At 32.5% G+C, this 70009-nt stretch overlaps 7 protein-coding genes across 13 annotated transcripts; 5 read left to right on the plus strand and 2 right to left on the minus strand.

Annotated features, from left to right (window-relative positions):
* Nucleotides 1-467: 467 nt before the first annotated feature.
* LOC124933468 (protein CHROMATIN REMODELING 4-like) lies at nt 468-4140 on the plus strand. The gene is made up of 9 exons (XM_047473872.1): nt 468-622; nt 1807-1994; nt 2491-2592; nt 2671-2802; nt 2867-3082; nt 3172-3278; nt 3416-3526; nt 3687-3753; nt 3848-4140. Exons 2-9 carry the CDS (start codon nt 1860-1862, stop codon nt 3980-3982), a joined length of 1005 nt encoding a protein of 334 aa, XP_047329828.1. The 5' UTR covers nt 468-622; nt 1807-1859; the 3' UTR covers nt 3983-4140.
* Nucleotides 4141-13568: 9428 nt separating this feature from the next.
* Nucleotides 13569-14668, plus strand: LOC124933471. The gene is made up of 5 exons (XM_047473875.1): nt 13569-13725; nt 13816-13922; nt 14060-14170; nt 14317-14383; nt 14468-14668. The coding sequence occupies exons 1-5, from the start codon at nt 13600-13602 to the stop codon at nt 14600-14602; spliced, it is 546 nt and encodes a 181-aa protein (XP_047329831.1). The 5' UTR covers nt 13569-13599; the 3' UTR covers nt 14603-14668.
* A 9899-nt stretch (nt 14669-24567) lies between these two features.
* On the plus strand, nt 24568-29050 carry LOC124933466 (tyrosine-protein kinase BAZ1B-like). 4 transcript variants are annotated; one of them, XM_047473869.1, is made up of 11 exons: nt 24568-24689; nt 24804-25139; nt 25215-25472; nt 26776-26837; nt 27299-27394; nt 27473-27604; nt 27686-27898; nt 27989-28101; nt 28237-28347; nt 28421-28625; nt 28718-29050. In XM_047473869.1, the coding sequence occupies exons 2-11, from the start codon at nt 24965-24967 to the stop codon at nt 28832-28834; spliced, it is 1482 nt and encodes a 493-aa protein (XP_047329825.1). In that variant the 5' UTR covers nt 24568-24689; nt 24804-24964; the 3' UTR covers nt 28835-29050. The 4 variants fall into 4 exon arrangements, with proteins under 4 accessions (XP_047329825.1, XP_047329824.1, XP_047329823.1 ...); XM_047473868.1 differs by having other exon boundaries at nt 24804-24923; nt 24998-25472; XM_047473867.1 differs by having other exon boundaries at nt 24804-25472.
* Nucleotides 29051-34234: 5184 nt separating this feature from the next.
* On the minus strand, nt 34235-35315 carry LOC124934779. The gene is made up of 2 exons (XM_047475283.1): nt 34341-35315; nt 34235-34297 (listed from the first exon to the last, which is right to left on the minus strand). Exons 1-2 carry the CDS (start codon nt 35313-35315, stop codon nt 34235-34237), a joined length of 1038 nt encoding a protein of 345 aa, XP_047331239.1.
* Nucleotides 35316-51664: 16349 nt separating this feature from the next.
* Nucleotides 51665-54556, plus strand: LOC124933896 (threonine--tRNA ligase, chloroplastic/mitochondrial 2). Its single transcript, XM_047474337.1, has 8 exons — nt 51665-52115; nt 52225-52371; nt 52514-52661; nt 52746-52999; nt 53071-53448; nt 53530-53838; nt 53948-54148; nt 54226-54556. Exons 1-8 carry the CDS (start codon nt 51807-51809, stop codon nt 54484-54486), a joined length of 2007 nt encoding a protein of 668 aa, XP_047330293.1. The 5' UTR covers nt 51665-51806; the 3' UTR covers nt 54487-54556.
* A 2629-nt stretch (nt 54557-57185) lies between these two features.
* On the plus strand, nt 57186-61326 carry LOC124934060 (protein FAR-RED ELONGATED HYPOCOTYL 3). 4 transcript variants are annotated; one of them, XM_047474528.1, is made up of 8 exons: nt 57186-57364; nt 57705-59904; nt 60006-60062; nt 60418-60486; nt 60574-60642; nt 60728-60793; nt 60868-60921; nt 61011-61326. In XM_047474528.1, exons 2-8 carry the CDS (start codon nt 57712-57714, stop codon nt 61068-61070), a joined length of 2568 nt encoding a protein of 855 aa, XP_047330484.1. In that variant the 5' UTR covers nt 57186-57364; nt 57705-57711; the 3' UTR covers nt 61071-61326. The 4 variants fall into 4 exon arrangements, with proteins under 4 accessions (XP_047330484.1, XP_047330483.1, XP_047330481.1 ...); XM_047474527.1 differs by lacking the exon at nt 57186-57364 and adding an exon at nt 57419-57581 and having other exon boundaries at nt 60580-60642; XM_047474525.1 differs by lacking the exon at nt 57186-57364 and adding an exon at nt 57422-57581.
* A 76-nt stretch (nt 61327-61402) lies between these two features.
* Nucleotides 61403-65396, minus strand: LOC124934061 (cytochrome P450 97B2, chloroplastic). The gene is made up of 14 exons (XM_047474529.1): nt 65180-65396; nt 64834-65014; nt 64500-64607; nt 64320-64404; nt 63954-64183; nt 63472-63645; nt 63219-63266; nt 62805-62864; nt 62616-62702; nt 62369-62457; nt 62174-62265; nt 62040-62101; nt 61794-61943; nt 61403-61721 (listed from the first exon to the last, which is right to left on the minus strand). Exons 1-14 carry the CDS (start codon nt 65308-65310, stop codon nt 61482-61484), a joined length of 1737 nt encoding a protein of 578 aa, XP_047330485.1. The 5' UTR covers nt 65311-65396; the 3' UTR covers nt 61403-61481.
* Between the last annotated feature and the right edge of the window lie 4613 nt (nt 65397-70009).

A 70009-nucleotide genomic window follows, 5' to 3' on the forward strand; every position in this document is an offset into this window, starting at 1 on the left:
TAATGAAAGTTTATAATAGTTATATTTGAAGTCTTTGTTTAAACATTTGAATTCTTAAAACTACAAAGCATTTCCATGTTCGATATCGTACTAGATTAGCGAATCTGTGTAATTGATCTTACTCGTGCAGGCAGTGTACTGTTCATCGTTATGGGGCTATGGCTGTTCAAGACTTGAAGACTATTAAGAAAGAGATGGCGAGCAATCTACTTTTTTTCAATCACACGCAGGAATGCATTCTTATTAGTCGGAATTCCGCACTAGTTCGTGAAGAAGTTATCCGAGAAGAAGCTTGGAGATTGAGTTACTTGATAGTATATATGAAGAGCCCGTTAGAATCTATCACATTTGAGATTTAAAGACGGGCGGGCGTCAAGGGAGAAAGTAGAAACAGAATGGGAATCAAAATGGTATATGTAAATGTAATGCCAAGTGGCTCATCGCAATTAAGGAGTATAATCTGCTTTACATTCAGTTCTTGGACCGGCTCACCCTTCTCAACCCCAAATTTCTACCTTTTCAACAACCCTCCTCTTAACCCCTTTCATATATATACATCAACGCTGTTCTTCACTTGTTATCTTAACCCTAAAGCTTATCTGCGTCCAGCGGCTGCTATCAGGTGATCCCATTTCGCTTTTTTCCAAGTTGTCTTTCATTTCCGGTAGTTTAATCCGATTTCTAGTTCAATTAAGCCCTTGTTTTCTTTACTTCTTCTTCTCCTTAGAATTTACAGCTATAAACGTGTTTCTGTTTTCATGGATATGGTTTTGATCTTGTTTTTATCGATCTTTAATTCAGAGAATGAAACTGCATTTGATCTGAAGTAGTAATGTGCTAAGAAGAGAGGAATTCTAGTTCTTTCTCTTACCTGATCTTTGTTATGGTTTTGACTGTAATTAAAAATGTGAGTTTCGAAATATATGCAGCCAGTCCATGAAAAGCATCAGGTAATTGACAAGTGAAATCCAGCTTCAATTGATGGTTGGTTGATTGTATGGTTATCTTCAAATAGTACTTGATTTGGGATCCATGTTAGGTTTACATGTTAATGGTTTTGTCGACGCCTTTATTTCTCAACTTCCTGTAACAGATTCTTCTTCTTCGAACTATGATATTGTTGTGAAGTTGCTCACTTCGACAGATACCTATTTGACAACGATATATCTTTTCATGCTGTATTTTTCAATCAACCGAACTATTTTTTCATATGAATATACTACAACCCTTTACAAACTTAGAGGGAAAGTGATTATAAAGTTTATTTGTTTACGTGGCCAAAGAATCTAACAAAAAAAAGCTTCTTGTTAGATGTTATCAAAAGAAACATCGATCATTAATACTATGGCTTAGATTCGTCGTGTTTACATATACAAAGAATGCTCTATGAAGTTGCTAGTGGGCTTAGTTGTTGATCACTTTTTGGAAAATTACTATTTTGTATTCAATCATAACTCTTCATGTTTTTCTTTTTCCCGACGTATGAAATTGGAGAATCATTTTAAACGACATTTGACAGCAATTGTTTTCAATAAGGGTGAAGAAATCAGAAAGAACTTCACCACAAGCTGATTGAACCTTAATGGTTCACAATAAGTATATTTCTTTACTGGCATGAATATCGGCGTTTGACCCTTGGCTTTGTTGTTAGCATTTAAAATTCATTATTAACCAATGATATAAGGAAATACTTTTCCTCTTGCAACCTCAATCCTTTTTATCATGTTGTTTAATCAATTTACCTTCATCCCACTGATGGGTGAATGAACTCAACAATAGCTAACAATTCAATGTTAATTACTGTAGGAAGTTGAAACTTGTAACTTGATCAGTGGAAGATATAACTGCCTTATCAAAGTATGGTCCTCTGTGAAGACATGATGCATAAAAATGGAAACTATCATTGTGAATCAGGTGTTATGGAGGAGACTGGACAACAAAGTCTCGTAGATCTTAATCTGGAGTTAGTGCTTCCTAAAATAGGAGAGGATGGGGTGAGATTCGTTCTTTATTTTGAACTTCACTTATCATATAAGTGGTTGGGAACTAATCCTTTTTGCACCACCAGTTTCTATTAGTTGAACTATTGTTGCATTTGGAAACTTGATTTCTGTACCCTATTTTGTTAGTTTCATATAGTGGCGATATCTTTAACTACTTTAGCGGCGATCTTGACTTTTAATGGCGGTGTTTTATGCTACCTTTTGTTTTTCCTGCGATTTTGTCTTTGTTTCTTTTACCGGCGATTTTGAACTTGGGTAAAATTATTCTCATTTTTTTCTTCTCTTTACTGGAAACTTTATCAAGAAGAATGTAAGATATGATTAGACATGGTTCTTGTGTGGTTAGATTTTAGAATAAATTGGCCACTTTAGGAAAAGGATAATGATATTTATTTTTCTTCGATTGTAGAGGATAATGGGGAAAACATTAAATTTGCACATTTGCAAATTTTCATTCTAATTTAGTTTATTTTCATCCCATTAACAGAGCTACTATGACTGTGTTGTTTGTGACGATGGAGGAGATCTGTTATGTTGTGATATTTGCCCAAATGTTTATCATCTAATGTGCCTCAACCCGCCTCTAGAGGTACACAACCTTTACATTGTTTTGTTTTTTCCATCTAAACTTTTTTGTAGTCACTAAGCGGACAGTTATCCTTTGAAGCATGTTCCTTTGGGAGAGTGGCGATGCTCAAACTGCAAGGAGAGTAATCCTTCAGTATATGCTGATGATAAAATAGAGCAGGATGTCAAAATCTCGAAAATGGGAAAGGCGACTATTGCACCTCTTAATGGGGTATGTTCTTAACTCATCTCTTAATCTGACTTCAATCATGACTCATTTCTCAATTTTTCTTCAGGATGGTGTTGATGAAGCCTGTCTGAGTAGAAAAGAGGAGTCATGCAGTGAACTGGAACATCTTAAAGTTTATAGAAGAAACAGGTTCAAGATGCAAGCTAGGAAAGAAGAGGATGATGTTAAAAAGAATAAGAGTGAAGCAAATGAGGCAAGAAATCTTCTCGCTGAAGAAGTAACTGGGAGTCTTCCGAACCTTTCAAACATGAATACTACCACAGTAAGTACAGAAGCTTCCTTTTACAAGTGATGGTAAATAGAGTATTTTTTTAGACTGTTTATTGAATTAACTGTTGTGCTTCATTGTAGTCGAAGCTTGATAAGCCAACAGGAAAGAAGGACAAGGGCGAGATCATGCCTCTTGATTTTCTTGCTGATGTCTGCACAAACTCTAGCTTCAAAAATATATGTGAAACGTAAGCATTGCGGAAGGCCAAAAAAGAGGGGTGTGCATAGCTGAAAGCATGCACGTCCTTTATTTATTTATTATTTATTATTAATTTTTTACCATTTTGCGCAATTCTTAAATGATGGAAGCTAATTAAATTCACAGGTCTTCCATCAAAAAAGCATTTGAAACCAATAAGAAATCTGTTAATATGCACAAGAAAAGTGAACAGAGAAAACCTTCCCAGTTCGCTGTGCAATATTTGGAAACCAAGACGTAAGTTCCATCCAGTTGATTAATTGTTCATTTCATTCAATCTGTTGACAATACCTGTCCTTTATTCATTTCATTCACTTTGGATTGGAGTCCGCAAGCATGGACAAAGCTCCTGGGAAATTATCCTCAATGACCCAACATTGAAATTTTCCTATTTCAGGACTCCAACTTCCTTAGCAAAGAGGCGGAGATTTGAAAGACAGAATGGTCAATCTGAAATTGTTCAGGTGAACAACTCTCTACAATTACTCCTTTAAGATGATCAAAACCTAGTTTGCTTGCTCACTGTCTATCAGTTGATTTATTTTCTTTTTCCTACAGGTCCCTTGTTCAGATAGCTCGTCCCTACTGTCTAAGAAACTGGCATCTCAAGATCCCGATACTGGCAAGGATGAATCAGAACTTACTCTTAAAGACTTGGTTAATAAAAGAAAGGGCACCATAAGGAAAGAATGACCAAGATTTTAATTTATTTGTTAAATTACCAGATTGTGGCATCATCTTTATATCCTGTCAACTTGGATGAAGATTTTTTATGGTTCTTGTTGGATTTGATCTTAGACTGTGCTTGGAACTGTAAAATCGGATTTCAATTCAAACTCTAATTCTATGAATTTTAATCAAAAGCTTTATCCTACTGGTGCTGGCAGTGTGCTGTTGAAAAGCTTTATCCTGAAGCAAAAGTATAATTAGTCCATGGATTAACAACAATGTATTCTATTATAACTTAGGTAAAGAGAGTTTTAACAGATCAAGACTTAGGTGAAGAAAGAGATTTTATAACTTAGATTTCTATTTCTTGAGTTATTGTTGCTTGTAGAAAGCTGATTTATATGTCCCAAGATTTTCTATTTATTGAGTTATTATTGCTAGTGGAAAGCTGATTTATATGTCCACTGTTTCATATACCTAGCGATATTAACAATTATACAACATCTTTTACTATAGATGGGTAAATTGACTGATTTTTAACGGGGATCTCCCAACCTTACTGATTGGAAGATCACCTTCTATCGCAGTCTGGCTCACGTTGAGGATGAAAGACTTGTTAGCCTTGTCTAAACTGTTTTGAATGTTGCAATACATCCGTAGAACGATAACAATTTTTTTCTAATTGTCTCCCCTAATTGCAATACCAGTGTTATTTACCACTCGATCCTTCATAAGTTGCCAACAAATTTCCCCTGATAGAAAAGTGCACAGAGAAAATTCAACGGGGGAAATTGTTTTGTTGTACAATATCTAGTTACAAGAAGAGTAATATGTTCTAGAGAAACCAGGTTATTTTCTGTTAAAATCTCAAATCTATGTTCTTGACTTGCCTCTTTATAACTTCAATCATAGCATTTTAATTATTTCTTTTGTTCAAGATGGTTTTGAAGAAGCTTGCAAGCAGAAAAGAAGAGAAACACTTAAAAGTTTATAGAAGATTCAAGTTCAAGAGGCAAACCAGAAAAAATAACGATGTTAAAGTTTATAATAAAAGATCCAAGTTGAAGAGGCATATTAACAAGAAAAAATAAAAAGAAGAAAGAAGCACAAATTCAATTAAAGATTCTCACTGAAAAAGTAACTATAAGTTTGCTTAAGCTTTTAAGCATGAAAAATACCACAGTGAGCTTATTTTTCCAAGTGATGCTAAATAACATCTAACTTGTTAATTTCTATAGGAACATAATTTCTGATAGGAGGTCTGATTTGTATAATTGTTGAGGATGGTTTAAAGTGATTTCGAGCACTTAACAGTTTTGTGTTTTGTACTTACGACTTTGTTTCCAAATATTGCATAGCGAACTAGGAAGGTTTTCTCTGCGCTAATTAGAAGATTTTTTTTGTTGGTTCCAAATGGTTTTTTAATGGAAGACCTATGAATTAAAGTATCTCCATAATTTGAAAATTGTGCAAATGAGAAAAATAAAATAAAGGACGAACATGCATATGTTTAATTCCGTAATGCTTAAGTTTCACATATGTTTTTGAACCGAGAGTACGTGGAGACATCAACATGCAAATCAAGAGGCGTGATCTAGCCCTTGTCCTTCTTTCCTGTTGGCTTATCATGGCAAGTTGTGTCATGTTTGGACTACTTGAAGCACAATTAGTTAATTCAAACTAATTATTCAATAAATAGTCAGATTAAGAGATGAATTAAGAACATACCCCACTAAAATGTGCAATATAGTCGTCTTTTCCATTTTCGAGATTTTAACATCCTGCACTATTTTATCATCATCATATACTGAAGCTCAAGGCTTTTTCTCCTTGCAGTTTGAGCATCAGCACTCTTCCGAAGGAACAAACTTCAAATGATAATCGTTTGTTTAATGACTACAAAGAAGTTTAGATGAAAAAATAAAATAATGTACAAGGTTTTGTACTTCTAAGGGCGGATTAAGTCACCCTAGATAATAATCGTTTAAGCAAATATCACAACATAAAAGATCTAATCCATGGTCACAAACAACACTCATAATAACTCTATAAATGGGAATAAGAAAATAGCAACTAAATTAAAATGAAAATTTTCAAATGTGCAAATTTAATATTTCTCCCCATTTCCTTGACAATCGAAGAAAAATAAACATTGTTATCTTCTTTAAAGTGATCAATTTAATTTCAAAGAACCATCTCTAATCATTCCATACATTCTTATAAAGTTTCCAATAAAGAAAAATAGATAATAGAATAATATTGCAGAAGGCCAAAAATCGCGTTAAAACGAAAAGTGACAAAAACAAATAAAGTTAAGACCGCCGCTTTTGTAGTAAAAGATATGATAAAATTGTTAATATCGCTAGCCAGTTATGCAAGACTAAACACAATAGGACACGAAAATTAGGTTTCCTAATGCAAAACTAGTTCAACTAATAGAAACTGGTGGTAAAAAAAATTATGTTCCCAATAGCTCATATGACGAGTGAAGATCCAAATAGAGAATGAATCTTACCATATCCTCTCTTATTTTAGGAGTCACTAAATCTAAAATCTAGATTGAGAGGATCTATGAGATTTTATTGTCCAGTAATTCATTTTTAACTATTTCAATTAATCCCACATTTATTTAAATGGTCTGTATTTATTTTGATCCAACTTTTAATTTTTAATTTTTTTATCTATATATAATGGTCTTATATATATTTATACTTTATATTTTATACAGAGATAAATAAATGAAAAAGTCTTAACAAATTAATATGTAACCGAAATATACATATATTAAAGATACTATGATGATGGACATACAAACATTAATTTGGTGACAAGATTATTTAATTAGAAGCGGTGTTTATATTCCCTTATCTTTTTTTATAAAAAATAAACATATAAATATAATACTGATGAAAATATTGTAAATATATGAGTGATGTAATATGATGAGAAATGATAAAGTGATTATTACAAAAAAAATAATGTGCGCACTTCTATTAATCAATCTCTAGCATTTTCTTTATTTTATATCTTTCTTTTCTTCTTCACTTTCTCCTTTGTCACATGCGATTTCCGTTCTCCCTTCGACTATCGTTCTTTAATCTTGATTCGGAAGAATAGTAGGATATTTGAAGCAAAGCACAGAATAACGGACAAAAGAAGAATGAATAGACTATTTCGAGGTGATCTTGAAAACTAAACTTGACAAAGATAGGTAAGAGTCTTAAGTGTATAAGACTATTCATCTAAGATGCTCCATTGATATAAGGTATCTATCTGTGTTGTGTCTTTTTCAGAAAAGGTTTTATCAAGTCCTAAAGAGTTCAAAAGAAGTCCATAGATAAAATTGATTTTGGTTATTGAAATAATCAATTATATTTATTTTATATGAATTAGTTTGAATGTGCAGTTTGAAAACATGTTGAAAGGGGTAGACCATCAAGTTCCAAAATGTTATTGAGAACCCTTTAAAGGCACGACAAGTCTGGAAAGTCCCCTTCGCATGTTTTCTGCCTGTTGATTTTGCCTTTTTGCCGTCGATTACGGGATTTCCTGCTTGACTGCGATGTAACACATCAAATAAGGCTTTCATTGTTACAGCTATTAACGCTTCCGCCCACTCATAGGACTAAATTAAGTATGGACAGGCTTTTTGACACCTGGGTCCTTTTTTATTTTACCTTTTTCGTCAAGGATCTCCAAGACGCTCGACCAGAGGGAGAGGATCGAAGGTTCGGGATCGTCAGTCCGCCCCTATAGATGTAAAGACTTTACTTCACTGAACCAGCCAGCACTACTATATTTGTAGGCTCCTACCACTCGTCCCTCTTTTACGAAAATCCGGGGATTTCCTGGGTAGTTCCCAATGTTTGGCACTTTCCATACTTCATGGGTGCAACATCAACAAATTCGCTTATGATCAAGTTACAACCTAAGACAGGGAAAAACAACACATTTGCAGACTCTGAAAGGTCAATTTCAATAGTAATTGTCTTCTTCTTAAATGAACCAATTTTAGATCTCTCTTGAATTTAATTGAAGTTACATAAAACTTTGTTGTGTTCAAATAACATTTCAATTTGTTACTTAAACTTGAAACGTGCATGTGATGTTCTCTAAACATCGTTGTCATTTTCTAAAAATCGTCCTCAAAATGTCGTTGTCATGTTCTTAAGATAGCATTGTCATATTCTCAAAATAGCGTTGTCATTTTGTCCAAACAGCGTTGTCATGTTAGCAAAAGTAGCATGTAATGTTGTGAAAATTATAAACTATTTTGATTTAGAAAGATAATTAATGTAAATTTGTGTTAGGTATGTTCAGAGGTGTTTGCATTAAACGTGTTAAAGTTGTTTTTGTATGTTTTTAAGTTTCATTAGTTTAAGACGTTTATATCATGTTCTTAAAACAAAGTTCTAATGTTTTTAAATGTGACATTTCGCATCTCCATCATTATCTTCAGCGTAATAATTACATAATTCTTTTTTATCCACACTTCACTCCTACACACTTCATTATTATCACACTTCACTATTTCTCACACTTCTTTTTTTATTATAAAAAAATTATTTCTTTTTAATCACTATTTTATCTTCATCTTCAACTATCAAAATTCCCTCTCATTAGTTCTTCATCTCCATCTCTTTATATACTTAATTGTCATGTTATAAATATGTTGTATTAATTGTATCATATAAAAAATTATACAATGAAGACAAGTATTACAAAAACGTCAAATATAACAGATTAACATGCCGTGTAGAAGATTGAGGGAACATAATCTATCGAGGAGAAATTATTTTAATGAGATATAGTGTTTTTATAAGCAAAATATTTTGTTATTCTTTATGCCTAAGTGAGAACACTACTTAACCAGAATTTATAATTATAAAATGTTATTAGTTTCTTTTTTTCTTGATTTTTTTCCTAAACTGTAATAATCACTTAATTATGAAGTTTTTATACTTAAATTTGAAACTAACATACCAAATCTAATTCACTTTAACCATGTACGCCTTTTATTAAGCATTTATTACATTAGAATATATGAATTACCTAAAAACACATTAAACACAATTTAATTAAGCATATATTAATACATTTGTCAATTCAATGGTTATAAAACAAAAGAGAAATTTCATTTAAGATACATTTGTCAATTTCAATATTTTTAATGCAAGACAATGGTTCAAACTTAAAAAAAAAAACTTCAATATTTTTAATATAAGACAATTAAACATACAAATTGTCAATTTCTAATTCAAATGTATATGCTTCTTATTTTAATATAAGAAACATGACATTCCAATTTAATAAACATGAAATTTCAGTTTAATACAACATGACTACGTTGTTTTGAGAACCTAACAACTTTTTTCTCGTATAAAAACATTTCAATATTTTTAATTCAAAACAATTGAACGTACAAATTGTCAATTTCTAAATCAGATGTATATGTTTTTTATTTTAGTTTAAAAACATAACATCCCGGATTATTAAGTATGATATTTCAATTTAATAATATTAAATTTCAATTTTGATACATACACCATGATAAACATTATAACACTCTTTTTGATAATATGACATCGTTTTAAGAACATGAGTTTTAAAAATATGCATTATTTTATAAACATGACATTGCATCATTTATAACATGATAATTAATTTTTCACAACACATAAATATTTATAACATAATAAGCAGTTTTCATAACATGATAATCCAATATTTATAACATGAAAACACAATTTTCATAGCAGGATTCAACTTCAACCTAGTTTCAAAATGTTTTAAGACATTAGGATATTTTAACAAAACACAATCATTAAAATTCTACAAATAGTCATTAAAACCTGTTTGTTAATTTTCAATGACTACATGGAGAAACGAAATACTAACAAACTGCACACGGACTTTCAATTTATAGAATAACCGTCAGATTTGTAAATGCTGAATACATCATGTTGTACTGTTATACAAAACGGAAGAGGAGGAAGTTTCTGCAATTTGAGATTGAGAGAGAGAAAAAGGATGTTAACGAAGGAAAAGGGTTTGGGGAGAGAGAAGAAGGATCTAGGGTTTGGTTTGAAGGGAAAGAAGTGGCCTGACAACACATGGAGGAGCTACCTGATATCATCCTTCATCAGAAAACCCCACGAAATCAATTTCGTTTCTCCCAACTTATTCCCTGAAGGAAGGGCTTACATGGGATTCATCCGCTCAGCACTTCATCGTCGTCTCCATTCATCAACGAACCATTCACTCCATCTGACCTCCCGATTGCCAACGTAACCAATTCAGCCGGGAACTTCATTTGGAAGATCACGATAGACGGGCATCCCTCAATTTTATCCAGATCCCCTGCGTTTACCTTCAATAAAGTTGATCCTGAGTCGTCCTTCAGTTTCTGCGGCTTAAACGGGGTAGTCTACATCAACAAAGGATACCTCCTCGCCGTGCAATCGAATACGGGCACGTGAACGACGGTATGCGGGGAGATGTTGAACGTGAATCGCTTAGCATAGTGGAGATTGAATCGGTGAAGGAGACGAATGAAGACTCCGTTTGGGTGTTTATTCTTATTGGATTGGGTTTGGTTTATTTCTTGATTTGGAGATTTCAAATGCGTCAGCTTGCCACAAACATGAACAAGAAAATTGCTTAAGAGAACGAACGATCATACACACAGTTTATCCAGTTTTTAATTTAGGCTTGTTTATTTTATGATTTTCAGTTCTTCATCCTGAATTGAAACCTTTCTTTGTTGTGTATGACTCCTTTCAATTTCTAATCATATACAAGTTCTTTTCCCAATTTGATTCCTCTTGTTCACACTGAAATGGATGTAAAACTGTTCATATTGATTACCCCCTTTATGCAAGATTGTGTTAAGTCAGTCCCATGAAACTATTTGAAAACGCTTGATCATGCATGATCTTCAGGTGCTATTCTCTAATACCCTTGAATGGGCATTCTTTGTTTTCTCTTTTTCTTTGAAAAAGATCGTTGCTTTACCAATTTCTCATGCCACTCTTGTATGAAGGAAGGAGTACGAGGAGCAAAATACAAACGATTGAATTTGAGCAAAGGATAGAACTAAGACGTGGAAACAGAAAGGGTAATGCCAAGTGGCTCATTGCAATTAAGGAATATAATCTGCTTTACATTCAGTTCTTGCACCCATTCACTCCTTTCTAAAGCCCAATTTTTTTTCTACCCATTTGTCTCATTCTCTCTCTATGACAGCCCTTTTCACCCTTCATTAAATCAACGCTATTCTTCACTTGCGTGATCGGCTCATTTTAACCCTAAAGCTTTCCTTCGTCCGGCTGCTGCTATCAGGTGATCCCATTTCGATTTCTTGCTAGATAACTTTCATATCCGCTAGTTGAATCCCATTTCTAGTTGAATTACGCCCTTGTTTTCCTTATTTCTTCTTCTCCTTAGAGTTTACAGCTATAAACATGTTTCTGTTTTCATGGATATGGTTTTGTTTGGATCGATCTTTACTTCATTTCTGTTTTCCCAAATGGAGATTCAGAGATTGAAATTGCATTTGATCTGAAGTTGTAATGTGCTAAGATGAGAGGAATTCTAGTTCTTTCTCTTACCTGATCTTTGTTATGGTTTCGACTGTAATTATAAAGATGAGTTTCGAAATATATGCAGCCAGTCCATGAAAAGCATCAGGTAATTGACAAGTGAAATCCAGCTTCAATTGATGGTTGGTTGGTTTGTATGTTTATCTTCAAATAGTAATTGATTTGGGATCCATATTAGGTTTACATGTTAATGGTTTTGTCGATGCCTTTATTTCTCAACTTCCTGTAACAATTCTTCTTCTTCGAACTCTGATATTATTGTGAAATTGCTCACTTCGACAGGTACCTATTTGACAACGATATATCCTTTCATGCTGTATTTTTCAATCAACCGAACTACTTCTTCATATGAATATACTACAACCCTTTACTAACTTAGAGGGAAAGTAGTTATAAAGTTTATTTAGCCAAAGAATCTAACAAAAATAAGCTTCTTGTTAGATGTTATCAAAAGAAACATCGGTCATTAATACTATGGCTTAGATTCGTTGTGTTTACATATACAAAGAATGCTCTATGAAGTTGCTAGAGAACTTAGTTGTTGGAAAATTACTATTTCCTATTCAATCATAACTCTTCATGTTTTTCTTTTTCCCGGCGTTTGGAATTGGAGAAGCATTTTAATCCGACATTTGACTGCAATTGTTTTTCGACAAGCTGATTGAATTTTAATGGTACACAATAAGTATAGTTTTTTACTGTCGTACATAGCATGAATAGCGGCGTTTGACCCTTGGCTTTGTTGTTAGCATTTATAATTCATCCTTAACCAATGATGTAAGGAAATATTTTTCCTCTTGCAACCTCAATCCTTTTTATCATGTTGTTTAATGAATTTACCTTTAGTCCACTGATGGGTGAATGAACTCAACAATAGCTAACAATTCAATGTTAATTACTATAGGAAGCTGAAACTTGTAACTTGATCAGTGGAAGAAGATACAAGTGCCTTATCAAAGTATGGTCCTCTGTGAAGACATGATGCATAAAAATGGAAACTATCATTGTGAATCAGGTGTTATGAAGGAGACTGGACAACAAAATCTTGAGTTAGTGCCTCCTAAAATAGGAGAGGATGGGGTGAGATTCATTCTATATTTGGAACTTCACTTATCATATGAGTTGTTGAGAGCATAATCCTTCTTTTTGTTGAACTATCGTTGCATGTGGAAAGTTGATTTTTGTGCCCTATTTTGATTAGTTTCATATAGGTAGCGATATTTTAACAATTTGACCATGTCATTTACTACTTTAGCCGCGATCTTGACTTTTAATGGCGGATGCCACCTTTTGTTTTTCCTGCGATTTTGGATTTTGTATCTTTTACCGGCGATTTTGAACTTGGGTAATATTATTCTCAATTCTTTTTTTCTTTATTGGAAACTTTATCAAGAAGAATCTGAGAAATGATTAGACATGGTTCTTGTGTGATTAGATTTTAGAATAAACTGTCCACTTTAGGAAAAGGATGATGATATTTATTTTTCTTCGATTGTAGAGGATAATGGGGAAAACATTAAATTTGCTTTGCAAATTTTCATTCTAATTTAGTTTATTTTCATCCCCATTTACAGAGCTACTATGACTGTGTTGTTTGTGACGATGGAGGAGAACTCTTATGTTGTGATATTTGCCCAAATGTTTATCATCTATGGTGCCTTAACCCGTCTCTAGAGGTACACAACCTTTACATTGTTTTGTTTTTTCCATCTAAACTTCTTTGTAGTCACTAAGCGGACAGTTATCCTTTGAAGCACGTTCCTTTGGGAGAGTGGCGATGCTCAAACTGCAAGGAGAGTAATCCTTCAGTATATGCTGATGATAAAATAGAGCAGGATGTCAAAATCTCGAAAATGGGAAAGGCGACTATTTCACCTCTTAATGGGGTATGTTCTTAACTCATCTCTTAATCTGACTTCAATCATGACTCATTTCTCAATTTTTCTTCAGGATGGTGTTGGTGAAGTCTGTGTGAGTAGAAAAGAGGAGTCATGCAGTGAACTGGAACATCTTAAAGTTTATAAAAGAAACAGGTTCAAGATGCAAGCTAGGAAAGAAGAGGATGATGTTAAAAAGAATAAGAGTGAAGCAAATGAGGCAAGAAATCTTCTCGCTGAAGAAGTAACTGGGAGTCTTCCGAACCTTTCAAACATGAATACTACCACAGTAAGTACAGAAGCTTCCTTTTACAAGTGATGGTAAATAGAGTATTTTTATAGACTGTTTATTGAATTAACTGTTTGTGCTTCATTGTAGTCGAAGCTTGATAAGCGAACAGGAAAGAAGGACAAGGGCGAGATCATGCCTCTTGATTTTCTTGCTGATGTCTGCACAAACTCTCGCTTCAAAAATATATGCGAAACGTAAGCATTGCGGAAGGCCAAAAAAGAGGGGTGTGCATAGCTGAAAGCATGCACGTCCTTTATTTATTTATTTATTATTAATTTTTTACCATTTTGCGCAATTCTTAAATGATGGAAGCTAATACTTAAATTCACAGGTCTTCCATCAAAAAAGCATTTGAAACCAATAAGAAATCTGCTAATATGCACAAGAAAAGTGAACAGAGAAAACCTTCCCAGATCGCTGTGCAACATTTGGAAACAAAGACGTAAGTTCCATCTAGTTGATTAATTGTTCATTTCATTCAATCAACCTTTATTCATTTCATTCACTTTGGATTGGAGTCCGCAAGCATGGACAAAGCTCCTGGGAAATTATCCTCAATGACCCAACATTGAAATTTTCCTATTTCAGGACTCCAACTTCCTTAGCAAAGAGGCGGAGATTTGAGAGACAGAATGGTCAATCTGACATTGTTCAGGTGAACAATTACTCCTTTAAGACGATCAAATCCTAGTTTGCTTGCTCACTGTCTATCAGTTGATTTATTTTCTTTTTCCTACAGGTCCCTAGTTCAGATAGCTCGTCCCTACTGTCTAAGAAACTGGCATCTCAAGATCCCGATACTGGCAAGGATGAATCAGAACTTACTCTTAAAGACTTGGTTAATAAAAGAAAGGGCACCATAAGGAAAGAATGACCAAGATTTACTTTATTTGCTAAATTACCAGATTGTTGCATCATCTTTATATCCGTTCAACTTGGATGAAGATTTTTTTATGGTTCTTGTTAGATTTGATCTTAGACTGTGCTTGGAACAGTAAAATTGGATTTCATTTCAAACAATAATTCTATGAACTTTAATCAAAAGCTTTATCCTTCTGGTGCTGGCAGTGTGCTGTTGAAAAGCTTTATCCTGAAGCAAAAGTAATAATTAGTCCATGGATTAACAACAATGTATTCTATTATAACTTAGGTATAGAGATTTTTAACAGATCAAGACTTAGATGAGGAAAGAGATTTTATAACTTAGATTTCTATTTCTTGAGTTATTGTTCCATGTGGAAATTTGATTTATGTGTCCCAAGATTTTCTATTTATTGAGTTATTGTTGCTCATGCAATGTATTACATATCTAGGCCATGGGCCTTCATGATCACCCAACACTTTATATAGTTTGCCTCACCTTTCTTTATATCATTCTACATTCCTCTCCTCACTAGGTTATGTTTCCGATGTGGGACAATTAAACAACATTCAAAAATCAACAAATCTAGACCATAGGCCTTAAGTTGTTTAGTTGGTTGGACCATTCGTTGTGGACAATTAAACAACCTTTCTAATTTTCATTCTCTTTCCTTCAAAAGCACAATTTTGTTTAAACATATAGACTTTATTTTTTATTTTTTTGTCTTCATTTTGGTTTTTTCTCTCACCTTTAAAAATGAAGTAATAATTTTGTGGATAAAGATATAAAGGTTACTCTCTTTCAATCAAAATCAATATACTATTAAAACCTATAAAATTGACAAGGAGAATATATTGAGTATGTCTATAACCTTGAGGATTTTGGTTGCAAAATAACTTCTAACCATTTTTTGCAGCCTCGGGTTTGTATAGTCTATTCTTCTTAGATATCCTTGAAGTTGCTTCACACGATAATTAGAAGATTGTATGGTAGATTCCGACGACGGAGGCTTGTATCGGATCTATTGAGGAATGGACGCTGAGTACCAGATGGAATAGAAGATTAACCGACACATTTTGGCGGAGAGAAATTACATTAGTTATGGGGCGCTAAAAAGGAGCAACGTCCCCTATGTTCGAAATAATCTTTGGAACCGAAATTACCGGGCTAGATTTCCGGACGAACCGTTCGGTCAGACTGGATTTTGACCGATTCAAAAGTATCCGTAACGAAGTCAGAATCCTAAATTGGTCATTCACCCATTTTGCGGTTTTAACTGCGTATTTTAAAACCTTGTAGACTGGGTCTAATTAAGCTTATTGAAACTAAAAATATGACTTTACACATACACCCCTACAAAGTAGGACCTAGATCGTCGTGGGCCTTAATGATTACCAATTGACCATGTCCAAGTGAGTAAATTGTATAACTGGATTCACATTTCTTTGTATTCATCTACATTTTAATTTGTATTCAGCTTCTGAACTTTTTGTAATTTTAATTTGTCTATTTCTAATAAAATACAATTTTAAGGTTAGAATAATCAAAGCTTTTATGTTGGGCATGAACTCAAGTTCTATTAGAGACGGGCATGGCGTAATTTAAATTCAAATATATATTTTTTTTGCGCAATAATATAGTGTTAATTTACAATAAATTATGATTTTAAATGGTTTTATTCAAAGTTATTTGAGTCGATATATATATAGGCCTTTTCCTACAAAGAAAAATTATTAAGCTTAGTGTGGAAAGCATAAAAAATGGATGATTGGTCTGGCTGCTGGTCTAGCAAGCCTTCCTAGCCGAAACTCTGCTTTAACAATATCCTCGGGTTGTAGGATTTGTTTCTTTCTGACCGTTCCGTTCCGTTCCGTTCCGTCCCTTTGTTAGGAATACCAGAAAATCATTGTTAGGAATACCAGAAAATCAAAGATGCGGGATAACAGCTAGTTTAATATACTCTTCCCTTGTTCACGGGTCTGTATACGTTACACTACAGTAAGAAGAACCCCACTCTCCCTAAAGGATATATATATATATATATATATATATATATATATATATATATATTGTCATTAAATTATTATGCACTAAGTATTCATTTGTTAAATAATAATTCGATGTTTTTAATGTGTCGTAGTATTTGTGGACAAGAAAGGGTACAAAAATGATGGTGGTGGCATAGCTAATGCTCCTCCTAGAGATAGTTAGGGGTGTTCATCGGTTCGGTTTCTTCGAAATATTATTTTTTAGTTAATTCGAAAACCGAACCAAATTTAAATTTAATATTCGGTTCGAATTTCGAATAATTCGAATTCGAACCAAATTCGAATTTAATATTAAGTTCGAATTTCGAATAATTCGCATTCGAACCAAATTCGATTTTCTTTTTTACTTTTATTGTTAAATCTTTAATTCGGATTATTCTAATTCAAAACAAAATTTAAATTATGAAGTTGAACGACGAAGATAGATCATGAATTCAAAATAAGTGTTAAACGACACGAAATTATATCAAGATTTAACAGTTTTGACAATGAAGAAGCTAAGACATAACGAGATTAAATAGATCAAACTTAGAGATGCAGTTGAAGCCTGAAGACTCTTTCATGTAAGAATGTAGAAGATATGTAGTTGAAGCCTGAAGGCTCTTTCATGTGAGAATGAAGATGAAAAGGGAGATGACAACTAAAGATTAAGTTAATTTCATATGAGAATGGAGATGAAATAGGGAGATGACGACTTAAGATTAGGTTAAGAGAATAAAGTTAGGGAGGTTAGAGAGATTATTTGGTTAGGTTAGAGACTAAAAAGGGATTATGTTTAGAATATATATGAGGTGCGCGACTGAGAAATTTTGTTTAGAGAATAAAGATATTTATAGAATAAAGATGAGGTGGGCGGCGCACTGATGCAGCGTGCGTGGCTAGGATGAACCTTTATCAAGATTCGTTGATTCTTACGAATACCGAAAGTTGATAGATATTGAGGAAACCTCGTTTTCTAATTAATAATCTTCCCCTCACAAAGTGTTTTAAGATTCTTTTAAATACTCAAACCCTAGCTTGCAAAAGAAGTAAACAACTTTTAATAAATTGCAAAAAAACACCCGAAACTAATAAAAATGCGATTTTGAGCCCCTAAACGTTTCCGCCCGAAAAACACTAGGCAATCGTCGAAATCTGACACTTGCGAGATATTTTCGGATGCTGCAACTTTCGCATAAACGCCTCTTCGACTCGCACCGCATCATTCCCCCCAGGGTAGAAAAGATTCGTCCTCGAATCTGGAACCGCATCATCCTCATCAGAAGAAGACTCACCCACAAAAGGAACAAGATGCTTCACATTGAACACATCAGAGGTACGCACATGGCTGGGAAGGCGTAAACGATAAGCATTGGGGTTGATCTTCTCCACAATCTCAACAGGACCAATCTTCTTAGCAGCAAGCTTGCTATATTCATGAGCTGGAAAACGATTCTTAGTCAGAATAGCCCACACAAAGTCACCAACTTCAAAATCAACAGCACGCCTTCTCGAATCAGCCTTCTCCTTGTACTTGGCAGTAGCAGCAACCAAGCGGTCATGAGTGGTCTGATGAACCTGAGCCAACTGACCAACAAAATCCGCAGCAGTGGAATGAGGACGCACCTTGCTGGGCAGCGCTAACAAATCAAGAGGAGCACGCGGAGACAGCCCGTAAATCACATGGAAAGGACTGAAACCAGTGGAGCGATTAACAGCATGATTGTGAGCAAACTCGGCCTGAGGCAGCTTCAGATCCCAAGCCTTAGGATGATCCCCAATTAAACTGCGCAGAAGGTTCCCCAAAGACCTATTAACAACTTCAGTTTGGCCATCAGTTTGCGGGTGATAGGCACTGCTAAAATTCAGCTGAGTATTAACCAAACGTCAAAGACTCCTCCAAAAGTGACTCACAAAGCGAGTGTCCCGATCAGAAACTATGGAGGCAGGAAGTCCATGAAGACGATACACATCCCTGAAATAAAGCTGTGCAACAGCCACAACATCAGAGGTTTTCTTGCAGGGAATGAAATGAACCATCTTCGAGAATCGGTCAACCACCACAAAAATCGAATCAGAACCACGCTGGGTACGTGGCAGCCCAAGGACAAAATCCATACTGACATCAGACCATGGTTGAGTGGGAATAGGCAGAGGCAAGTATAACCCGGCATTAGTCGAAGCGCCCTTAGCCAACTGACAAACACGACAACGAGCAACAAAACGCCCCACCTCTTTGCGCATCGAAGGCCAGAAATAAGAAGCTGCAAGAAGCTGGAAGGTACGATCACGCCCAACATGGCCTTCTTTGTGAAGTTCCTGAATCATCCTCAAACGCAGGCTGCAATCTGGAATGCACAGCTGCACACCGCGGAAAAGGAACCCATCCTCCAAGACAAAGTCCCTCGAATCCCCCTGTTGGATGCGAATGAGGACCTGAGAAAAGAAAGGATCATCACGATAGAGGTCCACAAACGAATCAAAGCCGGGTACATGGACACGCATCTCCGCCAACAGCCCATGACGACGACTCAAAGCATCAGCCACGCGATTAGACACACCAGCCTTGTGTTTAATCACAAAAGTAAACTGCTGTAAATAAGAGACCCACGAAGCATGACGATGAGAAATCTTGTCCTGACCACCAAGATGCTTGAGGGAATCATGATCCGTATATAAGACAAACTCCCGCTGAAATAAATAATGACGCCAGTGTTTGACTGCCTGGACAATAGCATAGAACTCAATATCATAGGTACTGAAACGAAGTTTAGCGCTAGACAGTTTCTCACTAAAATAAGCAACAGGACGCCCAGATTGGCTAAGTACAGCCCCAATACCCAATTTCGAAGCATCACAATGTAGTTCAAATGGCTGGGAAAAATCAGGAAGAACCAAAATAGGGGCTGAAGTGAGTCGGTGCTTGATCTCAACAAAGGCAGCCTCGGCATCATCCGTCCAGAAGAACTTAACCCCCTTCATACAATCAGTGATAGGAGTCGTAACACTGCTGAAGTGAGGAATAAAACGCCGATAGAAGGAAGCCAAACCATGAAAACTGCAAACTTCAGTGATCGAAGAGGGGCGGGGCCACTGGTTGACAGCCAGTACCTTACTCGGGTCCACTTTCAGGCCCTCCCGAGACACCACATAACCGAGGAACTGGGTAGAATCAGTAAGAAATGTGCACTTCGAGGAAGCAGCATAGAACTTGTCACGCCGGAGAACAGATAACACCTCACGAAGATGGGAGAGGTGTGCTACCTCGCTGTCACTGTAAATCAAGATGTCGTCGAAGTAAACGACTACAAACTTCCCAATGAAAGGGCGAAGAGCCTGGTTCATCACACGCATAAAGGTGCTAGGAGCATTCGACAGACCAAACGGCATAACCAGCCACTCATATAAGCCCTCACGAGTCTTAAAGGCAGTCTTCCACTCATCACCCATGCGAATACGAATCTGATGGTATCCACTCTTGAGATCCAGTTTGCTAAACACAGAAGCACCACCCAACTGATCCAACAAGTCATCCAACCGGGGAATAGGAAACCGATAACGCACTGTAATCTTGTTGATGGCACGACTATCAATGCACATACGCCAAGACCCATCCTTTTTTGGGGTAAGAAGGGCCGGGACAGCACAGGGACTAAGGCTCTCTCGAATGTGTCCCTTAGCCAGCAAGTCCTCCACCTGTCTACGCAACTCTTCATGTTCTTTGGGACTCATGCGGTAATGAGGACGGTTGGGTAGGGCAGCACCTGGAACCAAGTCAATGTGATGCTGGATATCACGCAAAGGAGGCAAGGCACAAGGCAGATTCTCAGGAAAAACATCTGCAAACTCCTGTAACAGCGGCTGCACTGGAATAGGCACCTCAGAACTAGCACCACAGGTAATCAGCGAACAAAATAGAGCAAACACCATGCCCGATTCGACCATGGCGGTCTGAAAAGGACCCCGAGACAACAAGGTGGTAGGGGGGACGCATGATGAGTGGGGGCAGCACCCTTCTTGGGCTGATTTGGCATCAACACAATCTTGGTACCATGAAATAAGAACGTGTAGGTATTAGCATGCCCATCATGTATAACAGAATGATCAAACTGCCAAGGGCGACCAAGTAAAAGGTGACAAGCATCCATAGGAACCACATCACAATATACAGCATCACGATAATGGGAACCAATGGAAAAATTAACAAGTACGCGCTTGGAAACTGTAACATCCGTACCTTGACTCAGCCAGGACAGGCGATAAGGCTTGGGGTGAGGTTCAGTGGACAGACCCAGCTTCGAAACTGCAACCTCAGAAATCACATTCTCACAACTCCCAGCATCAATAATGAAGGTGCAAACTTTGCCACCGATGGTACAAGTGGAATGGAACAGATTATTGCATAACCACTCGTTGTCAGGAGCACGAGGGGTTAAACATGATCGACGAATCACCAAAAGGGGGCCAACATCACCAGAAACATACTCCTCTGCTGCCTCATCATCATAAACATCATACACTGGGGCTGAATCTGAAGGAAGAGCAGAGTCAGGATCATCCACCTCAGTAAAAAGACCACGATTGGTGGACTTTGGGTTGCGACACTCTGCTTGGCGATGGCCAACTTCACCACAATTGAAACAACGCAAGCCACCGGGACGTCCCTGCGGGGGGCTGTAGTGCTGCGAGGGGGGGCTGGGGTGGGATGGGCCGGCTGGGAAGAAGAACCAATGCCACTAGTGGGGACAACCTGTTTTCCAAAGCTACCCGAACCGCGCCTGGCTAGCTGTTTCTCAGCCTGTGAAGCACGCTGATGTGCCTCAGAAACAGTCAAGGGATCAAACATATTCAAAATATCCTGCAACTGGAGGCGAAGGCCACCAATATAGCGAGAAACCAACTGGAGAGGGGACTCAGACAGGTCAACACGAGCCACAAAGGTGTAAAACTCAGTGGAATAGTCATCCACGGAACGAGAACCCTGACGAAGATTCTGGAACCGCTGGTACAGGTTACGTTCGTAATTATATGGTAGAAACGCAGCCCTAATATGCTTCCTGAATTTGTCCCAATTCGTGAGCTTTGCCTTACCATGACGAACACGTGTCTGTTTCAACTGCTGCCACCATGCTTGTGCACGACCATGTAAGCGGATCGTAACAAGGGGTACACGACGATCTGCAGGAACTTCCTTGAAATCCATAATCTCTTCAACCTGAGAAAGCCAATCAATAAACTCTTCCGGTGGTAGACTACCATCGAACTTAGGGATGTCCACCCTGAAAGCCTGCTCCCAGCGATGATTGGGGCGTTCAGGGGATCGATTCCGAAGACCACCGAGAGGGTTTTCATCTGTCATCGTAACATCATCCATCCGTTGCGTCAACCATTCAACCTGTCGCCTCAAATCGTCGTTATCACGGCGAAACTCAGCGTTTTCACGTCGCAACTCAGCAAGGTCACCATCATCAGCACCAGGGGTGGGGTTGCGCGGCTGTCTTCGGGGCGGCATACCTCAGGGTCGACTGGAAACTGATACCAACTAATGCAGCGTGCGTGGCTAGGATGAACCTTTATCAAGATTCGTTGATTCTTACGAATACCGAAAGTTGATAGATATTGAGGAAACCTCGTTTTCTAATTAATAATCTTCCCCTCACAAAGTGTTTTAAGATTCTTTTAAATACTCAAACCCTAGCTTGCAAAAGAAGTAAACAACTTTTAATAAATTGCAAAAAAACACCCGAAACTAATAAAAATGCGATTTTGAGCCCCTAAACGTTTCCGCCCGAAAAACACTAGGCAATCGTCGAAATCTGACACTTGCGAGATATTTTCGGATGCTGCAACTTTCGCATAAACGCCTCTTCGACTCGCACCGCATCACGCACCTACTGAGAAATTAGGGTTAGAGAATATAAATGAGATAAGCGGTGGCCAAGAAATTAGGTTTAGAGAATGAAGGTAAACAACGGTTAATTAAGCTACTGACAAACTCCTTACACTTCAAAATAGTTTCAAAACAAAAAAACCTGAGTTTTTGCCATAAATTGTTTTGAACAAATTGATCATCACTCAGACCGAATGATATATTGGGATGACGATTTTAATGTTCTTAGGAGCTTTGTGAAGCTACCTAAGTACTTGGATCAAAGGATCCAAGCCTCCATGAAAATTGCAAAACCTGCAATTTTGATGTTCTTGATAACCGAGAGATCTAACTAGGACCGAGAGGTCCAATCGATAAATTCTAGCCAGTACAGAGATATCTGACCGATGCTTTTTAGCCAGGATCGAGAGGTCTGACCGATGAATTTTACATCTGACCAAGAAGTCAGACCTAGTACCGAGGAGTCTCGCACCCGATCGAGAACTCCCAAACATAGAACTGATGACTCCACCTATGACCGATAAGTCAGACCTAGGACCGAGGAGTCTCGCACCCAACCGAGTACTCCTGAACCTAGGACCGATGAATTCCACCCATGATCGAGGCGTCCGACCGAGAATTCTGGCACCCGACCGAGAATTCTGGCCAAGGACCAAGAAGCCTTAGAACCTTGACTGAGGGACTTCTACACCTCGACCGAGGTTCATGAATCGGAACGAGGGACTCTCGACCAAGACTGAGGGCTTTTTAGCCCTGTCCGATAAAACCGAACACATGACTTAGGACATCAGTCCTAAGGCCTGTTTGATTCCTTTTTTAAAACTCCAAAATTATTTTTGGAATTTTAAAACCCAAAATCATTTTTTAAAAATTCCGAAAAATTAGAATATGATTTCAAACTATTTTTGGGATATTTTAATTTTTTTTTTTTGACAAAAGTTGTTTATGATTTATTTTTAAACTTTAATATCTTTAAATAGTGACGTGCTTTAGGTATTTTCTCATTAGTCATCATCATGAATATGTACTAGCATTTAAATAATTATTGTTACGATTCTTTAAATACGCACAAATCTATGCATGTCTAGGACATGAAAAATAATCGGTTAAAATAAAACGTTATACAACCAATTTTCAAAATCCAATATTTTATAAAATATAGACCGTTATCAAAATAGATACGGAGGATATAACGCGAAAACTCTTTCCCGAGTATCATCAAACTATAAACTTAAAGAAACTCTAGTTAAAATATGTTTGTACATATGTTAGTTTATTGATTTTCAAAAATCAATTGGCGACTCTGTTTTTTAAATAAATAATTTTTTTAAATTAATTATGTTTAATTAATTTAAACAAAGATTTCTAAAAAATAAAATTGTAATTTGATTATGTAAATCTAGAAATTATTAAAATTTGAATCTATTTTTTTTTAATAATTTATTTTAAAAGTTGTCAGAAATTATTTAAAATATTTTAAAATAATATTTTATTTTAAAAAGATTTTTAACACGCAAGCCTTGATCTAATCGAACCTTTAACTTTTCGCGGAAGCGAAGGGTTTTCCAAGGTTACAAAGGTGTTCCATCTGAAAGATCAATTTCAATAACTCTTTTTTGAAAAAATAAAAATAACTTCAAATACGATTATTTTGTCTTCTCTATTGCTAAAAAGGGACGAAATGGACTCGAAAAATAATTATCAGCATAATCGGAAGGCATGAACATCAAACGACCCATTAACGATTGATGATATTATTCGAATAATAAAAATTCGAGACAAAAAAATTGATCAAATTAAACATAACACCGACCAAATAAAATACAATATTAATTCAAATCTAAGTAATAAAAAAGAGAAACGAAACACCCTACATTTGTAAAAAAAAAAAAAAAAAAACCTACCAAAATGCTAAGAAACAATTTCTCTAAAGTTTATTTTTTTAAGCATGTGTTAACTCTTTTTATCATACATTATGTTATTTAATTAAAAAAAAAAAGACTTGCTTAAAAACATTACAAATAAAACTCAAAAACATTAAAAGATTAGTTAGTGAACTAATTTTAGAGAGAATTTTTGGGTTTTTGTATATTTAGGAACGAAGAAGAAGATCAAATCCTTCAAACCAGTGAATGATCATTTTATCAGTGAATCTGATCGGCTTTTGAGAATCCCCAATACGGTAATTTCATCTCCTCATCTTATCAAAGGTTACTTCCTGAATCAATTTCCATGTTCGATTTCGTATCAGATTAGCGAATCTGTGTAATTGATCTTATACTGCTGGTGCTGGCAGTGTACTGTTCATCGTTATGGGGCTATGGCTGTTCAAAATCTCTGTCTTCAAGCAAAAGTTACATTTGGTCCATGGATTCTATTGTAACTTTGACAGAGAAAGACTATTAAGAAAGAGATGGTGAGCAGACTAACTCCATCACGATTCCTACAATTATACGTATGACCAATCTACTGTTTTTCAATCACACGCAGGAACGCATTATTATTATTATTATTATTAGTCGGAATTCCGCTCTAGTTCGTGAAGAGGTTATCCGAGAAGAAGCTTGGAGAAGAATAATCGGCGATGAATGGTGGGGTATAAATGAAGAACCCATTACAATCTATTACATGGGTATGCATTTTATAGACTCGTTAGTGCAAAAAAGTATAATAGGCGATGGATGGTGGGATCTTTGTGTTGAATCAGGTGGAAACATAGCTATTGAATTTGAATCAGTTGCTAGAAAGGGAGTCAAAATGGTCTATGTAAATGTAATGCCAAGTGGCTCATTGCAATTAAGGAGTATAATCTGCTTTACATTCAGTTCTTGCATCGGCTCACACCCTTCTAAACCCCAAATTTCTACCTTTTCAACAACCATCCTCTTAACCCATTTCATATATATATATCAACGCTGTTCTTCATTAGCCCTAAAGCTTATCTGCCTCCAGCGGCTGCTATCAGGTGATCCCATTTCGCTTTCTTCCTAGTTATCTTTCATATCCGGTAGTTTAATCCGATTTCTAGTTCAATAACGCCCTTGTTTTCTTTACTTCTTCTTCTCCTTAGAGTTTACAGCTATAAATGTGTTTCTGTTTTCATGGATATGCTTTTGATCTTGTTTTGATCGATCTTTACTTCGTTTATGTTTTCCCAAATGGAGATTCAGAGATTGAAATTGCATTTGATCTGAAGTTGTAATGTGCTAAGATGAGAGGAATTCTAGTTCTTTCTCTTACCTGATCTTTGTTTTGGTTTTGACTGTAATTAAAAAGATGAGTTTCGAAATATATGCAGCCAGTCCATGAAAAGCATCACAGGTAATTGACAAGTGAAATCCAGCTTCAATTGATGGTTGGTTGGTTTGTACGGTTATCTTCAGATAGTAATTAATTTGGGATTCATGTTAGGTTTACATGTTAATGGTTTTGTCGATGCCTTTATTTCTCAACTTCCTGTAACAGATTCTTCTTCTTCGAACTATGATATTGTTGTGAAGTTGCTCACTTCGACAGATACCTATTTGACAACGATATATCTTTTCATGCTGTATTTTTCAATCAACCGAACTACTTTTTCATATGAATATACTACAACCCTTTAAAAACATAGAGGGAAAGTAGTTATAAAGTTTATTTGTTTAGGTGGCCAAAAATCTAACGAAAAGAAAGTTTCTTGTTAGATGTTATCAAAAGAAACATCGATCATTTATACTATGGCTTAGTTTAAAGACACAAGAAATGCTCAATGAAGTTGCTAGTGGGCTTAGTTGTTGATCACTTTTTGGAAAATTACTATTTTCGTTTCAATCATAATTTTTCATGTTTTTCTTTTTCCCGACGTATGAAATTGGAGAAGCAATTTAATCCGACATTTGACTGCAATTGTTTTTCAAAAAGGGTGAAGAAATCAGTAAGAACTTCACCACAAGCTGTTGAACCTTAACGGTTCACAATAAGTATATATTTCTTTACTGTAAATAAGCAATTGTTGACCCTTGGCTATGTTGTGAGCATTTAAAATTCATTATTAACCAATGATATAAGGAAATACTTTTCCTCTTGCAACCTCAATCCTTTTTATCATGTTGTTTAATTACTTTACCTTTAGCCCACTGATGAGTGAATGAACTCAACAATAGCTAACAATTCAATATTAATTATTGTAGGAAGCTGAAACTTGTAACTTGATCAGGTGGGAGATATAACTGCCTTATCAAAGTGAAGACACATGATGCATAAAAATGAAAACTTTCATTGTGAATCAGATTTTATGGAGGAGACTGGACAACAAAATCTCGTAGTGCTGCCTAAAATAGGAGAGGATGAGGTGAGATTCATTCTTTATTTGGAACTTCACTTATCATATAAGTTGTTGGGAACTAATCCTTTTTGCACCACCAGTTTCTATTAGTTGAATTATTGTTGCATTTGGAAACCTGATTTTCGTGCCCTATTTTGTTAGTTTCATATAGTGGCGATATCTTTTACTACTTTAGCGGCAATCTTGACTTTTAATGGTGGTGTTTTTTGCCACTTTTTGTTTACCCTCGATTTTGGGTAAAATATCATTCTGTTATCTTTTTCCCTTTGTTGAATATAAGAATGTATGAAATTATTAGACATGGTTCTTCGAAACTAAATTGGCCACTTTTGTTAAGATAGCGATATTTATTGTTCTTCGATTGTCAAGGAAATGAAAAAAAGCATTAAATTTTTACATTTGCTCATTTGCAAATTTGCAAATTTTCATTTTAATTTAGTTGCTTTTAATTTTCTTCCTATTTACAGAGTTACTATGAATGTGTTGACAATGGAGGAGATCTTGTATGTTGTGATATTTGCTCAAACGTTTATCATCTATGGTGCCATAACCCACCTCTAGAGGTACACAACATTTACATTGTTTTGTTTTTTCCATCTAAACTTCTTTGTAGTCACTAAGCTGACGGTTATCATTTGAAGCATGTTCCTTCGGGAGAGTGGCGATGCTCAAACTGCAAGGAGAGTAATCCTTCAGTATATGCTGATGATAAAATAGAGCAGGATGTTAAAATCTCGAAAATGGGAAAGGCGCCTATTGCACCTCTTAATAGGGTATGTTCTTAACTCATCTCTTAATCTGACTTAAATCATGGCGTTTAACTGTGCATATTTTTTCTCAAAAATTTTCTTCAGGATGGTGTTGATGAAGCCTGTGTGACTAGAAAAGAGGAGACATGCAGTGAATTGGACCATCTTAAAGTTTATAGAAGAACCAGGTTCAAGCTGCAAGCCAGGAAAGAGGAGGATGTTAAAAAGAATAAGAGTGAAGCAAATGAGCGGAGAAATCTTCTCGCTGAAGAAGTAACTGGGACTTTTCCGAACCTTTCAAACATGAATACTATCACAGTAAGTTCAGAAGCTTCCTTTTCCATGTGATGTTAAATGGACTATCTTTTTAGACTGTTTATTGAATTAACTGTTTGTGCTTCATTGTAGTCGAAACTTGACTGTGAAGATAAGCCAACAGGAAAGGATAAGGGCGAGATCACGCCTCTTGATTTGCTTGCTGATGTCTGCACAAACCCTCTGTACAAAAATATACGTGAAATGTAAGCATTTTGGAAGGCCTAAAAGGAGGGGGTGTGCATAGTTGAAAGCATGCACGTCCTATATTTATTTATTATATTTTTTTTTTCCATTTTGCGCAATTCTTAAATGATGGAGGCTAATACTTTAATTCACAGGCCTGCCATTAAAAAAGCATTTGATTCAAATAAAAAATCAGCTATTATGGACAAGAAAAGTGCACTGAGAAACACTTCCCGGTTCCCCGTGCAATATTTGGAAACAAAGACGTAAGTTCCATCTAGCTGATTAATTGTTCATTTCATTCAATCTGTTGAGCATAATATTACCTTGTTCGTGCAGAAAGGAACATGATAAAGAAGACAACTGGCCGTTCGAAGATGAACTGAATTCACTTTGGATTGGAGTCCGTAAGCATGGACAAAGCTCCTGGGAAACTATCCTCAATGACCCAACATTGAAATTTTCCTATTTCAGGACTCCAACTTCCTTAGCAAAGAGGTGGTGGAGAGTTGAAAGACAGAAAGTTCAACCTGAAATTATTCAGGTGAACAACTCTCTACATTTACTCCTTAAGATGATCAAAACCTAGTTTGCTTGCTTTCACTGACTTTCAGTTGATTCTTTTTTTCCCTTCAGGTCCCTCGTATTTATAGGAAAAGATCATCTAGTTCGGATAGCTCGTCCCTACTGTCTAAGAAACTATCTCAAGATCCCGATACTGGCAAGGATGAATCTGAATATGAAAGTAATTAGTTCTATAAGGAAAGAATGCCAAGATTTTACTTTATTGGTTAAATTATCAGATTGTTGCATCATCTTTATACCTTATAACTTATTTTCCTGTCAACTTGGATGAAGATTTTTTTATGGTTTTGATTAGATTTGATCTTAGACTATGTTTGGAACTGTAAAATCGGATTTGAATTCAAACTCCAATTCTATGAATTTTAATATATTTAAAAGTTAAAGAATTATACTTCTTACAATTAATTTATTTGATGTATGTTCTATCACTAGTATTTATATATGCAAATCATAAAATTAATAAAATATTTGAAGAGGCTACATTTAAAAAGTTGTTTTCTTGTTGTTTCAGAATAGAAAATCCTTCTGCTGCTGGCAGTGTGCTCATCTTATATACTCAAAACTCTATCCTGTAGCAAAAGTAACTAATGTCCATGGATTAAAAATGGATTCTATTATGACTTATCGAGATTCTTAACAGATAAAGACTTGAAGTGGTTGAAGAAAGTGATGGTGAGCAGACCAAGTCTACCATGCAAGCACCCCTATTTTTATCCCTTGTATTGCACAATTCTTAAATGATGGATGCGAAATGTTATACCTTCGTATTTTTTTCATCGCAGCATCAACCTATTACTATCATGTTGAGCAATAATAGCTAACCATTCGATGTCAATTACTGTAGGAAGTGGAGACTTGTAACTTAATCAATGAAATTGCAAAGATATAACTAGCTTTTTCAAGCATAAAAAAGGAAATTATCTGTGCAAATCAGGCATTAATTTCTTTCCAGAGACCGAGAGGTTTGAAGATCCTCCTAATCTTGAGTTAATGCATTGTAAAATAGGAGATGTTGAGTTGAGATTCATTATCTATTAGAAGTTCACTTATCATGTGATGTTAAATATATTCCTTTTCTTGTACCAAGAGTTTCTATTTATTGAGCTATGAATGCTGTTGGAAAGCTGATTTCTGTGTCCTATTTTGTTTATGTTTAGTTTCATATAACTAGCGAGATTAACAATTTTACCACATCTTTTACTATAGCAACGATCTTTGACTTTTCAGTATAGTTTTTGTAATAGAGCGAAAATGTTGTGGTGGACAGAAAATCACAATTGAAAAGAATTAAAATGATTCTTTTTTTCTCATATTGCACAAACTTTAATTCACAGGCTTGCCATAAGGAAATCATTTGGAAACAATAAAAAAATGTTTTGTTGTGCAATATCTGTAAACAAAGACTTAAGTTATATGTAGTTACAAGAAGAGTCATCCTTCCTAATATGTTGATGATGAGGAGTAGGATGTTCTAGAGAAGCCAGGTTACTTTTCTGTTAAAATCATGAATATGAGAAATGCTACTGCTCTGTTAAAATCTTGAATATCATAAAGGCTACTGCTCCTCTTATTAGGCTATGTTCTTGACTTATCTCTTTATTTAACTTCAATCATAGCATTTTAGTTTTTTAACTTTTGTTCAGGATAGTGTTGAAGATGCCCTTGCAAGCAGAAAAGAAAAGAAACACTTAAAATTTATAGAATATCTAAGTTCAAGAGGCAAGCAAGAAAAGAGGATGATATTAAAGTTTATAATAGGAGATCCTAGCTGAAGAAGAGAGAAACACAAATTCAAAGAAAAATTATCGCTGAAGAAGAAGTAACTGGGAGTTTGCTGAAGATTTCAAGCATGAAAAAAAACCATAGTAAACTTCTTTTTCCAAGTGATGCTAGATAACATCTATTTGGTTAGATTTGGACAAATATCATAATAATATACCAGGTCAAATTAACTCATCTCTTTCATTAGATGATTTAGACTAATATCATAATAATATAAAAGGCAAAAATTAACTAATTAACTTATCTTTTAAGTTAATTAAAAAAATATGAAAAAAAAATTAAAAAAATATTGAGTAGGTATGTATATAGGTGGAGATTTATCTTAATTTTTTTTTGTTATATACATATAATATAGACAAAAACACAGTTAGAAAAGATAAGTAAGTAGAACTTATTGTTTTAGATTAAGAATTTATTTCTGTGTTATTACAATTACAAGAATATGAATTTATACAAAAATAAGGGAAACTAAAAGGTTAGAATGTGTAAAGGTTTTAAATACACTTAGTAGATGGAATATGAAAACCAAGAGACTAAGTGAGTTGCTCTTTAATGGTAGAGTCTTTAATACATTCCCTCAAACGAAACGGGGAGACACACACCGTGAGTTTGTTACGCAATAAAGCAAATCAGTTTGACGTAAGTCCTTTGGTGAGGATGTCGGCAATTTGATCATCAGTAGGTATGTATCGGATGTAAAGAGCTTTCTGAGCAACACGTTCGCGAACGAAGTGAAAATCAATTTCTATATGTTTCGTACGAGCATGAAAAACTGGATTGGCCGACAGAAATGCAGCACCAATGTTGTCACACCATAGAGTGAGAGGTTGAAGTGGGGAGATGCAAAGTTCACGTAGCAAGGATTGGAGCCAGATGAGTTCAGTAGTGGCATGAGCTAGAGCTCGATACTCAGACTCGATACTAGACCGAGCAACAACTTGTTGTTTCTTTGAATTCCAAGAGATAAGATTGTCACCAAGAAATATGCAGTAGCCAGTTGTGGAGCGACGATCGTCCGGACAACCAGCCCAGTCGGAGTCAGAAAAGGCAGATATATCGAGAGAAGATGATGGACGAATGAGAAGTCCATGATGAGGAGTATGACGAAGGTAGCGGAGTATTCTTTTTACTGCACACCAATGAGTGGTGGTAGGAGACTGCATGAATTGGCATGCACAATTGACAACAAATACTAGTTCAGGTCGAGTATACGTCAAATATTGGAGAGCACCAACAATGCTGCGATACAAAAATGGTTCAGGAAGAGTATCACCATCATGGCGAGATAAAGATGACCCAGAAGAGATTGGAGTATTAAGAGATTTTGAGTCACTCATATTGGCTCGGATAAAAATGTCATTGATATATTTTGATTGAGAGAGAAAAATGTCGGAGGTAGATCGATGAGCTTCAATCCCAAGAAAATAGTGTAGTGGACCTAAATCTTTAAGAGGAAAAATGTGGTTAAGTTGAGAGATGATTGAGGAGATGTGAGAGGAAGAGTTACTAGTGAATATAATATCATCCACGTAGACAAGAAATAACGATGTAATTTGTGGAGAGTGGTACATGAATAAAGAAGAATCATTTTTGGATTCTTGAAACCAATGGAAAGAAGAGCAAATTTCAAGGTAGTATACCATTCACGGGGAGCTTGTTTGAGTCCATAAAGTGCTTTGTGAAGTTTGCACACATGATTAGGATAATCAGGATGAGTGAACCCAGGCGGTTGAGACATAAAAACTTCCTCGTGTAGAGTTCCATGTAGAAAGGCATTACTAACATCGAGTTGATGAATAGGCCATTGTCGAGTGACGGCAAGTGAGAGGATGGTTCGGATGGTAGTATGTTTGACAACTGGGCTGAATGTTTCAAGATAGTCAATGCATTCTTGTTGATGAAATCCCTTTGCAACTAAACGAGCCTTATGACGTTCAATGGAACCATCGGCTCTTTATTTGATTTTGAAAACCCATTTGCAACCCACGATATTCTGCGAGGATCGAGGAACAAGAGACCACGTCTTGTTTTGAATTAGAGCATTAAACTCATTTGCCATGGCAGAACGCCATTGAGTATCTTTATTGGCGGTGGAGAAACATGTGGTTGGAGAGGTGGAGATGGTGGAAATGTTAGCATTGTGAAGGGCACGAGTTTTGGCACGTATGGTCATATGATGAGAGGAACATTCAGGAGCATGTATAACGGTGATAAGTCCACGTGTGGGAGTAGGAGGGTTGATTGAATATGAGTTGGTTGATGATGATGGTTGATAGGAGTTTGATGTTGGCGAGTTGATTGGTGAAGATGGATGGTTGGAGTTTGATGATGATGATGATGAGTGTTCGGATGTTGGAAAAGATGGTACTACAGGGATTTGTGATGTTAAAATTGGGGAGATTGGTGGTGATGAACGTGGCCGAAAAGGAAAGTGCGATATTGGAGAGACTGCTGATGTAGAAAGATTGGTAGATTTTGATAATGTACTTTTAAATGGAAATGTTTGTTCATCAAAAGTGACGTAACGAGAGATATATATTCTGCCGGAAGGAATGTGTAGACAACGATAGCTTTTGTGATTTGGACTATAGCCAAGAAAAATACATTTTAGAGTTCGAAAATCAATTTTGTGAGAGTTATATGATCGAGTGAGCGGAAAGCAAGAACATCCAAAAGTTTTAAGGAATAGATAATTAAGAGGACGATTAAAAAGAATTTCAAAGGGGGATTGACGAGGCTTACCATTTGAAGGAAGACGATTAATGAGATATGTACTTGTTAGAAACACATCATCCCAATAAGATAGGGGCATAGAAGCATGAGCAAGAAGAGTGAGGCTCATTTCTATAAGATGGCGAATCTTGCGTTCAACAACACCATTTTGTTCACTTGTATGAGGGAATGATAGACGGTGTTGGATGCCATGAGTTTCAAGATAAGATTTCAGACTCCTATATTCGCCTCCTCAATCAGATTGTAGAGTTTTAATAGATGTGTTGAATTGATTTTCAATAAGTGTCTTAAATTTAATAAAAGTTGGCAAGACATCAGATTTTCTATAGATATGATATAGCCAAGTAAAGCGGCTGTAGTCATCGATAAAATGGACAAAATATCGAAAACCGTTAGTAGAGAAAAGAGGAGCAGGACCCCAAACGTCAAAATGTATTAATTCTAATGGAGACTTACAACGAGATTGAGAAATAGGAAAAGGAACTTTGTGTGCTTTTCCATATTGACAAGATTCACAAAAACTTAATTTCTTGTTGCCAATAATAGATAAATGAAAAGAAGACATAATAAAAGTTGATGTTGAAAATGAAGGGTGTCCAAGACGATGATGCCAAGAGTTGGCAGATGAACGAGTTCCAATAAGAGCTTGATGAGTGGGCGGAGGGTTGACGATTGAGTTTAGGCGATATAGCCCATTTTTAAGTGTGCCGCGAAGGAGTTCCCTCTTCGTGACCTGATCCTTGACAATACAATAATTTGGATGAAATTCAAAAAAGATATTATTATCGGCAGAAAATTTGGAAACACTTAGAAGATTTTTGGTTATTAATGGGACACGCAATATTTTACGTAGATGAAGATTTTTATTGGAACATGGAATGAATGATTGCCCAATATTAGAAATAGGAAGAGGGTTACCGTCTCCCATTTTAATAGTTTCTGAACCGTTATATGGAGTTGAGATGCTAAGATTGTCAAGGTTCGTCGTGAGATGGTTAGTAGCACTAGAGTCGGGATACCAAGCCGAGTCATAAACAGAAGAAGGTGTAGCCATCATAGCAGAGTGTGTCGTTGAATTTTGATTCTGACAACGTCGGCAAGTTTCAATCGAATGACCTGTAAAGTTGCAAATATTACAAAATAGACCCGATCGACAAACATTAGCCGCATAACCAAAACGACCACACAATTGACATTGTATTTTATTTCTATTGGGCCCACGACCCAAAATAGAAAGCCCATTAGTAGAAGGACCCCCTAACCCGATAGTAGAAGCCCGGTCGGAGTGTGAAAATTTAGATGAACTTGAAGGCCCATTTATTTGATATCCATTAGAATTCTGGGAGCTCAATCTATTGACAGTTTCATTTTCTGCACTATAATCACTCGGAGAAGAGACCGAACGTCGCGATCGTTGGAAGTGGGATGGTTTTGAAATCCCTCCCGATCCAAATGCAAGATTAGCAGTTGGAGAGTTAGAGTGGAGTGATTCAAGACGAATCTCATGTGTAAGAAGCATTCCTTGGAGGTCTTCGATGGCGATGGGGTCAGTGCGAGTGGTTACCGCTATAGTGAGAGATTCGTATTTAGGACCGAGTCCTCCCAAAACATAAAGGATGAAATCTTGTTGAGATATGTTTTGCACAGCACCAACGAGACTATCGATGATTGATTTTATTTTCTGTAAATATTCGGCCATCGGGAGTAAGCCCTTCTTTACCGTCTGAAGTTGAAGACGAAGCTGCATTAGACGAGCTTGAGATTGAGAGGCGAATGTGCGTTCTAAAGCAGACCAAAAGGCTTTAGATGTAGTGCATGATTCACCAACCACTTGGGCTAGGATGGATTCTGAAAGGGTGGAGAGAAGCCATGAAAGGATTCTTTGATCTTGCTCCTCCCAGATGGTAAAAGCAGGATTTGGAGTGAGGACACTAGATCCGTCAGCAGCATCGACTTGGAGAAAAGCTTCAGGGGCAGAATTAGTTCCAGTAACAAATGGATAGAGACCATAACCTTTAAGGGTAGGTAAGATTTGAGATTTCCAAATAAGAAAGTTTTTGTGATCGAGTTTAATGGATGTGAGATTGTGGAAGAGATGAGTGGTTGAAGCGGAAGAAGATGAAGAAGATGCCATGGATACAAAGGTTAGTTAAAACCGAATAATGGCTCTGATACCAAGTTAGAAAAGATAAGTAAGCAAGAATTTGTTGTAGATTAATAATTTATTTCTGTGTGTTATTACAATTACAAGAATATGAATTTATACAAAAATAAGGGAAACTAAAAGGTTAGAATGTGTAAAGGTTTTAAATACACTTAGTAGATGGAATATGAAAACCAAGAGACTAAGTGAGTTGCTTTTTAATGGTAGAGTCTTTAATAAACACTATAAAATAATTTAATTATTTTGTTCAACTAAGAAAAAATATCACTTATATACTTATAATTGAAATCAAATAATAAAATAAATTAATAACATATTTAAATAAATTTAAAAACACTATATAATAGCTTTGTTGAAGCTATGACACTCTTCAACTCGAGTCATGGTTTTATTACTTGCTTTCGACAAGTTTATGGGATGATCAACCGTGAGTGACGCCTCGGATCTCATCCAAAGTTGTAGCCCGATCCATGGTGGTGATTTCGGTAACTCATGAGTCTATATTGGTGCATTATAGTTGGTGCATTATAGCTGAAGTTATCTTCCTCCAAAATTATAATTTTTCCAGTTAGCTTCTTGAATGACAATTGAGTTGTTTCAAGGAGAAAAACGAGAGAGCACGACTTTTTTATAAGGGGACGGACTAACTCAAGACAGTCTCAAGACTGCACTCCTCTCACTCAGCAGATTTGGAGTAATATCATAATAATATACCATGTTAGATTAACTTATTTCTTCCACTAGATCATTTGGACTAATGTCGTAATAATATACCAATATACCATGACAAATTAACTTATCTCTTCCACTAGATCATTTGGACTAATATATATATATATATATATTTATATATATAATGATGCTTAAATTTTAAAGTGTCTGAATTGCCGTATTGAGAGATGTGGTTAATTTGAATATATTTATGAGAGTAAATGAATACTTGGATCGGATTGTGGGTTAACCCGCCCATAAACTTAAAACGGTTAAAAATAAAATTTAAAATGCTATATGTATATTTCGAACTTGCAACCTAACAAAACAAGTACAACTTTTTAACCAACCAGGATAATAACACTTTATATTTTAAATTCAACACTAAATTAGATGAACGCGGAACATTTTAACAATATAAGTTCAATTTTTTAACTAACTAATCTATATATATAATGATGCTAAATTTTTAAAGTGTCCGGATTGCCGAGTCTAGAGTTGTGGTTAATTTGGATATATATGTGAGAGTAAATGAATACTTGGGTCGGATTGTGGGTTGACTCGCCCATAAACTTAAAACGGTTAAAAATAAAATTGAAAATGTTATATGTATGTTTTAAATTTGCAACCTAAGAAAACAAATAAAACCCTTTATCCAAGTGTGATTGTGATGTGGTTTGCAGAGAGATAATAGACCGATATCAATTAATAGTGGTTAAAAAAATATGAATCAAATATTTGATTGACAAAAGTGTAAGGTCATGATGTTAAATATTAAAAAATATGAATAAAATATTTGATTGACCAAAGTGAAAGTGTAAGGTCACGAGATGAGAGGTTCATTCGGAAAAAATATGTGATAAGATATGTGAGAAGATAAGTTATTTTACCGAAATGAATAAAATATAAAAGGAGAGCGTTTTATTTTTTATTGTAATATGTTATTCGTGATTTATTAAGAATTTTAAATATTGAATACATATTATTATTATTTTATATATTTTTATCCGTTTGCATTGCACGAGAATCTTCCTAATATCAAAACCAAATTAATTTATCTAGATCCTCCACAACAAGATCATTTAACTAATATCATAATCATATACCAGCCAAAATTAACTAACTAACTTATCTCTTAAGTTAATTAAAAAATATAAAAATAAATAAATTTAAAAAATATTGAGTATATATATAAACACTATAATTTGGTTATTTTTTGAATTAAAAAAAAACATATCACTATAATTGAAATCAAATAATAAAATAAATTAATAATATATTTAAATAAATTAAAAAACACTATACTATATCTTTGTTGAAGCTTTGTCACTCTTCAACACGGGTCACGGCTTTGTTACTTGATTATGACGAATTTATGAGATGATCGATGGTGAGTGACGCCTCGGGGCTCATCTAAAGTTGTGGCCCGATCCATGGGATGATTTTGGAGATCAAGATATCACTCCTTCACCCAACAGATTTAGACTAATATCATAATAATATACAACCCAAGTTAACTTATTTCTTCTAGTAGATCATTTGAATTAATATCGTAACAATATACACAACCAAATTAACTTATCTCTTCCACTATATCATTTGGACTAATATCGTAATAATATTCAAGGACAAATTAACTCATCTAGATCTTCCACTAGATCATTTGGATTAAGAATTATACAATAAGTTGGATTAACACGAACCGACACGATACAACACAATATTAATACGGAACGATACGATACAATATTATCTTACTCGGGTCGTGAGTTGAACAAGACACAAGTAATAAACGAAACAATCACGACACAATTGTGAGTTTATACGATCGTAATACGGTCAAAAGTCGACACAGACACATCACGAGTATAGACACATCACAAACACGAGTATATACATGAAACAACATAAACACAACGAGTCACATAACCTAAGCTACTCAACTTTACATTAACATTTTTTCTAAATCTATTTAGATTCTCATTCAATTAATAAATTATTTAATTTTATATATTTAATATATATAATTAAAACTAAAAATACTAAATTAAAATATTAGAATAAAATATTAACTTAGATAATATAAATTAAAATAAAATATAAATATCAAAAAATAAATTATATGAATAGAAATGTGAGTCTTCAAATATTTCTCTCCGATCTTAATTTTATTAATTAATTAAATTATTTTAAAAATTTTAAATTATTTTAAAATTTCAATTATTATTAATATATTAAATAATAAATATATTATAATAATTTAATTTTAATAATATAATAATATTTATTTATAATTTCTACCCACCCTTCCAATAAATTATAATATAAAATAATATAATAGTATATATTATAAATATATCAACTACAAATTCATTAAATTTCTCATCACCTTTTCCATTTCTTTTTTCAAACTACCTACACCTTTCTCATTTCTTTCCCAAGCTCACTATTACATCAACATTCTCAAACTAAAATCTAGGGCTGTGCAAAAAAACGGAAAATCGGTAACTCAACCGAATCGATAGTTAACCGGTTCCATTTTAACGGTGTATTAGTTAACCGGTTCTAGCGGTTTCGGTCAACCGGTTTTTTACCGGTTAAACAGTTCGGTTTTCGGTTTACCTATTTTTTTAACGGTTTAACCGGTAATAATTTAATTATATATTTTATAATTTATATTAGTTATTTTATAAATAATATTTAATAATTTATAATAAAAAATTATTTTTAAATTTTAAATTATAATTTTATAGAATTATTTAAAAAAACATTATAATTTATATAAAATTTTATAAAAATAAATTATAAACAAACTGAAATAATTTATTCAGATAACCATTATTTTATTATAACTTATCGATGTAACTACTCGTTTTATCGATTGAGAAAGAGATTCAATTTGGTTGGTCAAAGACTAATCAATTTAATGAATTTGAATTTTTTCAAGAAATATATAAAAAACTAATAAAAATAAATATAAAATATATTATATTATATATTATAACATATTTCTAAATATATCAATAAAATATATTCTAATAATATAATATTATATTATATTATAATAATATTATAATATATTATAATAGAGACAAAAAAAAAATAGAGAATAGTATAATAGGAAAGTGCAAACAATAATTTAGAAAATAAAATTATTTCATAAATTTATTACTTAATTTAAAAAATTAAATTATCGGTTCCTAGTTAAACCCGGTTAACCGACCGAAACCGACCAAAACCGGTAGAACTAGAACTGGTAAAACCGATAACATTTAACGGCCGGTTAACCGGTTTGTAAAATAAAAGGTAAAACCGGTCTTAACCAGAACCGTTTAACCGATTAACCGGTTAACCGGCCGATTGAACACCCTACTAAAATCTATTAAATTCTCATTCAATTAATAAATTATTAACTAATTTTATTTGAATAATTATTTTTAAGTTTTAAAAATATTTTAAATAATTGACATTTCAATTATTTTTATGAAACTATTTGTTAAAATTTATATCTACACATATTACATATTTAACATATTAATTAGTTTTTTAAATAACATATTTAACCCATTTTGCTTATTAAATTAATTTAAGTTTTTTAAATTAAAATTAATTAATTAATAATCATATTTTATAATTTTTACTAACAATATAATTTAATATATATATACAAATAAATAATTAATGAATGTGTCAAGACACGACATGGCACACATGAAAACGGATATCGACACAATATGAATGTGTCAAGACACGACATGGCACACATGAAAATGGATATCGACACAATGCAAATGAGTCGAAACTCTAGTCGAAATAACACAACACGTGAATTTAAACACAAATTAGCACAACATTAATAAACTCGTTGATAAAATTAACACGACACGAAAGAGCTCATGGATCATAATATTATGAATGAGTCAAGACACGATACAACACACGCATAAGATTAAGACACGACACAACACGACACGATTTAAAGTTTAACACGACTTGCTCGAGTCGAATACGACCGTTTAGGCACAATACCTAACTCTAATTTGGACTAATATCATGATGATATACCATGCCAAATTAACTCATATCTTCTACTAGATCATTTAGACTAATATCATAATAATATACAGAGCCAAATTTAGCTAATTAACTTATCTTAATTAAAAAATATGAAGAAAAAAAACAAAATTAAAAAATATTGAGTAGTTATGTATTTATCTTATTTTTGTTATATATATATATATAATATGGACAAAAACACTATTAAATAATTTGGTTATTTTTTTGAATTAAAAAAATATCACTTGTATACTTATAATTGAAGTCAAATAATAAAATAAATTAATAACATATTTAAATAAATTAAAAAACACTATACTATAGCTTTGTTGAAGCTATGACACTCTTCAACTCGGGTCATGGCTCTATTACTTGCTTCCGATGAGTTTATGGGATGATCTATGGTGAGTGATACCTCGGGCTCATCCAAAGTAGTGGCCCGATCCATTGTGGTAATTTCGGTAGCTCATGAGTCTATATTGGTCCATTGTAGTTAAAGTTATCTTCCTCCAAAGTTTTAGTTTTTTCGGTTAGCTTCTTGGATGACAATCGAGCTTCAAAGAGAAAAACGAGAGAAATATAGCTTTTTATAAGGGGACGGACTGACTCAAGATAGTCCTAAGACTGCACTCCTCTCATCTAGTAGATTTGGACTAATAATATACAAGGCCAAATTAACTCATCTCTTCCACTCAATTATTTGGATTAATATCGTAATAATATACAAGACCAAATTAACTTATCTATTCCACTTTGGACTAATATCATAATAATATACAAGGCCAAATTAACTCATCTATATCTTCCACTAGATCATTTGGATTAGAGTTAAACAATGAGTTAGATTAACACGAACCGACACGATACAACAAAATATTAATACAAAACGATACGATATAATATTATCTTACTCGGGTCGTGAGTTGGACACGACACAAGTAATAGACGACATGATCACGACATGATTGTGAGTTTATATGATCGTAATATGGTCAAGAGTCGACACAAACACATCACGAGTATAGACACAACACAAACACGAGTATATACACGAAACAACATAAACACAATGAGTCACAAAACCTAAGCTACTCAACTTTACATTAACATTTTTTCTCTAAATCTATTTACATTCTCATTCAATTAATAAATTATTTAATTTTATATATTTAATATATATAATTAAAACTAAACATACTAAATTAAAATATTAGAATAAAATATTAACTTAAATAATATAAATTAAAATATTAAAAAATAAATTATATGAATAGAAATGTGAGTCTCCAAATATTTTTCTCCGGTCTTAATTTTATTTATTTATTAATTAAATTATTTTTAAAATTTTAAATTTCAATTATTATTAATATATTAAATAATAAATATATTATAATAATTTAATTTTAATAATATAATAATATTTATTTATAATTTCTACCCACCCTTCTAATAAATTATAATATAATATAATATAATATAATATAATATAATAATATATATTATAAATATGTCAACTACAAATTTATTAAATTTCTCCTCACCTTTCCCATTTCTTTTTTCAAACTATCCACACCTTTTTCATTTCCTTCCCAATGCTCACTTTTACATTAATATTCTTAAACTAAATCTATTAAATTCTCATTCAATTAATAAATTATTAACTAATTTTATTTAAATAATTATTTGTATGTTTTAAAAATACTTTAAATAATTGACATTTCAATTAAACTTTATGAATTTATTTGTTAAAATTTATGTCTACACATATTACACATTAATTAGTTTTTTAAATAACATATTTAACACATTTTACTTATTAAATTAATTTAAATTTTCAAAATTAAAATTAATTAATTAATAATCATATTTTATAATTTTTACTAACAATATAATTTAATATATATAAATATATAAATAAATAATTAATTAATGAATGTGTCAAGACACAACATGACACATGAAAACGGACATCGACACAATACGATTGAGTCGAAACTTTAGTCAAAATAACAAAAAACACGAATTTAAACACGAATTAACATAACATGAATAAACTCGTTGATACAAATTAACACGACATGAAAGAAATCGTGGATCATAATATTTTGAGTGGGTCAAAACACGATACGACACGAGCACATAAGATTAAGACACGACATGATTCAGAGTGTAACACAACTTGCTTGAGTCGAATACGACCTTCGACCGTCACGATGCCTAACTCAAATTTTGACTAGTATCATAATAATATATAATGCCAAATTAACCAATCTCTTCCACTAGATCATTTAGACTAATATCATAATAATATACAAAGCCAAATTTAACTAATTAACATATCTCTTTAAGTTAATTAAAAATATTGAGTAGTTATGTATATAAGTAGAGATTTATCTAATTTTTTGTTATATATATATATATAATATGGAAAAAAACACTATAAAATAAATTGGTTATTTTTTTGAATTAAAAAAAATCACTTATATACTTATAATTGAAGTCAAATAATAAAATAAATTAATAACATATTTAAAAAATTAAAAAGCACTATACTATAGCTTTGTTAAAGCTATGACACTCTTCAAATCGGGTCATGGCTCTATTACTTGCTTCCGATGAGTTTATGGGATGATCGGCGGTGAGTGACGCATCGGGCTCATCCAAAGTCGTGGACCGACCCATTGTGGTAATTTCGGTAGCTCATTAGTTTATATTGGTCCATTGTAGCTCAAGTTATCTTCCTTCGAAGTTTTAGTTTTTTCAATTAGCTTCTTGAATGACAATCGGGCGTCGAGGAGAAAAATGAGAGAGAAAGCGCTTTTTATAAGGGGACGGACCGACTCAAGACAGTCACAAGACTGCACTCCTCTCACCCAAAAGATTTGAATTAATAATATACAAGGCCAAATTAACTTATCTCTTCTACTAGAACATTTGGACTAATATCGTAATAATATACTAGGCCAAATTAATCTATTCCACTAGATTATTTAGACTAATATCATAATAATATACAAGGCCAAATTAACTCATCTAAATCTTCCACTAGACCATTTGGATTAGAGTTGAGCAATGGGTTGGATTAACATGAATCGACATGATACAACACAATATTAATACAAAATGACACGATACAATATTATCTCACCCGGGTCGTGAGTTGGACACGACACAAGCACAAGACAACACGATCATGACACGATTATGAGTTTATACAATCGTAATACGGTCAAGAGACGACATAAACACAACACGAGTATAGACACGACACAAACACGAGTATATACACGAAACGACATAAACACAATGAGTCACATGACCTAAATTACTCAACTTTACATTAACAATTTTTCTAAATCTATTTACATTCTCATTCAATTATTAAATTATTTAATTTTATATATTTAATATATATAATTAAAATTAAACATTCTAAATTAAAATATTAAAATATTAAAATAAAATATTAACTTAAATAAAATAAATTAAAAAAATATAAATATCAACAAATAAATTATATGAATAGGAGTGTGAGTCTCCAAATATTTCTCTATGATATTAATTTTATTAATTAATTAATTAAATTATTTTTAAAATTTTAAATCATTTTAAAATTTCAATTTTTATTAATATATTAAATAATAAATATATTATAATAATTCAATTTTAATAATATAATAATATTTATTTATAATTTCTACCCATCTTTCAGTAAATTATAATATAATATAATATAATAATATATATTATAAATATATCATTTACAAATTCATTAAATTTTTCTTAACCTTCCCATTTCTTTTTCCAAACTACATACACCTTTATCATTTCCTTCCCAACTAATTACTTTTACATTAATATTCTCAAACTAAATTTATTAAATTCTCATTAAATTAATAAATTATTAACTAATTTTATTTGAATATTTATTTGTAAGTTTTAAAAATATTTTAAATAATTGACATTTCAATTAATGTTTATGAAACTATTAATTAAAATTTATATTTACACATATTACATATTTAATATATTAATTAATTTTTTAAATAACATATTTAACACATTTTACAATTTTTACTTAATAAATTAGTTTAAGTTTTTAAAATTAAAATTAATTAATTAATTAATAATCATATTTTATAATTTTTACCAACAATATAATTTAATATATATAAATAAATAATTAATGAATGTGTCAAGACACGACATGGAATACATGAAAACGGGCAACGACACAATACGATTGAGTCAAAACTCTAGTCGGAATAACACAAAAAACGAATTAGTCTAACATGAATAAACTCATTGATATAAATTAACAAGACACGAAATAACACGACACGAACGAGTTCGTGAATCATAATATTTTGAGTGGGTCAAGACATAATATGACACGTGCTCATAAGATTAAGACACAACACGACACGATTCAGAGTCTAACACGACTTGTCCGAGTCGAATACGACCGTTTAGGCACGATGCATAACTCTAATTTGGACTAATATCATAATAATATACCATGCCAAATTAACTCATCTCTTCCAATAGATAAAGACTAATATCATAATAATATACAAAGCCAAATTTAACTAATTAACTCATCTCTTAAGTTAATTAAAAAATATGGAAAAAACAAAATTAAAAAATAACAAAATTAAAAAATATTGAGTAGTTATGTATATAATTAGAGATTTATCTTATTTTTGTTATATATATAATATGGACAAAAACACTATAAAATAATTTGGTTATTTTTTTAAATTAAAAAAATATCACTTATATACTTATAATTGAAGTCAAATAATAAAATAAATTAAAAAAACACTATACTATAGCTTTGTTGAAGCTATGACACTCTTCAACTCGGGTCATGGCTCTATTACTTGCTTTCGATGAGTTTATGGGATGATCGACGGTGAGTGACGCCTCAAGCTCATCCAAAGTCATGGTCCGATCCATTGTGGTGATTTTGGTAGCTCGTGAGTCTATATTGGTCCATTGTAGCTCAAGTTATCTTCCTCCAAAGTTGTAGTTTTTTCGGTTAGCTTCTTAGATTACAATCGAGCTTCGAGGAGGAGAAAAACGAGAGAGAGCGCGCTTTTTATAAGGGGAAGACTAACTCAAGAAAGTCCCAAGACTACACTCTTCTCACCCAACAAATTTGGACTAATAATATACAAGGTCAAATTAACTTATCTCTTCCACTAGATCATTTGGACTAATATTATAATAATATACCAGACCGAATTAACTTATCTTCCACTATATCATTTGGACTAATATAGTAATAATATACAAGGCCAAATTAACTTATCTTCCACTATATCATTTGGACTAATATAGTAATAATATACAAGGCCAAATTAACTTATCTCTTCCACTGTATCAGTTGGAGTAGAGTTGGGCAATGAATTTGATTAACACGAACAGACACGATACAACACAGTATTAGTACGGAACGACACAATACAATATTATCTCACTCGGGTCGTGAGTTGGACACAACACAAGCACGAGACGACACGATTATGAGTTTATACGATCGGAACACGATCACGAGTCGGTACAGACACAGCACGAGTATAGACACGACACGAACACCAAAATATATATATATATATATATATATATATATATATATATATATATATATATATATATATATATATATATATATATATATATATATATATATATATATATATATATATGACATAAACCCAATTAGTCACATGACTTAAGCTACTCAACTTTATATTAACATTTTCTCTAAATCTATTTACATTTTCATTCAATTAATAAATTATTTAATTTATATATTTAATATATATAATTAAAATTAAACCTACTAAATTAAAATATTAAAATAAAATATTAACTTTAATAATATAAATTAAAATAAAATAAAAATTTAATTATATGAATAGAAATGTGAGTCTCCAAATATTTCTCTCTGATATTAATTTAATTAATTAATTTATTTATTCTTAAAGTTTTAAATTATTTTAAAATTTCAATTATTATTAATACTAAAATAATAATAGCGACTGCCCCAGCGATCGCCTACACGGCACGATAGCGTGGAATTAAAAAAAACTAAAATGTGCGCCACCCTCTTCATTTAACCGTAAAATAAATCATTTTCTCTTTAAAAAAAATCAAACTATTCCATTTTCTCCCATCATCCACAAGTGTTTTCGTTTTCACCATCATCAAGCTGCTCCGTTTTCTCCCTCTTCCACAAGTTTTGTTTTCTCCCTCGCCCGCAAGTTTTGTTTGCTCTGTGCTCTATTCAACGCCTCTATTTTCACAATCATCAAGCTGCTTCGTTTTCTCCCTCGTCCGTAAATTTTGTTTTCTCACTCGAACACAAGTTTTGTTTGCTCCGTGCTCCATTCAACGCCTCTGTTTTCTCCATCGCAAACTTAATATCAGTTTCACATCGTTTGAAGTTACATTTTCAGTATTCGAAAGTACGTTTTCAGCATTTGAAATATTTTTTTTATATCTAGTCATTTGTTGTACAAATACTAGAAAAAACATACACATTGGTTTTAAAAAATTTGAAAACGTTTTAAAACTATTTTCTAGGCTGATATGCATATTGTTTCCTCAACACTTTGTTGTCATATTTTTAACGTTGTGTTGTTATGTTTTCAACGTTGCGTTTTCATGTTTTCATTGAAATATTGTAATGTCAGGTTTTAAACTCAATATATATATATAACTAATTTTTTTAATATCTAGTAAATTATTGTACAAATACTAGAAAAAACATACACATTTAATTTTAAAAACTTTAGAAACATTTTAAAACTATTTTCTAGGCTGATATGCATGTCGTTTCCTCAACGCTTCGTTGTCATAGTTTCAACGCTGCGTTGTCATGTTTTCATTGAAGCGTTGTCATGTTTTCATCGAAGCGTTATCATGTTAGGTTTTAAGCTAAAAATATATCTATTAAACCGATTTTTTTTAATATCTAGTCAGTTGTTGTACAAATACTAGAAAAAACATACACATTTGATTTTAAAAAAATTGGAAACGTTTTTAAGTTTCGGCATTTGTAAGTTAGGAGAAAGAAATGGTCAAGATGGCAAACAAAAATTGTTCGCCATTGCATGTGCCAAAAATGGTGTATTTACTTCAGGGGGAAAATAGTTTACAAGTTAGACCTTTCATCAAGACGAATTGCAAGGCTAAGATAAATGTTGCTGTTATGAATGAAGGTGTAGTTGAAATTACTAGTGTCTTCCATGAGCATAACCATATTTTGAGTCCTGGAAAGTTGAAACATCTTAGATCTCAAAAGGTTTTAGATTCGACTACGAAGAGAAGATTGCAATTAAACGACGAAGCTGGAATAACTTTGTCAAAAACTTTTCAATCTCAGTAGTTGAAGTTGGAGGATATGATAATATGAATTTTGATGAGAGAAGCTGAATAAATTATATTTCAGAAACTAGGCGGTTGCGGTTAGGAAATGGTGATGCAAAAACGTTATGTTAGTATTTTTACCGAATGCAAATCAGATGTTTAAATTTTTTTATGTATATGATGTGGACGATAAAAACAAGATAAAAAATGTGTTTTGAGCTAATGGAAGATGTAGGGATGCATACGAGTACTTCTCGGATGTCATCACATTTGACACAACATATTTGACAAACCGTTATGATATGCCTTTTTCTCCTTTTATCGATGTTACTTATCATGGACAATCGATTTTGCTAGGATGTGACTTACTATCTAGTGAGGATTCTGAGTCATTTATCTGGCTTTTTAAAGCCTGGTTGACATGTATGAATCAACGTGCTCCAAAGGCAAAAATCAATTACCAATGTCGATCAATGGCCATTGCAATTAAAAAGGTATTTTCGAACACCCCTCGTCGTTTTTGTCTTTGGCATATAATGAAGAAACTCCCCACCAAATTGTCTGCATATGCTCATTATAAAAGTATAAAAAAATATATTTAAAAACATTGTCTATAACTCAATCACAATCGAGCAGTGTGAAGAGAATTGGCTAAAAATGATAGAGGAGTTTGAGTTGCAAGACAATTATTGGTTGAACTCCTTACACGTAGAACGTGCTAAATGGATTCCTGTGTATGTTAAATGCCACTTCTGGCAGGAATGTCAACATCTCAAAGAAGTAAAAGTATGAATGCTTTTTTTTGATGACTTTGTTCATTTGAAAACATCTCTAAACAAGGTTAGTTCTCTATTATGTATTTTTATGTTCTTTATTATGCATTTTTATGTTCTCTATTATTTTATTGTAATGTTCTCTATTATGCATTGTCACGTTTTTTATTTTGTTTTAGACAAATTCGGTGACAATAACCACAATAGTGCACGATTCAGTATTAACACAACAACAATGGAATAATTCAGTCTTGACTCAACTTTCCTTCACATCACTTAAGTCTTCTCAACTTCCCTTTACCGAAGATAATATCTATGGGGACAACATTCAACGAAGATAGTAGTTGTGTTAATATTATGTAGTTAATATATTATTGTAGTCTTCTAATAAGTTAGTAGTAATACTAATTAAATTGACGTCATCATTATATTACTTGTGTTAATATTCCATGTGGTATATATGTTAGATATTTATAACATGATAACGTTGTATAAATAACCTGACAACATTGTTAATAAAACATGACAACAATGTACAAATAACATGACAACGTTGTAACTGTTAATATATGTTGTAAAGTATTATAATATATTAATATAGTCTTCTAGTAAGTTATAATAACGATGTATAAATAATATGACAATGTTGTAAATAATTAATAAAACATGAGCTGTATTATATAACATGACAACGATGTAAAAATAACATGACAACATTGTATAAATAATATGACAACGCTGTAAAAATAACAAGACAACGCTGTAAAAATAACATAACAACGCTGTATATATAACATGACAATGCTGTAATAAATAATATGACAACACTGTAAAAATAACATGATCCCGGTTCTGGATCTGGATCGGTAATGAATGATGTGGGTGGAGTTTAAGTGTTCCACCCTCTATCGATAATCATTGAGTGTTCTTGAGAGATAACAAACTTCTACATTTTGTCTAATGAGATAAACATAATAGGTAGGCTATCTATATGGGTTGAGGACCTAACCCTAATATACTCATTTACTATTTGGCCCATCAACGAAATAGTAAATGGTATTTCTACTTCTACACAAATATATTCTCATATTTATTATAAATGTCTAAATAAGTCCATAACCTTTATACTTTAATAAATCACTTTAATTGGACTGATAATAACTAATACATAATTATTAAATAATATATGTACACAAATATTGAAAATAATTTAAACAATGAATAGTCGGAAAATAAAAAATTGAAAATGAAATCATTTAGGTGAACAAGTCTTGTTGAATCTTCTAACAAGGACAATAAAGTTATAATTCCAACATCTCTCAAAGGAAGTGGTAGAATGAAAGTGTTTGAATGAGCTCAAATAGTTCTCCTTAATAAATTCTCAAGACTCTTTAATGAAAGCGATTGTGTATCCATTCGGCTAGGTGTTTTGTCTCAATCACAACTTGTAATAACTTTCCAAATTTCCTCAATTATAAGATCTGCTCGATAAGACAATAAACTATGATTTTAGATTGTTCTGTGTGAGTTTACTATATTTATAGTAGTGGAGTGAAATTAACACAAATATATATATATATATGCACAAGTACTCGTCAATAGCCTATTAAGTGAGTTATTAAATTTTATTTTGACAAAAATGGTTGAATTAGGTTATATATTAAAATAATAATAAAAAATATATTTTTTTTGTATATTTTATAATTAATTATTTGTAAAAATCAACAATAATGTCTGGGGCGATAAATAAGTTCTTTTAAATTACAAATTTATTGACTATTAAGACACAAGCCAATTATCATTAAGTTGAGGTTCTACCTTAAGAGTTGGATGCCCAAAAGCTAATTGTAATTACGTTCAGGCCGACCCTGAGAATTGAGTGTCCAATTAAAATAAATATTTCAAGACAATTTGGGCAAAATAATAATAATAATTTATTAATTAATTAAATAATCAATAGTACTATGTAAGGTAGGTACCCAATTCTGGGGACATAGAAGGTGGCCTTATGCACCTACCCAACTTGTCTCTCCATTCTAGTCGGGCCTAATTATGTTTAGTGAAATTAAAATGGGGGCTGATTACGCTTTAGTGAAATTGGACTTTGAATTGCCAAAGTTTGAATGTACGGTTTTTTCAAGGGCAACGATTATGTTCAAATATATAATAGTCGATTAACACTTTAGAGTCGAGCTAAAAAATAATCATGTGAAACTTCTTATTAAAAAGGAATAACACTATATCTAAATTGGATTTTTCATCTTCAAGTAATAGACAAATTTTCCGCTCTTCTACATTGACTGGTCTCAATATTATCGAGATCATCCCCGAGCAACACAAACAACCATTGCAGTTAGCAGCAGAAAGAGATAATACCCTCATTGTAGAGGGTACAAAATCGATCGTTGATGCTCAAGCCGAATTTGACATAAAGTTACATAGAAATTCCCTTTGATCTAACCTTTAGTGTTCGTTTACACTTTGTTGCTTCCTGATTTGGTTGTTATGGTATTGAAGTGGTTGGAATTGAGTCATGCAACACGACTGATTAACCCAAAATTGGATTTGTTTACTCTTATGATCAAATCTCGATTATGTCATCCACTTTCAAATGTTCTAATATTAATTAAACTAGACATATTGACCTCTATATTTAAGTTTTTCTTTTATGGTCCAATACCTTCTTGCGGACAAGTATCCAGTACTCTATAAAACTGACTGAATCTTGTACACTGTCAACCATTTGGTGATAGAATGCAAACTCATTTATTAAATGAAGCATCTTTATGAGGGTTGTGCTATATCTCCTCTTTTCTGCATCCTTGCTTGAGTGCTCAACGTAATTCTTTTCAACTACTCTCCATAGTTGAATTGGGGTGATATTCCATAGTTGATCAATTAAAAAAATGAAGAAAAAAAAAGCTACAAATATGCACAAGAAAACTAGAAAATTTATTATGCAATAATTTGAAACAAAAATGTAAGTTTCATATTTTTTTCTACATAAAAGTAAATATGTAAACCCTATTCTGAACCAGGCATTGAAATTCTCCAATTCAAGTTGAGGATTCCAATTTCCTTAGTCAAAGAAACAAAGAGTTGAAAGATAATATGAAATAAAAAGTTGTGTTTATTGTCTAAACTAAACAAAAATTACTTATTTTCTATAATATTTTAAAATATTAAAGCTAAAAATAATTTAATAATTTAATAATTTGATCATTTTAGGTTTGGTTAGACCTTGTTTCATATAATTTCACATTCCTCCCATTTAGAGAGATCTCTCAATTTATTGTTTCATATAATCAAATATTATTTAAACAAGACCCAAATAATTCAATTTTATATCAAAATTAATTTTTTTTCCAAATAATCCAATACCAAACAAATTGAAGGATTGGATTGGACATTGGACTTTGAAGGAGAGAGGAGGAGAAGTGTGATCCTGTGGAGCGAAAACCACGAAAATCTGCACCACAGATCCTCAAAGCAACGACTTTCAGGCTTTAGGTAAGGTTTTTCATCACGGGAGAGAGATAGAGAGATGTGGGTCGCTCGGAGAATGCCTGTATTCTTGCATCCCCCGACGGTTTCACTATCCACTAGCACCGCCTCTACCTTAATCTCGCGCCGCCCCCCTTCTCTCGTCACTTTCCAATCTCCGGTAAAATGTTTATTTCCCAGCTCAAGAATCCTCGGAGAGATAAAGACTGTTTCTTTCTATGGGAAACATAGATCCTCCACATCATCGGCTGTGGCGACAGACTCAACTGAGGCAGTTACTGCTGCAGAAGAGAAAATCGTTCTTCCCACCAATGAGTCATCTGACCGCCTTTTGAGGATTCGTCATACGGTAATTTCATTTTTTTTCATCAACCCTATATTGTCTAAGGCTTCAATTTCAATATTTTGTTATGGTTAGCGAATTTGAATAATTGACCTTATACTTATGGTGCTCACAGTGTGCTCATGTTATGGCTATGGCTGTTCAAAAGCTCTATCCTGAAGCAAAAGTTACAATTGGTCCATGGATTGAAAATGGGTTCTATTATGACTTTGATATGGAGGCTTTAACAGATAAAGACTTGAAAACTATTAAGAAAGAGATGGTGAGCAGACAAAGTCCACCATGATTCCTAGAATTATACCTTCTTCTAATAAATAAGTAAGATCACCAACTTAGGAAGAAGATGGTTAATTGTCCTACATATCTCCATGGCTGCATAACCTACTGTTTCCAATCACACGCAGGAACGTATTATCAGTCGGAATTTGCCTCTAGTTCGTGAAGAAGTTACACGAGAGGAGGCTCGGAGAAGAATAATGGCTGTCAATGAACCTTACAAGATTGAGTTACTTGATAGTATAAAGGAAGAACCCATTACAATCTATCACATAGGTATGGATTTTATGGGCTGTCTGATTTGATTCGTATGCACAGAAAAATTAGGGTTTATTTTGTTTCTTTTCTGTAATGAAATAGGCAATGAATGGTGGGATCTTTGTGCTGGGCCTCATGTTGAATCAACTGGAAACATTAACAGGAAAGCTCTTGAGCTTGAATCAGTTGCTGGTGCATATTGGAGAGGAGATATAAACAGGCCAATGCTACAGAGGATTTATGGAACTGCTTGGGAAAATGAGCAACAATTGAAAGCCTATATTCATTTCAAAGAGGAGGCTAAGCGTCGAGATCATAGACGCCTAGGCCAAGATCTTGATTTATTTTCAATACAGGTTAGTGTTTTCGCGATATCCGATACCCAAAAACGATCATTTTGAAGTTTATTTTTGTGGTTTTCTAACAGGATGACGCAGGTGGAGGGTTAGTATTCTGGCATCCGAAAGGTGCTGTTGTTAGGCATGTAATTGAGGATTCGTGGAAAAAGATTCATATTTTACGTGGTTACGAATTGTTGTACACACCACATGTAGCTAAGGGTGATCTTTGGAAAGTGAGTGGCCATCTTGATTTTTACAAAGAGAACATGTATGATCAGATGAAGATTGAGGATGAGTTTTATCAGCTTCGACCGATGAACTGCCCTTACCACATCTTGGTTTATAAACGAAAGAGACATTCTTATCGCGATTTTCCAATTCGGGTTGCTGAGTTGGGAACAGTTTATAGATATGAATTGTCTGGCGCTTTACATGGTCTTTTTCGTGTAAGAGGTTTCACTCAGGTACTGTTTCTTTTTTTGCTCACTTTTTTTCTTTTTGTGATTTGGTATTTGTAAGTTATAATATTTCATTGACATCTTCAGGATGATGCCCATATATTTTGTTTAGAAGATCAAATTAAAGAGGAGATCAGAGGTGTTCTAGACCTCACTGAAGAAGTTTTGTTGCAATTCGGTTTTGACAAATACGAAGTCAACCTCTCGACTAGACCTGAGAAATCTGTTGGAGATGATGATATATGGGTTAAAGCGACTTCTGCCCTGAAAGATGCGTTGGATGATAAAGGATGGAGCTATCAAATCGACGAAGGTGGTGGTGCCTTCTATGGTCCAAAGATTGATCTTAAAATTGAAGATGCTCTGGGAAGGAAATGGCAATGCTCCACAATACAGGTGAGCAACTAACTTTAACAATGGAAACACTTTTTACTGTAAGATCAATTTTGAAATACAAATTCAGAGATTTGCATATTCTAGGCTTACCCACAATACAAATTCACAGGTGGATTTCAATTTGCCTCAGCGATTTGACATGACCTACGTCGATTCCAACTCAGAGAAAAAAAGGCCAATCATGATCCACAGAGCAGTTCTTGGATCTCTAGAGCGGTTTTTTGGGGTCTTAATAGAGCATTATGCTGGAGATTTTCCATTATGGTTATCTCCAATTCAAGTTAGAGTTTTGCCCGTCACAGATGGACAAGTAAGCGTCACTTTCTGGCGTATGGCTACACAAATAGTAATCTCGAAACACTAACTTTTTCGTGTTTTTAATGGCAGCTCGAGTACTGCAAAGAACTATGTAGAAAGTTGAAAAGTAATGGACTAAGAGCGGAAGTTTGCGATGGAGAGCGCCTGCCGAAGCTCATAAGGAATGCTGAGAAGCAGAAGATTCCGTTAATGGCTGTGGTCGGGGCTAAGGAAGTTGAAACGCAAACTGTCACTGTGAGGTCTAGGTTTGGAGGAGAGGTTGGGACAATGAGTGCTGATGAATTTGTTAGCAGACTCAAGAATGCTTCAGAAGAAAGAACAACGTTTTGAAATTTGCTTGGTTGTTAGAACAAAAGAAAGACATTTTATTTTTTCCTATGAATCTCATAATTTTATTCAAGTCCTTGAAAAGTCAAGTTCAGTACACAAATCTTCTGTAAGTCAGTAAATCAAACAAATTGAGCTTAATTAATATCCAAAACATTCAAGGTAAAGACAGAATTTGAGAACATTGAGAAAACAATTCATTTATTTGAGATAAAGAATCTGTTGGTTAAATTAGGTAATGTCTCAATACATTTATTAATTTTAAAATTTATATCATCTATATAATGTCTCAAACACCACAATATGAGATATGATAGTTATTTAATAAATTCATTTTTTGTAAGATGTATTGGTATTTATAATTTAAGATAACATATTAGATGCATGTCCATTTTTTAATTTATTTTGTAGTTGGTGTATAAATAAATATTTTCATAAATATATAATTGAATGTTTTATAATATATATATATATATATATATATATATATATATATATATATATATATATTTATAACATATTTATACAGGGAGAGTGATGATATTGATAAAAAAAAAAGAATTAAGATTATATTAGGTGGTAGATAAGATATGTATTATTATTCAAAAATTCAAAATATAAATTATAATAATATAAAATGATAAATATTTTATTAAATATATAATATATTTTTTTATGTAGTATAATTTTATATTTAATATATCAATTATTAACAACTTATATATATTTTTAATATTATTGATTAATTTAGTTAATTTAGTACTTATGTAATATCAAATAAATTTTGAAAATTTTAAATATTTATATTTTAAATTCTTTTATTCTTAAATGTAATAAGATAAGCAGTCCATTTTATAATAAAATGCACAACCAAATATTGGTTTTAAAAAATTTCAAACAATTTTGTTGATAGTTAAAAATAAATAAAATGTTGAATAATATAAGTATATGCAAATGTTACTTTTAAAACAAAATAACAATAATAAATGATGTATAAATGGGTTTAATTAATAAATAGATAGATGATGACAATTTTTTTTTATTACCAACAGATAGAGAATCATTGTTTAATGTATTTTGTTATAAATATTTTTATTTTTTAATACAAATATAAAATTATTTATTTACAAGATAAAATTTTATCATAATTTTATTTTAATTACATAATATAACAAATTTTATCAAAATATGAACACAAATAATAATTATATTTGTCTATCTTTTTACTACATAAAGTTTATAAAAAAATATAATATAATATAATTTTTGACATTTTAAAATTAAAATAGGTAACTAATTTTTATTTTATTTTTAAATATATATAAAATAATTCATAAAATATAATAAATATTTATTATATATATACTTATTATATACATATATAATATTATATGAACTTAATATGCTTTTAAAACAACTATTACCACTTTTTATTGAAATTTTATATAATTTTATTTTTATTATACAAAATATTATAACACTAATTATTATTATTAAGTATAATAATTAAATGTTATTATTTTAAATAGAAGTATAAAACAAAATAACAATAAAAAAAATGATGTATAAATGAGTTTAATAAATAAATAGATAGACTATTACAAAATAAAATTTATGTGTACCAAACACAACTAGAGAATCATTGTTTAATGTATTTTGTTATAAATATTTTTATTTTTTAATACAAATATAAAATTATTTATTTACAACATAAAACTTTATCATAATTTTATTTTAATTTCATAATATAACAAATTTTATCAAAATATCAACACAAATAATATGTTATATTTGATTATCTTTTTACTACACTAAAGTTTATAAAAAATAATATATAATAGAATTTTTGACATGTTAAAATTAAAACATGTAACTAATTTTTATTTTATTTTTAAATATAAAAAAAATCATAAAATATAATAAATACTTCTTTTTGATATATATATATATATATATAAACCTAACATACTTTTAATATTTTATATTTTAAAACTACAATTATCACTTGAATTATTTAAATTTTGTATAATTTTATTTTTATTAAATAAAATATTATAACATTAAGTATTATTATTGAATATAATAATTAAATATTATTATTTAAAAAAATAATTATATTATTTTATAAATATTTATAATATTTTTTATAAATATATTTAATTAATTATTAATTTAAAACTTTTAAAGATGATTAATATTAGTATATATTTTATATTATAATTTAAAAGATGAAATTAATATTTAAGTTATTTCAAAAAAGATAAATATTATATGATAATAATAATAATAAAATAGAAAAAATTATATAATTGAATAATTATGAAAAAACAAAATAAAAAAATAAAAAATATATTATTTTATTAAAAAAGGTAAATATATCAAAATTTATAATATATAAATAAATATTTTATCTCATTTTAATACCTTTATAATATTTATTCTCTAATATTTTAATTCACCATTTAAAATTATTCATTTAATTACTTATTTTTTGTTGTACCATTTATTAAAGTATTATAGTGAGCATAATAAAAAAGCAAGAATCATAATTTTGTTTAATAAAAGTCATCACACGCGGCTTGGGCGCAAGTATGGTGGCACCGACGTGTGTTGAGTAAACAAAACACGAGTTAATCACGCGCGACTCGTTGGCAATCATAGAAAGGAGCGATTGAGCCAACTCGCTAGATATGAAAGTCAGCAAACCCTAAATCCTCTTCCAAAATCTTTGATAGTAGGAAGAGAGAAACAAATGGCCAGTTCTCGCCACTCGCCGAACTCCCTCGCGTGAATTCTCAGCAGCGGTGGAAGATCGAAGCGGGGAGACAGAGAGTGGAGAATACTCTTCCTCTTCGAGTCCGGATGCTCATCAATTGGACAGGTATTAAACTCCTCTCTTTACAAAACAACTCTCGACCCTCTTTATAGAAATCGACTCCCCCTTCATCTCCGATCTCTGATCCTGATTCTAACCCTGACCCTGATCCTGATTCTTTCTTTGTTCATGAATATGCATATGTGTGTCAATAATTGTATAATTACATGTTACTGTCTCTCAAGTCATTGGTTTATCATTCTCCCAACGTAGTAGTTGATGGGTTTGCTTCAGAAATCCCCTACTAGTAACACTGTTGTTCATGTTTGGAGCTTGTTTCAATTTGTCTCTTGAATTGAAGATGGTATTGTAAAAACTGAAATATACTCTGTTCATATCGTTTCAGGTTAATTATGGATATAAATCTCCGGTTGCCTTCTGGAGTCCATCATAAAGAAGAAGAGGAGGAGGAAGAAGAGGAACTCGATGATGACAATAACAATATGCTTGATTCTGAGGAAAAATTGAATCTTTTGGATGGTGGTGTAATTGGGGATGATATAAATGGGGGCAACCCTAATTCATTGGAAGAAGAAGAAGAGATGATTCCACTCCAAGAGGATGCATCTTTGGAGCCTCTAGCTGGTATGGAATTTGAATCACATAGAGAGGCTTATGCTTTTTACCAAGAATACTCTAGGTCTATGGGATTCAATACTGCAATACAGAACAGTCGTCGTTCCAAGACTTCAAAGGAGTTCATTGATGCTAAATATGCATGTTCTAGATATGGCACCAAACGTGAATACGAGAAATCTTTGAATAGGCAAAGAAACAGACAGGGAGGAAATAAGGATGATGGGGAAAGCTCAACTGGACGAAGAACGTGTTCGAAGACAGATTGTAAGGCTTGTATGCATGTAAAGCGTAGACAAGATGGGAAATGGATTATACATAGATTTGAGAAGGAACATAATCACGAACTCTTGCCAGCCCAAGCTGTAAGTGAACAAACCAGAAAAATCTATGCAGCTATGGCAAGGCAGTTCATTGAGTACAAAAACGTAGTTGGTCTCAAGAACGATTCCAAAACTCCATATGAAAGAGGCCGAGGCTTCTCTTTAGAGACCGGAGAACCAAAGATATTGTTCGAATTCTTCGCGCAGATGCAGAGCTTAAACTCAAACTTCTTTTACGCAATAGACATAACAGAAGATCAACATCTGCGGAATCTCTTCTTTGTTGATGCAAAAAGCAGACATGATTATATCAATTTTAGGGATGTTGTGTCTTTTGACACTACTTACGTTAAAAACAAGTATAAAATGCCTCTCGTTTTATTCATCAGCGTCAATCAACACTATCAGCCCGTCCTTCTAGGATGTGCATTGATAACCGACGAATCTGAAACTACACTCACTTGGGTAATGCAGGCATGGTTAAAAGCGATGGGCGGACGAGCTCCTAAAGTAATCTTAACCGACCAAGATAAAACCCTAAAATCGGTTGTTTCAACCGTCTTTCCAACCACTCGTCATTGCTACTCCTTGTGGAACGTATTCGGAAAACTATTCGAAAGCCTCTGTCAATTGACTAAACAGAACACAGATTTCATTCAGAAGTTGGAAAACTGTGTTTACATGTCGTGGACGCACGAAGAATTCGATAGGAGGTGGCAGGATTTGGTGAGCAGATTCGAACTCGAGGAAAACGAATCGATGGAGATTCTATTCGAAGATCGTCTCCATTGGGCGCCAACATACATGAAGGACGTCTTTTTAGCTGGACTATCTACCTCTCAGAGATCTGAGAGCATCAATTCTTTCTTCGACAAATACATTCATAAGAAGACAACTGTTCAAGAGTTTCTCAATCAGTACGAAACGATTCTTCAAGATCGATACGACGAGGAGATGAAAGCCGATTCAGAGACATGGAACAGACCTCCCGCTTTCAAATCTCCATCCCCTTTCGAGAAACAGGTGTCGGGGATTTACACGAGCGCGATTTTCAGAAAATTCCAAACCGAGGTTTTGGGTGCTGTGGCTTGTGTTCCTAAAATCGAAAGAGAAGACGGAACAACTACACTTTACAGAGTTAATGATTTCGACAAGACTCAAGAGTTTATCGTTACATGGAATAAATTGAAATCTGAGGTGTTTTGTTTATGCCGTTCCTTTGAGTTCAAAGGATTTCTATGTCGTCATGCACTGATCGTTCTCCAAATCTGCGTTGGCATGCCGGAGATTCCATCCAAGTATTTACTGAATAGATGGATGAAGGAGGCTAAGAGTAAACGAGAGGTAACTGTTGTTACTGAAGAAGCGCAATCGAGGCTGCAAAGATATAATGAAATATGCCAAAGAGCGATGAAATTAGGGGAAGAAGGATCTTTATCTCAAGATAGTTACAATTTTGCCATCCGTGCACTCGAAGATGCTTTTGGGAAGTGTGTTACCATTAATAACTGTGATAAGAACGTAGTGGAGACGACATCAGTTACACCCACAGCCTCTAATGGTCTTATCGGCATGGAAGTTGAGAATCAGAATAATAGAAATATGAGCAAAACAAACAAAAAGAAAAACCCCGCCAAGAAAAAGAAGGTGAGTGTAAGCTCTTAGGTTCTTTGGTAAAAAAATAAAAGAAATTGATTCTTTTAGATCTTGATCCATGAGAACTAAGATTGCCTTCTTTCATGTTTCAGGTGAGTTCTGATGCAGAAATGATGACGGTTGGAGCACAAGACAGCTTACAAACAATGGTTTGTCATATTTACCCTCTTGCTCGAGCACATGCATACCAAATCATGTGTAAAATCATTCAGATGTTCTTTTCTGTTCTTGGTTGCAATTTTTTAGACTAAAGAATTGAGTGCTTACTTGAGTTAAATTCGTTCTTTAACTGTTATTTAAATTCACTTTACTATTTTAAAAAGTTTTGTTTAATTGGTAAGATATGAATGATTTAACTCGTGAATATTGTAAGGTTATTATACAACAATCAACTTTAACCCTTTGTAATAATCAAATTACGTTAATTTCTCGAATTTATTTTTTAGTAACTTCACTTAATGTTTAGTTTTATGAAATGCACCATAAACTGGGATATATTTACAGGATAAAATGAACTCAAGACCAGTCACCCTTGAGGGTTATTTTGGATCACAACAGAGCATGCAAGGAATGGTAAAAAAAATCGTCTCATAGATCATTCATTATTAACAAAAAAACTGTTACGTCCCAAATATTTGATAACGAAATCTTTCGACTCAGGTACAGCTAAACTTGATGGCCCCCACTCGCGAAAACTACTACGGAAATCAACAGACTATGCAAGGGCTGGTATGTTAAAATCGAAGCCTTGTTTCTATCGTGGTTGATTCTGATTCCCATAATAATCTATTTTCTGAATAATCATCATCTCTAGGGGCAACTAAACTCCATAGCACCAAGTCATGAAAGCTATTTCACTACTCAGCCGATACACGGCCTGGTATGTTTTCCCAACCCCTACCTTTTCAAATAACTCAAATCTTTTTTTACGAAAGGCGACAAATATTCTTCTAGCAGGGTCAGATGGACTTCTTCCGAGGACCGACAGGTTTCCCATATAGCATTCGGGTTAGACCACTAAACTATAACATAACCTTATTATTGTGTTTCCTCTATAATACATACCATTATTGATTGATTATAATTAAATGTGACAGGAGGAACCACCCAGTACCAGACCTACACAAATGCACAATGAATCATCAAGACATGCTTAAGGGACCGAACATTTTGTTATATATGATGATAATTTCCAGTTAAGAACATATTTATTCAACTCTGAAGCTCATGTGGATACTAAAAAAGCATATTCCTGTAATCTGTCTTAAATTAAGGTAAGGTAGGCAAGGAAAAAACATATTTTGCCATTAATTAGCATTTAGCATTGATTGGTTAAGTAAAGGTTTCTGTAATCATATATTTGTGTTTTAGTTATGAAGAAAAAAGAAGTATGTCATGAATTATTGCATATAACTGCCTTTAAACCTGCTTTGATTTTTTGCTATAAACCCTAATGGGATGTCCATTGTGTGTAGGCAACCCGAGAAACTCTATAAAAATTTCTAGGCATAAAATAAAGCATATATAATTTATTTGTAACATCTCTTAAAATTGTGATAGAGAAATGTCTAGTTATGTGCTAGAGCATGAAATTCAGATCTTTTCTTCAACTTGCACCATAATCCAGTCTTGGTATGAATTGTTGCTCCAGTTACAAGCTCCACTGAATCAGGAGAACCCTTTAGCTCAACATCAAACTTCTGTAACAGCATCGCCAATGCTATAGTCGATTCCATCAGCGCAAATTGATCGCCAACACATTTCCTCGCTCCTCCGCCGAAAGGCAAGAATGCGAAATCCGATATTATCTGAATATTGAAAATAATATGTGATGAGAAATTCAGTAGCACTACTATTAAACAAAAAAAGAAAAGGTAAACCTCATTTGGATATAATGCTCCAAGGCTTCGAGATGGGTCAAAACCGGCCCACCCTTCAATTCCTTCGCTCTTCTTTTGTACTAGAAACCTCTCCGGTTCGAATTCATTAGGTTTATCCCAGAAGTATGGAGATCTATGGAGGTTGTAAACCTGATCAATTATGAACTTTAATCAGAACTCACAAGAAAAAAACTATTGGAATTGCTTCCTTTCTTCTATAATGTTTGAAATTTTTCAAGAACTCACAGAGATAAAGATATCTGTTCCTTTTGGAATCGGATATCCATCTTTGTCACCTTTGTGTCCTCCTGCATAGCCAAGTATATATTTTTTGAAATGTTAAAGTGTAGAATATCAAAGTGCAACTTCTGATAAAGTACCTGGTAATCGATCCGACTTGAGAGAACGACGAATCAACAACGGTGGCTGGGGAAACAAACGTAATGTCTCCACAACAATTAGTCTGATGTACCTGTAAGTTAAAAGTTATATATCAAGTAAGCAATTCCAACAGAAATCTCAGTAACTGCAATAAAACTAAGAAATTGAGGTGAATACGAGTAAGAATAACCTACTCTAGTTTCTTCAGTGATTCCATTGTTGGTCTTTCTTGGTTTAACACTGAATCAATTTCCGCTTGAGCTTTCTTCATCTTTGAAGGGTTCTGCACATGAACAATTTAATCGAAAGCTGGCACTAACAATTTAATAGTATTCATCTTTGAACCCTCTTGTTTACACTCCAAATTTTTTGTTAAATGGTTTTCCAAAAAATTACCCTTCATAGGACATATGGGCATAGTAAAAAAGGGTGAAACTGTACCTGTGCAAGGAGGAAAACGGCCCAAGTAAGGACAGCTGCTGTAGTTTCATGGCCAGCAATGAGCATTGTCATCAAGTCATCCCGTAGCTGTTGCATATAATTGTAAACGGAAAATAATTAACATTCTACATGCATATAGTTGATAATTGTTCATGCATACAAATCCATGAATGATTTTGTGAAACAGACCTGACGGTCATCAACATCAGAACCTCTCATGTCAACTAGAAAACGAAGAAGACTTGCATCCTGCAAAATTTTCAGCTAATTTGTGAGAATTCACACAAAATAAGATAAACAAAATTCTTTGTTAGAACTGTGTAAAGTCTAGTCTTTCATAGGCAAAAGCCATTGAACCCTAAACTCATGTGTGAGATATTCAGTTTCAACCTTGAACTCAGTTTTACTTCCAAATGCGAGTTCCCAAAGTGAAATAAACTTCCATTAGTTTCCTTGTAATTAAGGATGGGTTATTACTTAACAGTTTATGGTATTTGTTTAAAAATAATTGTTGATTTTGGTTTATTTGAAATTGAAATTTAGTTTAGGGTTGATGAAGGTAGTTAAGTTACGAAACATTTCTAAACAAAACAACGTGACTACCTTAAGATTCGCGTAGTCTCTTTGCTGCAATTTCTCCACATCGGCTTCCTGCAATGAAATACCATTTAAACAATGTAGAAAGAAATACAAAATATAATTCTCTTTATGATACAAAGATGATTTTTTTATCATGTAGAAGTCAATTTATCAATAATTATCACAAACAACTTTGAGTTATTAGGCAAAGTCTAAATAAGTCATCCAAGTTTCAAGTGAATCAAATATCAGTGATTGTTAGCAATTGAAGCCTAACCTCTCTGGTTTCTTTTGCATTTCTGATGAGGGTATCGAGACAGTCATTTATAACTTTAAGATCACTTCGGAACTTCCTCTGTCTTGGGACTATCCATCTTGCCAGAGGAAGTTTCCAGTATGGAATATAGAAGGTTGATCTATGCTCAGCTTCAAATAGAGTTCCATAAACTGCCTGTAACTCAAAATGGCATGTCATAATTGTAAGTAAGGGTAAAAAGAATATGAAAATTGAGAATTGACCAAAAATCAGATCAACCTAATGTTCCAACAAACATAAAAAAGCCAGTCTTTAATTCAAAAGGAACAAATTAACAGTCCATATAACATGGCACAAATGGAATATTGCAATGAAAGGAGAGCTCAAAATGACACAATAGTTTTTGCATGTAGAAGGGAATGCAATGGAAGGATAACCAAAGTTAATTCTAATAGGAAAAGTCATATGTTATGCCTTGGCAGAAAGGAACTGATCCAACAAACCTTAATAACAGGGGATTCCTTTGTAACTGAACCAAATTCATAGTTGAAAACACCCAGACCAATAATATCAAGTGCCAGACTAGAGAATTCTGCTTCAAGATCCAGTTCAATTGATGTATGACTCTTTTCCTCTAGAAGCTTCTCAAATTTAGTTATCGTTTTTTCAGAACAATCAGTAAACACCTTAGCCATAGCTTCCAAGTACAATGCATGAAATCCAGGAGCGATAACTGCACAAATATGGTAATATCTCAATTTCTTACGCCTTTGAGGTATAAGGGCTGATATAGTTTAGGAATAGAAGAACATCTTTTGCATTTCTGAACAATTTTGAAGATTGAGGTCGTGCAAAAAGTTAAAGCTCACCTCGTCTCCTTTGCTTCCAAGTTTCAAGATCAGCAGGTATGAGTCCTTTCCCCATTATTGGTTCCAAAATATCAGCCAGAACTCCCTGGTTACAAATATATGAAGTTTTAGCAAATAAATATATGTTACTCAATTGAATTAGTGTGTGTCAGAAAAGAGAAGAATACTACTGGATTTCACCTTATCATAAGAAAATGCATTTTCGCGAAGAATATGCCTTGCAACAATAGGATCAGACACAACCACAAATGCTTTTGGTCCAAAAGCAAGTTTGTATACAGAGCCGTGCTGCACATTAAATGAAATAAACCGAGTAAAAGAGCTGTTAATCACCAGACTGTTTGACCATTGAGAACACAAGGAAGAGCATACAAATCTGAAATGGAAATAATAAGAACTCTTCCAATTTTGATGACAACTAAGCAATAAAGAAAAAAATTCAAAGCTCTCGAGCCCATAGATTGTTTAATTTGATTGTAAAACTCAAAATTGACAGTGGAATCAGGGGAAATACCTCCAAGAACCAATCATACAGTGCGAAGAAAAGAGGTCGGCCAAATAGATCAGAAACTGCACCTTCAGCACCAGGCATAGATCCAAGATTTCCTCCACTTAAAAAATTCGTTAAGATGTTGCTTGCATTGTCAAGAATATTCCTTTTAGTTTTCGGTTTATCAGTATCAGTTGATTGACATCTGTAAGAGATAACTATCATCAAATTCAATGAAATATCACTCCAAATGATGATATCAAACACAAATCATACAATTGAATTTCTCTACAGCAGAATAAACTTCCGCCTCAAAATGCAAACTTTCAAATGCAAAAACAGATTCCAACAAAAGATAAACGAAGTTCACCTGATAGACGGTCCACTGAACCTAAAATTGGAAGGACGCATTGAAATAGAATGAGACGGTGAGAATAGGAATCGACTTCCGTTGATAGATAAAGTTGGAGCTCGTAAACAGCTCAAATCGGAAGCGGCCATGGAGGAAGAGCTCTTCAACCACTAGTAATCAACAATTTAGCCTGAACAAATTTCTTGATACAGAGTAATTTGGATTCGTACTGAAGAACTCAGTGCATGTTTGTATATATATGTGCGTGTTCTTCATTGTGGCCCCACCTTAGTTTGGTTTTGATTAATTTTAAATATTTTCATTCTTCAATTAACAAATAATAAATCAAAATACTAAATATTCTATATTGTTGTTCAAAATAAATTAAAATCAAACAAATGCTAAATGAGAGAATAAATAAGATAGTCAACCTTCTTTTTTTTTTCTTTTATTCTTTATCTCTTCCCTTTTATTTTATTTTATTTTTTTCAAATCACTTTTCTATTAATCATTATCTAAATAAATTATTATTCAATTAAAATATTATTTTTAATAATCTTTATCCAATAAACATTATATTGCTGGATAAATTATATAAAAAAAATTATATATTTTTTTTTTTGTTGATAATTAGATTGATGTAGTATGAATAGATTATATAAAAATAAATTTATTTTAAAAAATAGTATTTTATTATCATCACATTCATATTTCCTTCTAAAAATTGACAATATAAAAAGTGAGTAGTGAATTTTCTTTTATTTAATATAAGATATATTGAATAATATAAGATAAACTTTTTTAGTTGAAAAGTAAATAAAAAAAATGATTTTTTTAATAAAATTTTAGATAAATAAGAATATATTTTTTCTCTACCTTTTTTTAATATAATGATTAAAATAATGAAAAGATAATGATTAAAACTAAAACTTAATTTAAGTAATAAAGTCTTAACTACCTGGTTATATTTCAAATACAAATTTCATTAATAATTTCCACATTTATTAAGAAACAAAAGTTTTTATTAATATTTTGTTTAAACACTTGAAATAGTTTTCAAACATTTTGAAATTGTTCTTTTTCATGATAAAATGACAACGGTCAAATGGGCTCAAAAGGAGTTAGGCAACCTTTAGATGCATAATGAATTAGGCTAAGTGGGTGTGTCAGCCACAACCCATTTTGTAGGCACACATATTACCCATTTTGTAGGCACACATATTGTGTTGGCTTAGATGTTCTTTTTATATTTTGTAATTATAAATATTAAGGATGCAAAAAAACGGGATTAATCCGCGATTAATCCGCGATTAATCGGAAATCGGAAAAAAACGTTTCGTTTTTTCTAAAAATCGGTCAACGGTCTGGTCAACGGTCAACCCGATTAAATTGGGTTTGACCCGATAGTTTAAGGGCTTATTTCAAAATAATCCCTTACTTGAAGGGCTTATTTCGATTAATTCGATTAATTTCAAAATAATCCCTTACTAATTTAGTATTATTCTTAAAAAATAATGAGCTTAGGCTAAAAACGATTAATTCGATTAATCCCGATTAATCCAATTAATCATTAATCCGTGTGTCGATTAATGTCCGATTACCGATTACTGCAACCTTGATAAATATAATAAGTTAATAAGATACTAAATGAAACTATATTTTAATTTGGGGTAAGCAGAAAAAAGTTTCAACTCGGTGATCTGCTTTATCGAACCCAACCGACTCGATTAAAAAAAAAGAGGTTTATCTGAATTGTCTACACTTAAAATAAATCACTAACCGACCACCTAAGTAGTTCAAATTTTGTGCTTAACTGTGAAAGATAAACCCAAATTGTTACTCATCTAAATAACATTGATTTTGTTTACATTTTTCTTCATTAGATAATTTAGAAGTTTTAAAAATATTTTAAAATTTTGATATCTAACTTTTTAATATTTAATATTAATACATTTTATTATAGTAATAAATACCCAATAGAGGACAATAATATTAGTATAAAGAAGAATTAGAGAAATATTAGTTCTTATACTTTATCAATAAGTAGTACTAAGTTCTAAAAAATAAAAAACAGTAAGTAGTACTAGTATATATATTTTAGTAGGAATTTGAAAAAAACGATTCAACCAAACCGCGATCCCTCGTATTTTTAAATTGTTGAAATTCAAAAGCAACGTTTTTACGACTTAGATTCTCAGCTAAAATTAAAATAAAAGTGAAACAAATATTTTAAATCCATTTTCTATAAGAACCATAAAAACAAAATTATACTTCAAAATTATGATATAATTTCTTATTTTTTTTTAAAAGAAAATCAACTTAAGAAACAATAAGTATAAAAAAACATCAAATTCAATCTACAATCATCAAATACTCCGTCAAGCTCTTCTTTCATCATCAATTTCCTTCTCTCCTTGTTAATCGGCTTGATTCCATTCACAACACACTTCTAGGAAGCTTCCGAATTATAAGATGTAACCAAATTCCTCACAATAACAAATTTTTTAATCTCATACATATGTGCAATCCATGTACGACTTCCTCTTTCTCTTTCGAGACTCTAGTTCATCGTCATGGGGATAACTCATACTCAATAACGGAAATCTTTCCATAATAAAATAGATTAATAAATTAATTTAACTTAGTTGGTTAATTAATTTCTTAATAATATAGTGATCATAAAATATATAACATTGTTAAGGGACTGCATCAAGCAGTTCATGCTGGCCCTGTACCTACTCATGACCCTCTTGGCCCGGTCTCGAGAATTAGATATTTATGGGGACTTATGCAACTTTTTTTTTAAAATTTATTTAATACTTTAAAAAATGATCATACAAAGATATAAAATAGATTAATAAATTAATTTAACTTAGTTGGTTAATTAATTTCTTAATAATATAGTGATTATAAAATATAGTTGGTTAATTCAAATAAAAAATAAATTTTTTGTTTAATTAGATCTAAAAACATAGCATGCTCTAGGGTTCTGGGAGGTTTGATAGAAAGAAATAATTTAAGGATAACGGGGGATTTTGAGTTTGGGATTTAAATTATACCAAATTAATTTTTCTCTTTCTCCTGCATATCTGATAATTTATGTATTCTACGTGTAGAATTTGTGGTCTTACTTTCTTTCCTTCTTCGTTCACCTATCATCTCTTTAATTTTTTTTTAAAGCATTTTAAGACACCTGTAAGCTTTTTTTAAGTGAATAAGTAATCTATCAGGCTATACAGCTGGGTCTTATAGAAAAATTAATGACGTAATCTTTTAAATTACATAGGTTTATGGATGGATGATGAAGATCAGTCACGCCAGCAAAGAAGGATGACAATACATCTCTCATATAATTATTTAATTCTCAAATATAAAGTGAAATTAAAATAAAAAATTATTTAGGGTATCTCAATACTGAGGTCAGCCATGAGCTCAGAACACTTCTAATTGTGTTGTGTCTGGAATTATTTGTGTGTATATATAGTTTGCAAAGTAACATTACATTATTTTTAACAGCATTATTAAGAAGAAAAAAAAAAGAACAGTTAGTTATTAAGAAAACCAATAAAAAAAATGATAAATAGTTATTCAAACCCATTAGAATACTTTAAATGTAAAAAAGTTTTGGGTAAAAGTTTTAATTTAAGAAGATGATTAAAATAAAAATTATGATTATAGACGTCTGTATTAATTTAATTCCTACAAAATAAATCCTTAATTTTAAAAAAAATGAATAATAAAAATAAGAGATTGCTGTGCCTTTTCTATCTTCAACAGTCATAATTTTCTATTCATACAGATTTTCATCATCCATTTTTTTTTTCACGTTTAGGTATCTTAGACTTTTATGAGTGTTTTTTATAGGCAATGACATAAATACATATTTATATCGTTTAAAAAGTTCAAACCTAATACTTATACTTTAAGTAGGTTGAAATATTCATTCTTAGTGTGACTAGACTAAAAGAGACTACATTTGGTATCATGTATATAATTATACATACAATAAATTAAAATGTTTGTTTGATTGATTAATATTTATATATAAATATTAGATACATGTTACAAGAATGTAGTTTTTATAAAATTTAATATTTTTTTATCTTTTAATTTTATAAAATTATTAAAATTTTAATTTTTTTTTATTGTATTTAAAAAATAATAATAAATTATATTCTCTATTAAATAATAATAATAATAATTTCAATTTTTTGCAACATAATAATATGATACAATAATTTTAACTAATAAATTAACGCAAACATTATAATTAAACGTATTTTACTTAAACGCAATTTAATAAAAAAAATGTTTTTAATTAAATTTTTTAAGTGTTTTAACATAAAAGTGTGTATTTTAATGATTTAAGAAAATAAATTGTCATTTTTATATGATTATGAGTCAATAAAAGTTATTTTTTTTTAACTGAAATTAGTATAGACCATTTTCAAATTGAAGTTAAATTATTTATTTTTATTAACTTTGAAAAGTACACAATTCTTAGGTCTTGTTCTTTTCGGGTTTTTAAAAAAACTCAATCAATATTAATTTTTTAATCAATTAATTCTAAAAAATTACGTCATTTGTTTTATTAACAAAAATTCTAAAATATATTTTATTTTAAATTATTAATTTTTATTTTATTCGTATATATTAATACTTTTTAAATTTTTTTTTATCAAAAATAATTAATACTCCTTATAAAATTATCACCGATAATTATTTGGTTCATTTATGTGAATGCTTTTGGATATTTATAAAATTAATATATTGTTTTAGCAAATAAAAATAAAAGAGCTAATGAGTCTCTTTCAAACTTTGTTATTATATTATATAAAGATTAATATA

Source organism: Impatiens glandulifera, chromosome 4 (genome assembly GCF_907164915.1).
Source record: "Impatiens glandulifera chromosome 4, dImpGla2.1, whole genome shotgun sequence".
NCBI classification, from domain to species: Eukaryota; Viridiplantae; Streptophyta; class Magnoliopsida; order Ericales; family Balsaminaceae; genus Impatiens; species Impatiens glandulifera.

What these genes read in the sequence shown, in the direction of transcription:
- LOC124933896 (XM_047474337.1), top strand. Translation starts at nt 51,807, where the DNA reads ATGTGGGTCGCTCGGAGAATGCCTGTATTCTTGCATCCCCCGACGGTT. An exon ending in AAACTATTAAGAAAGAGATG is followed by an intron (nt 52,372 to 52,513) that starts GTGAGCAGACAA and finishes AATCACACGCAG; the next exon opens with GAACGTATTATCAGTCGGAA. An exon ending in TTGATTTATTTTCAATACAG is followed by an intron (nt 53,000 to 53,070) that starts GTTAGTGTTTTC and finishes GTTTTCTAACAG; the next exon opens with GATGACGCAGGTGGAGGGTT.
- LOC124934779 (XM_047475283.1), bottom strand. Translation starts at nt 35,315, where the DNA reads ATGGCATCTTCTTCATCTTCTTCCGCTTCAACCACTCATCTCTTCCAC. An exon ending in GTTTTGGTTATGCGGCTAAT is followed by an intron (nt 34,298 to 34,340) that starts GTTTGTCGATCG and finishes GCAACTTTACAG; the next exon opens with GTCATTCGATTGAAACTTGC.
- LOC124934060 (XM_047474525.1), top strand. Translation starts at nt 57,526, where the DNA reads ATGTTACTGTCTCTCAAGTCATTGGTTTATCATTCTCCCAACGTAGTA. An exon ending in CCCAACGTAGTAGTTGATGG is followed by an intron (nt 57,582 to 57,704) that starts GTTTGCTTCAGA and finishes ATATCGTTTCAG; the next exon opens with GTTAATTATGGATATAAATC. An exon ending in AACAGACTATGCAAGGGCTG is followed by an intron (nt 60,643 to 60,727) that starts GTATGTTAAAAT and finishes CATCATCTCTAG; the next exon opens with GGGCAACTAAACTCCATAGC.
- LOC124934061 (XM_047474529.1), bottom strand. Translation starts at nt 65,310, where the DNA reads ATGGCCGCTTCCGATTTGAGCTGTTTACGAGCTCCAACTTTATCTATC. An exon ending in ATGCAAAAGAAACCAGAGAG is followed by an intron (nt 63,267 to 63,471) that starts GTTAGGCTTCAA and finishes ATTTCATTGCAG; the next exon opens with GAAGCCGATGTGGAGAAATT. An exon ending in CCGTTTTCCTCCTTGCACAG is followed by an intron (nt 62,458 to 62,615) that starts GTACAGTTTCAC and finishes GTTCATGTGCAG; the next exon opens with AACCCTTCAAAGATGAAGAA.
- LOC124933471 (XM_047473875.1), top strand. Translation starts at nt 13,600, where the DNA reads ATGCAAGCTAGGAAAGAAGAGGATGATGTTAAAAAGAATAAGAGTGAA. An exon ending in TTCAAAAATATATGCGAAAC is followed by an intron (nt 13,923 to 14,059) that starts GTAAGCATTGCG and finishes TTAAATTCACAG; the next exon opens with GTCTTCCATCAAAAAAGCAT. An exon ending in GTCAATCTGACATTGTTCAG is followed by an intron (nt 14,384 to 14,467) that starts GTGAACAATTAC and finishes TTTTTCCTACAG; the next exon opens with GTCCCTAGTTCAGATAGCTC.
- LOC124933466 (XM_047473867.1), top strand. Translation starts at nt 24,965, where the DNA reads ATGACCAATCTACTGTTTTTCAATCACACGCAGGAACGCATTATTATT. An exon ending in CAAACATGAATACTATCACA is followed by an intron (nt 27,899 to 27,988) that starts GTAAGTTCAGAA and finishes GCTTCATTGTAG; the next exon opens with TCGAAACTTGACTGTGAAGA. An exon ending in TACAAAAATATACGTGAAAT is followed by an intron (nt 28,102 to 28,236) that starts GTAAGCATTTTG and finishes TTTAATTCACAG; the next exon opens with GCCTGCCATTAAAAAAGCAT.
- LOC124933468 (XM_047473872.1), top strand. Translation starts at nt 1,860, where the DNA reads ATGGTCCTCTGTGAAGACATGATGCATAAAAATGGAAACTATCATTGT. An exon ending in CTAAAATAGGAGAGGATGGG is followed by an intron (nt 1,995 to 2,490) that starts GTGAGATTCGTT and finishes TCCCATTAACAG; the next exon opens with AGCTACTATGACTGTGTTGT. An exon ending in CTATTGCACCTCTTAATGGG is followed by an intron (nt 2,803 to 2,866) that starts GTATGTTCTTAA and finishes ATTTTTCTTCAG; the next exon opens with GATGGTGTTGATGAAGCCTG.